Source organism: Camelus ferus, chromosome 19 (genome assembly GCF_009834535.1).
Source record: "Camelus ferus isolate YT-003-E chromosome 19, BCGSAC_Cfer_1.0, whole genome shotgun sequence".
Lineage (NCBI taxonomy): Eukaryota > Metazoa > Chordata > Mammalia > Artiodactyla > Camelidae > Camelus > Camelus ferus.
The window spans coordinates 2,323,776-2,391,863 of record NC_045714.1 but is presented as its reverse complement, the minus strand read 5'-3'; the positions used below and the strand labels follow the sequence as shown (position 1 = coordinate 2,391,863).

Here is a 68,088-nt window from a genome sequence, read left to right as displayed (position 1 = left end):
GTGTGGAGAATGGCCGCTAGGGGGGAGTCAAGGGCAGAGACAGAGGCCCAGGGAGCCGGCTACTGCTGCGACCCAGGTGAGCAGCATTGCAGTGTGTGCCTGTGCTGTTCCCTGGGTCCATCCCAGTTCTTCTGAGTAACATGAATGACTTGCTCTATTGAGGTTTCTATGGACGCTTCACTATCTAGTCATGATTCATTAAATCATTAGCCATTGACTATTGTTCAACCTCCAGCCCCTCTCCCCTCCCTGAGGTTGTGGAAGCGGGCGGAAGGCCCCAGGGAGGGTGGGAATGAAAGTGCCAACCCTCTCATCTGGCAGTGGTTTCCCCTGGTAATCAGCTCCCGTTCTTGGGTTACTAGGGGCTGTCTGAAACTCACCTACTTCACATAATGAAAAATACCTTTATTGCTCTCAGCACTTAAGAAACACCAAGGTTTTAAGGATCTTAGTGCCAGAAATAGGGTGAAGAACAAATATATATTTCTTATTATAAACCACAATAACATTATGGTGTCAATATTCAATTTATACTGTCCTCATGAGGTAACCAAAGTGAACACACTGGTATGTTTCCTTCACGCCTTCCTCAGTTCCAGCATGATTCCTTCACATTATTTATTGACAGTAGAAATTTCCTACCATACACATAAGCGCAGAGAATAGTATAAAACCCACGGATCCCTCATGCAGCTTCAATAATGATCAGCATATGGCGAATGTGTTCTCACCTGCGCCCTCCTTTTCTTTGCTAGAGTTTTTTGGAGCTAATCAAAGGCAACATACCAATTAATCCATAAATTCTTCTTAAAGGATATTTAAATTTTTACATGATTACTGTATCATTGTCAGACCTAGAGACATGAATAATAATGTCCCAGAAAGGAGGCTGTAAAATGGCCTTTTCAATTTGACTGTTCCCCTCACTCCCACCGTTCATTCCCTATGGCCAAAAACCCCCCAAAATTGGTAACTGCATTTGTTGACCTTGTGATGGCCATCCTCGTAACTGACCCAGAGCCTGTTGCACCCCTGCAGGCCTGCAGCCTGCGTTCTGCTTGGAGCCTCCGTACACGGGTCGCTGCAAGGCCCGGAAGATCAGGTACTTCTACAACCCCATGACCAGGCTCTGCCAGACCTTCATATATGGCGGCTGTGATGCGAGGAGGAACAACTTCCTGAGTGAAGATGACTGCATGAGGACCTGCGGTGGTGCTGTGACGCCTCTGAGGTAAGACAGGGGGCAGGGCAGGGTAGGTGGGCAAGCGCTGGGGAAAGAGGTGGCACTCAGGGGGCCCCACACCCCTCACACTTGCACAGGGACCTTCCTCCTTGATGCCTCCCTAGAGAAGTGGCAGCAGTGTCCTGTGAAACCACACACTGAGTACATCCCCCACAGGCCAGCCTGGCAGAAGGTCACTGCTAGAAACCCCATCATCAGAATCTGAGCCTCCTCACGTGCTCTCCTTTCTCAGACAGGAACACTGAGGCAGCCATCTTCCAGGGCAGGTCTGCAGTGCTTCTGAACACCCCACCTAGGCTTGGGAACTCACTTCCTCCTTGTTGGTCATCCCAGTCCTGGGAGGACTGTGGTTGCTCACTACTGGGAAGGTCTAGGATGTGTTAGGATGTACAGTGCCAAGGACCGGGGCTTCAGAGATGTCAATCAGCAAACTCTTTTCTTTTTGCAGAAGACGTGTCTTCCCCTGAGGTGCTGAAGTCCGAGGAGGCCGACCAGGGCTGGGCTGTGGCTGCATCTGAAACAGTTCAGCTTCCTCTGCTCCCTTCTCAACCCCTCCCTCCTCAGCAGAGCCCTGCCCCTTCCCTTCCCACCAAGGGTCTACTTCCTTTAGCTCCGTCTCATCCAGTAGGCTCTCAGCACCATGAGAGAAAATCATCCTTTTATCCCGAACACTTAGCCCAGTTCCTGGCACAGAGGAGACCGTCCATAAATGTTTGAAGAAGTGAAGGATGAAGACAGGAGCACAGCTCCTCACCACTCAAGGGACCACAGAGCTTGGGACTTGAAACCAAGACGCTTGTGCCTACCCCTCGCTCTCACTGCATCCGCATCCTCATCCCCCCGCCCACCCTAAAGGCTCTCCTTGTGGGTGGCCAGGGTGAAGCTTCTGGCATCCGTTTCTCAGCATCACTTGTGGCAGAGGTCTTCTCACTAAAGAAGCTTCTTTCCCCAACAATGACATCACGTATTTTCCTTTCTTTTGCTTCAAACAGTCTTGCTTTATATTTAAATAGAAATATTTCTCATTAAACTGACTGGAGTGGATTCTGTTGTTTGCAGCTAAGAACCTTAGCTAATAGGGTCCATGGAGATGGAGTTACTTTCCATTCTTCTGCAGAGCAGCCAGGACCTCCCCTTTTCCTGCCTTCAGACTGAGCCCTACCAAGTATACGAAGCAAACACTTTACAGCGCCAGCTACCTCTTCGTGGCCCCCCCAACCTACAGGAAAACCTGGACACCTCAGCATACATGCTTTTGTTCTTTACTTTTGGGACCAGGTCAAATCTGGGGGCAGGTTGTTTTTCTGGACTCTCAGAAGGAGAGGGAAGGAGCATGAGGCTCCTTTATCCACTTGCCCAAGGAACCTCTTCCCTGAGATCCTGTGGGGGTGGCAGGGGACTTCCTAAACCAGTTAAGGAAGATCAACCACCCATTTAGGGGGCACCTGCTACGTGCCAGATTCTGTGTTTAGCGATCTGCCTGTGTGATTTCATTGAATCTCCTAAGAATCCTTTAAGGGAGGAAATGGAAGCATGAGGGTGTCATGTAGCTGGTGCGGGAGCCGAGGTGGAGGTCCTGACTCTCAGCGGAGGAGGTCAAGTCCAGCTTCCCAAAAGAGGCAGCGTGTGAGCTGAGTGTGGAAGGGCGAGTTGGATTCTATCAGGGAGAGAGAAGAGGAGAAACAGGAGCTTTGGGGGCAGGACAAAGAGGTGGCGATGAGAACAGGGGTCCCACTTCCACCCATTTCCCAGGTCAGAGTCTGTATTGTCTCCAATTAGCTATTTGAGCATCATGAGGAGACCCCAACTTGTCCCTCAAAGTCCACCCAACCCTGAATACAGATGAACCTGGGTGCCCCTTGGGTACAGAATTTGGGAAAATTAGTTACCAGGAGGGATGGGGAAAGTACCTTGGAGTCCTGAGAGTCCTGGCCCCAGAGTCTGAGTGTCCTGCTCCCTTCTGCCAGTCCCAGCTCCTGAGGAGAGTCAGGGAGCCTCCTTAACCATCTTTAAGGAACAGACCCATCAGAGCTGAAAGACATAGGTGTTTGGCTATTTGAATCATGGAGGAATTAGGAGTTGGAAAAAATGTGGAGAAAGGTTCTGATTAAATAAATGGTAGAATTTCATAGAAGGTAGCTAGTTAAGCAGCCTCAGTTTTTGTACCTCCTCCTATGGGGGGCTCACTTTCTTTGGGCATCAGGTGCCATATTTCCCCCAGGACACATCTGTGGGGACACTCGCTGCATGTCCTGCTGTCACCGAGTCCTACTCACCTGTCATCACACTGGTCACTGCAGCCAACTCCCTCTATGTCCAGCAGCAAAGATCTCCGGGAGCTCACACACCTGAGACAGTTAGAGCAGGAAGGCTGCTTGAGGACACTCTTCCCTGCATGACTGTATTTTGCCATTTGCCAGCCTGGATTTTAGGGGTTCAGTACATATTGATCAGTCTCCGTAGTAACGGTGGACATTTATGGGCCGCTCACAGATCTTTGTAGATGACAAAATGGCAGGTCAGAAAAGGGAAGTGATTCATTCAAAGTCCCTCAGCTGGGAGGTGATGGAGGTGGGAGTCAAATCCAGACCCTGTCACCCCAAGGCCAGTGCTGAGGGCTCCTTTAATTTCTTTCTTGGCACCAACTCTGCGCCCTCTTTGTGTCATGGAGAAGGTACCTAGGCGATATTTAGGATGGAGTGGAAAAAACAAAGGCTTGGAGAGATGGAGACCTGGCATCAAAACCTTGTCTTTACAGCTTTGCATGGGACTGGGGTAAGACTTTCACAAGAGACCCCTGAATCTTGGAATGGGAACCCAGGAGCCCTGTGCTGAGCCTGTGGCCCGCTGCTGCTCTGTCCTCAGGCCCCAGGAGGAATGTGGGGTGGGAGGAGTGGACAAGGGCCCTGCCTGAAAGCAGCTTAGGTTCCTGGTTCCCCCTGGGGCCAGAGCGACACCTGATCCTGGGGGATTGTGAAAATACAGGAGGTGGCAGCCCGCTCCAGGTTCCTGCTGAGCCCCCTTCTCAAGCTGAATCAGGCCCAACCTGCCCTCAAGGCCAACAGTTAAAACGCCCACCTGAGCAGCACTCACTCCAGCATCTCATCCAAGCAAGAAGCTTACCTACCTGCCTCCCTGGTCCCCTAGCCACTGGCCTCCTCCTTGGCCTGCTGCCGGGCCTCAGCCCAGATCACAGGTGAGTGGGGCGGGGAAAGGCTTGGCACCCCGAGGGGCAGAGCCAGGAGCACCAGGACCGAGCAGGGCAGAGGCTTAGCTCTGGGGACAAAGAATTGAGGATTTCTCGGGCGTGGAAGTGGGGAGACCCATGAAGAGTAAACTTTTGGGATCCCTGGTGCCTAAAATTTTTGACCCTTGTACCTTTTTCGGGTGTGGGGTCCTGGAGGTGGGGCGACCCCTGAAGGCTGACATTTGTGGGGAGGCTCTGTGCTGAAGGTGGAGGCTCAGTGGCAGGAGGGGGGACCCTCCGCCTAGACACTGGAAGCTCCTGGAAGCTCAGCTGTGTGGGGTCCCCTCATGATTGAGGGCTCTGAGGCCAAGGGTTAGGTCACTTCTGTGTGGGGTGTAGGGACCCCATGCCCGGAGGGGTGCTCTGTGAAGGCTGTAAGGTGACACCCAGGGCCAGAGACTAAGAATCCTTCAAAGATTGAGATTTGGGGACTTAGGGCAGGAGGAGGGCGTCCTCTGGGACTGGAGCTCCAGTCCCCGACTGACCCTCCGACTTCCAGGCGCAGGAGCAGAGGAAATGGGCTTGTGCCCTGCACTGGAGGTGGAGACCTCACACAGCAGGGTCTTTAAATAAACAAGAAAATAGGTGGAGCTGGCTCTGTCCTCTACCTTGTGGTCTTGGGCAAAGCTCTCAAAATCTCTGCATTTCCCTTTCCTTATGTATAAAATAAGGATAATGTGTGTACATGTCAGTGTCTCCAGTTATAGATCGTCAGAAACACTCCTTTTCCTAGTTGAACCAGTTTGGTTTATTACTCACTGCAGCAAGGGCGAACGCACCCCCTGGGAACCACATGGCATCTCATTAAAAGGATGTTAGAAAGTACTTATAGGAGTGGGCTTGTGTTAGGTGATTATGGGGACAGTTTCAGGAAGCTGGCTTTACTCTGGATGGATGCTGTCAGGAAACGGGGCAGTTCTCTGGTTGGGCATCTGCATCTTAACTCTAAGAAGGGAAGACTAGACAGACATTAGAGCTGTATTTGGTAAAGAAGCCTCAGTCACTCCCATGAGGCAGGATTGGGGGATGCTTGGTCATTTTGGTGGCTTGTAGATTTTAGCTGGTTTTGTCCATATTCAGACATGATTATGGTGTGTCCATTTTCTGTCTTGATCCATCATGGACTGGAATAGCCTTGTCTGATGTTGAAGTTTTATGAAATGTTTATGTTCAGCAGGAGAACATATGGCCCACTGTGGAACCAGGTCAGTTCCCAGAAGTCAGAAGTTGCTTTTCTCTTTGCCTATCATTCTCATAGAATTATGGTGAGAATTAAAATGATATGCTATTAGTAAAATGCTTTGTGTAAGTGTTGGCACAGTAACCCCTCAATGCATGGCAGTTCTGATAACAGTAATCATAATATATTAATAAATATATTTTAATTATTAGTAGTAATTGTTAATTTATTACAGTGTAATGGAAAAGGACTTGGTGTTAATTAGAAGAGTTTGGCTTCAGTAATTCTGGATGTTGCTGTGTGATCTTGGATAAATTTCTTCACCTCTCTGGATCACAGTTTCTGTCCTTCTTGGTAAAACAGGGTGACAGTTTCTGCCTTAAGAAATCCATGAACTTGGATATTATCGAGGACTACACTGATAATGGTGCTAAAGTGCTTTGAACACCCAGACCACAGCAAATTGTCTAAAAACACATATAGTTTTAGTTTTCTTGTATCTTGACTGCTTTTCATGATCAGTTTTATTTTTATTGACTTTTGACCATCTATTCTGTTCTTTTTTTTTTTTAAAGTATAGTCAGTTTACAATGTTGTGTCAGTTTCTGGTGGACAGCATAATGTTTCAGTCATACACATACATACATACATTTGTTTTCATATTCTTTTTCATTATAGGTTACGACAAGATATTGACTATTGTTCCCTGTGCTATAAAGTAGAAACTTGTTGTTTATCTATTTTGTATATAGTAGTTAGTATCTGCAGATCTCGAACTCCCAATTTATCCCTTCCACCTCCATTCTGCCCCTCTCTGGTAACCATAAGTTTGTTTTCTATTCGACTGATTTTCAAATGTGTTGTTTATTTCAGTAGAGAAAGGAACAAACAGTATTTTGTGTGGGGTCACCTTCTAGAAGTCTGTCCTCAGGAAGTTGCTGCAGAACCCAGGGAGGGTTAAAGTCTATTTGTCCCACTAGGTCCCTTTCTTCCCCCGTGTAAAGCTAAAGCCCTCTTGCTTGCGTGATAGGTCTCACCCAGGGCCAGTCCGTTGCCCATACTACCCTGCCCCTAATTTGACCGTCTGGTCTCTCTAAAGTCGGCCTGGGGAGGTGGGGGTTTCTCCTGGGTCTCTGGAATCAGTCACCTGTTCCTTAGCCATCAGGAATCTTTAAGGAAGGCACTGCCTACCCCCTGGTGGCAGAAGGAGGAAGTGCGCGCTCTCCCCGATCCCGCACACAGCCCCTCCCCTGTGAAATCTGGAAAATTGAACTGTGGTACCTGCATTTTAAGACTTTGTATGTGTGTGTAGAAAGTGAATTTATAAGTCATCAGATAATGTGAACAACCAATATATTTACTGAGAATCTGAAATATTCAGGACAGATACAACCTCTGCTCTCCTGTAGTGCATTTCCTAGCAGGAAATTCTGTGAGACACGGAATAAGTGATTAATGAGAAAAGTGCTATCTGTTAGTGCGAAGAGCGCGATGGGAGAGTCGTCAGAGGACCTGGAGGGGTAGTGGGAGTCGGGATGGGGGGGTGCCCCTAGGAAGTGAAACCTGAGGGGCGAGCAGGAGTCACTGAGAGCAAGGTGGGGAGAGTGTCCTCGGTACATGGAAAAGCACAAGATGGAAGAGGAAGACAAGAGGAGAAGGTGTGTGAGAACGAGAGGGCAGAAGGGACAAGATGGTCCTGGGTGTACAAGCAGGCACCAGACCTGAGGAGCCTTGTAAGACAAGCTCAGAGTTTGGGGCTTCATCTGAGGCCAGAGGAAGGACCTGGACATCTTAGGAGAACCTGGTGGAGGATGGAGAGGAGGGGCAGGACCGAGACAGTCGGGTCATGACAATTGTCCAGGGGAAATGGACTCAGCAGAGAGCAGCGGCTGCAGGGGAGACAGTGAGGAGGGACAGCCAACAGGCTTTGCTAAGAGATTGCTCAGTGGGGTGAGGAAAAGGAAGAAGCAAGGATGTGGTCAGCTTTCTGGGAGAAGGGAGGAGAGACACACCTGCAGGACGCGGGATGCATTCAGTTTGGTCAAAGTTGAGTCGACGGTGCCTATAGAGCACGCAGGTGAACATGTTGAGTCTACACTGAGTCATCCAGTCACTCGTTCAGCAAACGTTGATTAGGGACAGAACATATGATGATGGAAAGTTCAGACCAGACTCCAGAGCTTCCAGTTTTGCAACTGCCATCTTACTATAGTGTGTGGCCAAGTCATTTCACTTCTGTCATCCCCTGACTTCTCTGCACAAGGCAGTGCTAATAACAGCACCTCCATCTTTGGACACTAGTGAGGCCCGAGAGGGTGACTCCATGGAAAGATAAAGATTTGGGAATAGTGCCTGCACCCAGGAAGGACTCTGTAGCCATGGCATATTTGAGTGCCCACGGTGTGTGCCAGGCACTGTCCTAGGCTCTGGGTCACAGCAGTGACCATCGCACAGCTCCCTGCTCTCTTGGACCTGACATTGGAGCTGGGGGAATACACAGTCAATGACGACGAGCAAGATACATTTCAGACAGTGGTCACCGCTCGGTAGACAATCACGGAGGGTCCAGGGCACGGAGGAGCCAGGGAAGGCAGGTGGTTCCAAGTGGAGGGAGGGAAGGAGCCACATGAGTGTCCATGGGCAGGGGAGGAAGAGTGAGCGCAGACCGCACAGTCTGAGGGCTCAGTCCCCCCAAAACTGCCCTCACTTCAAACTCCAGTCAGAAGTCCCCAGGGTCACCAACATTTTGACCAACTTGCTATGAATTCAGGGGTTCCATACCCCACCTCCCACACTCAATAGTTCACTAAAACAACTCACAGAACTCAGGAAAGCATAGTAAAGTAAGTAAATACTGTTCCCATTTATTATATAAGATAAAACTCAGTCAGAGTTCTCTGCTTTCTCGAGACATCCCCTCACAGCACCTCGATGTGCTCACCACCCAAAAAGCTCTCTGAAACCCCAGTGTTTAGGGGTTTATATTGAGGTTTCAGTGGGTCAGCAGAGTGATTGAACTATTGGCCATCGGTGATTGAACTTAGTCTCATCACCCGCCCCTCTCCCTGCAGGGGTGTGTGGCAGAGGGGGGAGGGGGGGTTGTTGTTGAAAGTTCTAACCCTAGAATCACCTGATTGGTTTTTCGGGAGACCAGTGCCATCCTGAAGCTGTCTACTGACCTCTTACAGAGCCACCTCATTACCATGCAAAAGACAGTAAATTCCAAGGGTTTCGAGTGGTCTGGACCAGGAACCAGAACAAGGATCAAATACTGATCTTCCTATTACACTACATTGAGGTTCAAGGACAAGGCAGAGACCAGGAGCAGAGAGTCTCAGAAATGAGGTCCCTGATCTGGTAGAGTTAGGTGGCATAATCTGTTTTAAGGATGAAAACATGATGATTTCCTTTTGAGAGTCATGAAATGTCTCTGCAGTTAAAACTGCCCAACTGCCCAGAAGAAACACAGAGAGGCTTGGCAGTCCCCCACCCCAGCTCCCAGCCCCTTCCCTTCCCTGGACTTGCCCTCCTTCCCCGCCCGCCTGTAGAGGAGACAGGAGCGGGGACTTACCACGGGCAGGGGAGCGGCTTCCACCCCGCTGGGCGCTGAGCACCAGGGTGCCCAGGAGGACCAAGAGGGCTGCTGGGAGGCAGAGGCGGCTCATCTTCATGGCCTTGTGGGAGGGCTTCTGAGGAGGGCTGGGGGCTGACAGAGCTTTTCACATCCCCACTGAGGGGTGGGAACAGGCGATGAGGAGGGAAGGGAGGAGCCGGGGTCAATCCTGTTTATTGCTTAACTCCCCACCTAACCAGGCTTCCTGCTTCTGCTGCTGGGGCCAAATGCTCAGTAATGGCACTTCTCAAACTTCTGTCTGCCTGTGCATCTTGTGGGAATAAATACATATTCTGACTCCCCAGGTCTGGGTGAAGCCTGAGAATCTACATTTTTATAGACCCCCTGTTACAGCTGCATCCCCAGCCCCAGTTTCCACTCCTGTAAGATGGTCCCCAGAACCACACTTTGACAGCGAGCCTGGAGGATGCCTCACTGGGGCGGAGGAGCAGGCAAAGAGAAAAGCTGCTTTTCCCACACACCTTGGGTAAGTGGCAGAGGATCCAAGTCCAGGAAGAGGTGAATCTCAGAAAACCCTGAATTCTTTCCCATTAACCTGCCCTCTTCCTAATTCTCTGCCTTCACCTTACTTCTCTGAAATGATCACAGGCTGGTAGCATATGACCAGACTTCGTTTGCTAAAATAAACACGAGTCCCTTCCCACCCCCACAGGGATGACGTGATGATTCAATTCCCATGTGCTGGCAACACCTGGGCCTGTGTTCCTGTCTTCACTCCATGCATTTTTCCCCTTTTTGATTTTACTCTGTATCCATTTGCTATTAACGTAAGTGTATCAACTTCTGAGTCCTGTGAGTCGTTTTACGAATTAAATCTGAGCGTGGACTCGGGGACTCCAAACACCAGTAGTTTCCATTGTTCTCTCCAAAGAGAAACTATATCCATGGAAGCTAAATAATTTGTCTGAGGTCGCACAGATAGTGAATGGCGAAGCTAGAATTTAAATTCCTCCGTTGTGAGTCTAACAACTCCTGATAAGCAAGTGAAAATAATCTACGATAATTGCTGTCTAGTATAGAAAACTCAACAATTGGAAAAGAAAATGCATTTCAAGATGTAACACAAGAAAATTTCCCTAAAAAGATCTGATAGATTGGAAAAGCACTCCATGCTCCAGCACAAACAGTGATGCAGAATGATACCGAAATATAAATTATCTCAAGGATAAGCAAAGAGGTCTTTAGGCATTCAGGTAGGAAAAAAAGTCACCTCTAATGAAAAACAGTCAGGTCACTCTAGGGGGGTACTCCATGGCAGAATTCAGTGGAGCGGGTCCACAATTGTTCTGGGAAAAGAAAATCTGATCCAGGATTTTTTATCCCATCAAATTGTCCTTCAAGTAGAAACACAATATGAAAAGATTCAGAGGAAATAGTGCCTGTGAACCCTTTGTTTTTGTAGAATTATTTTTGTTACTCTACCTAACAAAATGTTTATGAGGATAACCTGAAGTAAAGATATTTACTTCATGTGGTGGAAATTCATCATCCAATATGGTAGCCACTAGCCACATGTGGCTTTTATATTTTTTAATTTTTTTGGAGATGGGGGATAGGTAATTAGGTATTTATTTATTTACTTAAATGAGTTACGGGGGATTGAACCCAGGACCACGTGTGTGCTAAGCACATACTCTGCCACTGAGCTATACCCTCCCCCCAACACGTGACTACTGAGCACAGGAAACGTGGCTAGTCTGACTTGGGAGGTACCATAAGTGCAAAATACACTCAGATTTCAAAGACTTTGTATGAATAAAAGTTAAATATTGCACTAATCTTTTTTATTACATGTTGATTTGATGTTGAAATTCTAATATTTTGGATATATTGAGTTAAACTATTACGAAAACTAATTTTGCCTCCTTTTGCTTTTTAAAAACGCAGCTACTAGGAAAGTGCAAATTCTATTTGGGGCTTGCATTATGTTTCTGTTGCACAACACTATGGTAGTATTTGCGGGGGGTGTGATTTTTGCCTTTTGTTTAGACTCTTCAGTGTAGCTTAAACTTTTAAAACTAAGTATGATGATTTATATGAAACAATAAACCCGTTATTCCAAAATTAAATAAATAAGCCAATGAACAAAGAGCTGTGTTCTCTCTCCCGGGATGTTGAGGCGAGTAGCTGGGAGGCTCTGGATGGGAACCAATAATAACAGAAGTGGGGAACAGCCGTGCTGGCCCCCAAGGGACCACGTTGTCCTGCCCACTTGTTTTACAGACAGGGAAACGGAGGCCCCACAAGGTCACTGACCAGTTCAAGGTCACAGGGACTCAAGTCTGCAGGAGATGAGGCTGGGAACTGCATCCCAGATGTGGCAGGAGCACCGTCTTAGGGGACTTGCTCAATAGCCAGCAAGACCCCCTCCAAGGCCGGTGGCACTGCCTCCAGGTAAGAAGGCCACGTCCTCCGGGGCCCACATTCCTGGCCCAGGGTGCTTCCTATTCCAAGTAATGAGGAGTGAGATACTTCCCTCAGCCCTGGGGGAAGAGGGCCCCTTGTCCTTCAACCGCTGGTATAAGTTCCAGCCTCCCAGCCTCAGCCCAGAACACGCAGCTTCTCACACCATGAGGTTCAGCCGCCTCCTTACCCTTTGCCTCACCCTCTGCCTGCTGGGCACGGCCAGCTCAGGAAAGGCCTCAGGTGAGCTGAGGGGTTGGGGAAAGGAGCCCTGAGACCTGTAACCTGTAGCCTGTGGGGTGGTTGGGAGAGGGGGCTGGATCCTAAGGGCCATCTGGTAACTTCCACCTCAGGGGGAGACCAGGGCCCAGCTCTGGGAGGGACCTCTCCTGTGGTCACCATCTGGTCTCGGGAAAATCTGGGGCCTGACCTCCCAGGTGTCTATTTGACATCTCCACCAAATTTAAATTTTTATTAAAAAGCAATACACTTTTGTCTTAAAAAGATAGTCTGCAAATGTGTGAAGTGGAAAAGTGGGTCCCCTATTTTACACAGTTTCCACAGTCTTACTCTCCAGCATCCTACTCCCTCGAATTCCTAAGCAAGGAAAGAAATGTTCATACCGCTTTCAAAATGAGGCCATATTTCTCAAGTTTAGCTGCACACTGGAGTCCCCTGAGGACTCTCTGGTTCCCACACTCAGAAATCCTGATTTAATTGGTCTGGGATGATGTCTGGGATGATTTTTTCAATAGTTCCCCCAAGAGGTTCTAATATTCTAACCAAGATGGAGAACTGCTGCCCTAATAGATGACTTTGAAGTTCCTTCCGAGAATGGCCTCTTCTCTATTCTAGGTTAAGCTTCTCCCAAGTATATTCAGCTTGGCCAGGGTCATATACATTGAGGGTTCACAAAATGGTACCATACAACTGAGTTGCCCCATGTGCTCATTTGTCTGAGGGATGCTGCCCTTCTTAGGGGAAGTGTAATTATCAAAGTGGTGTTTGTTGCAGCCTGTGAATAGATACGCTGAGGTCCTGAGTGTCCAAGGCTAATAGTTGAGATAAATGTATGTGCGTGTGTGCGTGTAGAAGATGCCAGTTTCTTTATCTACTGATTACTCATGGATACTATAAACTATTTCATGTAAATATCTTTTTCCTAGTTATGCAAAATGGCACTTGGTCATTGGCATTCAAATGATATGCAAAAGAATTTTTAGGAAATAAACATCGCTTGAAATTCCACTACCCAGAGAGAACTGCTCTAAATATATTGAGGAACAACCTTCATGTCATCACTCTGGGGATTTATATGTATGTTTTACTTCCCCGGGGCCACACTAGGGCTCCTACTTTGTAATCTGATTTTTTTATTTGACAAAAGTATGGGCTTCTCTCCATGTTGATGCTTGTAGATCAGCTCTGTGATTTGTAGTGACTGCGTAACAGCCAGTCAATCCCCTGTTGGTGAATGTTAATGTTTTTTTACAAATTATAATGTTCTGCAATTATAAGCAAGGTACAACTAACATCTTGGTATCAAGTCATGAGAGGCTGTAGGATACAGAGCTTTGGATTTGAAATTGGATCTGGGTTTAAATCCCAGGCCTTAACATATAGGTTTTAGGATTTTTGGAAAATTATCAAAGCTGAGCCTCGGTTTTTTCATTTGTGAATGAGGACAGTAATACCCTCCCATTAGGTTGTTTAAATAATGCCACATATAGCAAACATTGAGGAGTGCGCTTGGTGTAGAAGAGGTGTTCAGAAAAGAAATACCGGTTTGTACAAAGGACACATAAGTGACCGATGCTCCTTACCCTTGCAGCCAGTCTCAGGCAAGAGGCTTCGCAGGAGTCGTCCCAGACTCTCCCTGCCCTGTGCCAGCTTCCCCCAGAGAGGGGCCCCTGCAAAGCCTTCCTGCGCCGGTACTCCTACAACTCTACATCCAGTGAGTGTGAGTGCTTCATCTATGGTGGCTGTCAGGGCAATGCCAACAATTTTGAGACCATGGAGATCTGTCTGAGGGTCTGCAAACCCCCGGGTGAGTCCTCTGATAGAAACAGGAAGAGTAATGGAGGTGACAGGATGATGGACGTGTGAGGGGAGAGGGTGATGTTGAGGATGGTGGTAGTGAAGCCGAGTGTGATGTTAATACAGGAGTTGGTGATGCTGAGATAACAGGAATGAGAGGGGTGGTGGTGATGGTGGCGGTAACGAGGTGCTGGAGGCGTGGAGAGCTGGGCTGTGGTTGGTGGTGGTGTAGATAGTAAAGATGAAAGGAACATTGCTTATTGGAGTAAGCCCTTTTAAAATATGTGGTGGGGCTGGCAAAGGTGAAGACAGCAATGCATCCTTCACGAGGGTGATCATGTCAACAGAGAAGATGAATGTGACTGTAGCAGCGGTCACCATGGGAGGTGGTGGAAATGAGGAAGCCCTCGGGGTGGCAGATGTTGGAGGGGTTGGGTAAGGAGGCCAGCTTGATGGCTCTGGCTTTAGGCCACCAAGCAGCCAGCCAAGAGGGGATCTGACTATTATCTCTGTCACAGAGACCCGAGTGAACAGCAGCTGAAGATGACAGCGCACAGTCCCAGGCCTTGATGGAAAGCTGCCACTCCTGCGAGGAGACCCCGTTCTGAGCCCATCCTGGGACCCTCCAGGACTGGGTCAATAAAGCATTCAAAGATGACATGGCCTGAAGCCTTCCTACAGGGGACCTGGGCCTGTCCCCCAAAGTTGCTCACAGCCACCAGGGCAATCAAACCAGTGTTACCCTACCCCTACCTCCTTCAAGCCCTCACTGTCCTGTGTCCCCAAAATAAAGGACAAAGGACACAAGGTCCTCTATCACCAGAGGGTCCTCATGGAAGCCAGGCTGAATGGAAATTTGGGGACCTTGCATGTCTGTCCCCAGAACTTGGCCGGCTGCTCTCTCCTGCTCGGGGCTCCAGGACGAGCTGGAAGGTTCTTCCTGTCCAGCAAGGGCCATGTCCTGGAGGAGTGTGGAGATGGGTGGAAACTCAGGGACTCTTGGTCAGCCAGGGTGGCACTCCCCTCTCCTCCCAGAGGGATACTGGAAAAATGAGAATTTTATGCTTTTTTAATTGTGGTAATAATATATACAACCTGAAATTTCCCATTTTAACCATTTCAAAGTGTACAATTTGGTGGCATTAAGTGCATAAATTAGACATGAATATATGTGTCTATTTATACACACACACATATTTGAGAGAAAGGGCATGCTTTTCCCTTTATTCCCCACTCCCTTTCAAGTTCTCTACTATTACCCAGAGGTCGAGCTGAAAGATTGAGTGAGGGCAGCCTTGATGACATGCCAAGCACAGTTCCAGATGCCTCAGCTCCAAGAGGCAAAAATCTGGGCCCTTACGGAACTTAACTTCCATTAGACTTGGAGCTTCCCGGAGACACAGGGGCCATCCTCCATTTGGACCTGACTGGCTCTGGACAAGTTGTAAGTGCTCAGTCAGCAAAAGTAAATGTATGAATGGGTGTGGGCTATTCCAGCTTGGGATCTAGGGTCTAGAGGTGGAGATGGCAAGGGCGAGGGGCTCTCTAGAAACCCCACCAGTGAGTGCAGGGTGTTTAACACAGCAGTCCTGGTCCTGTCTGTACAGCCCACATGGGTGGGACTGCGCAGGTTACCTCTGAAGGTTCTCCAAGAGCTCCTGGAACATACAAGTGATGTGTGTGCGTCTGTAGGAAGGGAGGTGGTGTGGGTGAGCTAGTCCACACCTAGACCATGGGCAAAAGCAATTGGGTCAAAATGCTTTTACTTGAGTTTACCTCCAAGTGGTAAATAAGCAGGGGGTATGTGAGATAAGAACGCAGGTGGGTGGATTATCTAAAGTGAGGTCATCTTGGCAGCCTGCATAGAATGGGGTGTCTGCCAAGTCGGAAGAGCTCGAAGTGGTGGCCTGGCTGTCTTTCACGCCCCAGCCAAGTCAGTACCTAGAAATGCCCTTCACTACCGTGTCCTGTGTGATCTACGCAGACAAGATCCTGTAGCTCTCTGGTCTAGACCTCCTCCCTGAACTCCAGGTTCATTACCCAGTTGCCTACTTGCCATCTCCACTTGGATGTCTAAAGGCATCTCAAATTCAGCATCTCCAAACCAAGCTTGGGACAATCTCTGCCCTGACCCCTAACACGCTCATCCAGTCACTCATCTCTGCTAACGGCCACTCTCGTCCTCCCAGCTCTGCAGCCAGAAACCTTGGGCTCAGCCTTGATCCTTTTCTCTCATTCCCCATTGTGTCCTATTAGCAAATCTGTTTGCTCTACCTTCAGAATAAATCCAGACTCCAACTCCGTTCCACCACCTCCACGATCAAGTTATCGATGAGGTCTTCCTGGCCACCCCAGCTTTAAATTGCTACTCCAGCTACAAGCTCACCACTTGCCTGTCTTGTTTTCCTCTGTAGCTCTAACCACCATCTATCGTGCTGAGGGTCTTACTTGTTTGTTCATCATTAAGCTCCAAGAGGAGCTTTCCAGTAACAACCAGGGTGGTAAGAAACAGGAAAGCTCAGTCCAGGGAGGGGAGGGGCACCCACAGCAGCTTGGTGTACCAGGGAAGACTTCCTAGAGGAAAAAACATCTCTTCTGGTTTTGTAAGTCCGAGTGAACCTCGCAGTCAGGTGTGTGGTTGGTGGAACAGGGCATTCTGTTTGATGGACAGTCCACCGAACCACTATGATGGAAGAACTGGGGGAGGGAGGGATGGACCACAAGTAACATACAGTTGATGCCACATGTGTCAGAGGCCAACAGAGATGATGTGGGGGAGACATCTGCCTCAGGACTTGTTTTATAGGAATCCGGGGTCATATAACCAGGAGAGGGGCCCCAGGGGCAGGCTCCCATCCAAAGCCTGCAACGCCTGTGGGTGGTCCTGGACCACCCACCACACAAGCTCCCGAGGAGACAGATAAGAACTCAAGACTGGGCAACACCCAGACCAACTGAACTCACAGGGTCTGGACTCCAGGAATCTACATTATTTCACAAGAGCCCCAAATGATTCCAATGCACAGCCTGGTTAGAAAACCATCACCCGGAACTCTTCTGTCTCTCCAGCCCCACCCTTGGTGCTAGGGGACTGGTTCTCAGGGCTCCTAAAAGACACAGGATGATTCACTGTCATGGAGATGCTGACATAAACACTCCCGGCCAAGCCCAGTGAGTTCTGAGAAGCACAGTCAGATGAGGATGGCGGGGGAGGAGGGAAGCAGATGAGAAGGAATTTCTGGCAGGAGTGGGAGGATGTAGGGAGGTTTTATTTGGTTGGTTGGTTGGTTGGGGTTCTTTTGCAGGAGTGGGGTGGATGGGTTAGGAGGTCCTGTTCAGGCACCGAGCAAGCAAGCCCGAGTCCCCAGCTCTCCACAGGCCTCAAGGACAGGAGGCCAAGAACCAACGGGGCAGACACTTTTTAATTCCACAACCCGTAAACTCCATCTACCAGCCAACGACAAAGTCTTCAGCACACCCTGCTAGCCAGGCCAGGGCTGTCCCACAGAAGTTTCTGCAACAGTGGAAACATTTCTCCGCGCTGCCCAGTACAGAAGCCACTAATCACTTTTGGTTACTGAACACTTGACATGGGGCTAGTACAGCGGAGGAAATGCATTTTCAATTTAAATTAATTTCCATTCAAACGCCACATCTGGCTGCCAGCTACTCTAGGCCCTAGTCTCATCCAGGGGGCAGTTTGGTTCAAAAGCCACCTCTGGGGAGAGCAAGTGGCAGCAAGAGCCTTCAGGGTCACCATCACTGCCCCTCTCCAGGGAGAAACAGCTGCCCAGCTGTTGGGGGTGGGGCGAGCCTCAGAGCGGGGGGACGCCGCGAGCCCGCCGGATGAGGTTAGCCAGCCTCTTGGCCAGGCCGCCCGTGCTGGGCTCCTCGATGTGGAAGGTCCGCGTGAGGAGATTGTAGAAGGAGCCGTAGCACACAGCCACCACCGTGCACGTCAGGCAGATCACGTTGTACGGCATGCTGAAGTCCGGCGTCGGCAGGCTCACCAGCAGTGGCTCCGTGTAGAGCCGCACGAAATGGTTGGAGCTGTCAGAGACTGGGAACCTGGGGGTCAGGACGGGGCGGTGAGGCAGGACCGGCTGCTCCTCCCCATCTCAGCCCCAGCCCCTCTCTCCAGCTGCGCTGGGCCAATTACAACGGTGGGGGTTTTCAAAGCTTTCTTAGCCTCAAAGCCTTTTAAATCACAGTACATAAATCTGATCAAGGGAGAGCTACACTGCTCTGAGGGAGAGGAAAGGGACTCTGCTTTCGCTTAGATGCCTCTTCTTTAGCCTTCTAGTCTCAGCCTAAAGGCCGTCTCCTCAAGGAAGTCTTCCTGGATTACCTCCCCTCACCTAGATTACTCCCCAGCACCCCCCCAACCCTCTAGCACAGCATCTCCTCTCTAGGCTGTGAGCAGGAGCAAGGCGGGGCAAGTGTGTTTTGTTCATGGTTGTACACTTGGTGCTCTCAAGTATGCGGCCCCTGACAAGTGCTCAGTTAAATACTTAAGAGAATCAGTGAGTACATGTGGGCTACAGTACTATTCCTCTCACCTACTGATTCTCCCAGAAGCACTTTAGAATCATTTCATGATGACTGTGCAAATATTCTAGACCACCAGGATTTTAACTAGGATTGAGTTAAATCTACACATTAGTTTGGAAGAGGCAACATCTAGCCCCAACCCATCCTGCAGGAACCTGACCGCCTGGGTTAGTGTCCCCAGAAGCCGGCAGCTGAAGTCACACTTACAGGGTGTTGAACAGAGGGCTCTCTTCCCAGTCCATGGGTTTGGCTGCCACCACACTGGGCACAAGGGCGCTAAGGACAGATGGGCTGCAGAGAAGCAGACAGATGCTCCATGAGCCATGTCCCTCCCAGCTCCTCCAGTGAGGCAGGGAAGTGGCAGAGAGGATGGGTCAGGAAATGGGGAGAGAGGATGGGTCAGGAAATGGGGTGCCCACCTGACATAGAAGCCATGGTTGGGGTCCGGGGTGTACTCGGTCCACTTAAGCAGCGCCCGCTCAAACTGGATGGAGACCTTGGTGACCGAGTTGGCCGGCAGCTGAATCAGCATCTCCAGGAGGTGGGGCTGCAGCCGGTCCTGGGCAGGCTGGTAGTGGATGTAACCTGGAGACAGGCAATGGTCACCCACAGCTCTTTCCTGGGGTCAGACCAACTGTACCTCTCGTCCCTACCTAGCGAGGCCTTGGGATCTGGATCAGGATGCCTAGAAGGAGGGCTCTGGAGCACAGAAGCCAGGCAGACTCCTGAGAGGGAGGAGGATCTCAGAAAAGAGAAAAGATGTTTCCAGGACAGCCGTTCCAGGACAGGTTCGATCTAATCCATCTTCACAACATGAAAACTGGGGATATCAGGTGCCTCACATGATGCAACAGAAGTCCACAGAACCACCTGGGAAGTTTTCTTGTCAAAAATATAAGATCTGAATCTTATCAAGTTTCTAAATCCAATGCTCAAGAATACACTAAGAACGAAGGAACATGTTAAACACGGGCAAATCCAGAATGTAGAACATCCTATACAACAAATGACCCAGTTTTGCCAACAAATAAATTAAAAAAAAAAAAAAAAGACTGGGAACTGTTTTGCAGATTTTTGAGACTTGAAAGTATCACCCTCATCTAGACGTAACAGGGGTAATGGGCATGGGGGACTGTATACGGGAACTCTCTGTACCTTCTGCTCAACTTTTCTGTAAATCTAAAACTGCTCTAAAAAAATAAAGTCTATTACTTTAAAAGAAAAACTTAAGAGTATATCAAGAAGCATGTACCCTGAGGACCTTATTTTGATCCAATTCAAACAAACCAATTATAAAGTTATTTTCGAGACCACTTACGGAAACAGGAGTGATATGACAGGTTATATATTTTTAAAGCCTCTTAGAGATGCACACTGAAGTAGTTAAATGTGATTTGATACGATGTCTACGATTTGTTTTAAGATACACTAGCAGAAAAAACAACCAAGCCAAAAAAATCAATAAAGGGAGAGATGAAGCAAAAATGATAGGAAACTGTGGAACAGAACAGAGAGCCCAGAAATGAACCCACACTTATATGGGCAATTAATCTATGGCAAAGGAGGCAAGAATATACAATGGGGGAAACACAGCCTCTTCAATAAATGGTGTTGAGAAAATTGGACAGTTACATGCAAAAGAATCAAATTGGACTACTTTCTCACCATATACAAAATATAACCATGTACAAAAATAAACTTAAAATGGATTAAAGACTTAAATGTAGAACCTAAAATAATACTGCTTCTGGAAGAAAGCATTGGCAGAATGCTCTGTGACTTAGCAATATTTTTTTGAATATGCCTCCTCCAGCAAGGAAAACAAAAGCAAAAATAAACAAATGGGGTTACATCAAACTAAAAAGCTTTTGCACAGTGAAGGAAACTATCAATAAATGAAAAGGCAGCCTATTAAATGGGGGAAGATATTTGCAAACAGTATATCCAATAAAGGGTTAATGTACAAAATATACAAAGAACTCATACAACTTTTCATAAAAAAAAGATTAAAAAAATGGGCAGAGGACCTGAATAGACATTTTTCCAAAGATCACATACAGGTGGCCAACAGACACATGAAAACAATGCTCAACATCACTAATCATCAGGGAAATGCAAATCAAAACCACGAGATACCACCTCACACCTGTCAGAATGGCTGTCATCCAAAAGACAACAAATAACAAGTGCTGGTGAGCATGTAAAGAAAAGGGAGCCCCTGTGCACTGTGTTGGGAATGTAAATTGGTACAGCCACTATGGAAAACAGCATGGAGATTTCTCAGAAAATTAAAAATAGAACTATTATACACAGCAATTTCACTCCTAAATAAAACAAAAACATTAACTCAAAACGACATATGCACCCCAATGTTCACTGCAGCATTGTTTACAATAGCCAAGATATGGAAACAACCTACGTGCCGACTAACAGATAAAAGGATAAAAAGGATATGGTGTATATTTCTCATCCATAAAAAAAAAAGAAGGAAATCTTAAGGACATTTGCAACAACGTGGATGGACCTGGAAGCTATTATGCTAAGTGAGATAAGTCAGACAGAGACAAATACTGTATACCACTTATATGAGGACTCTAGAAAGTAAAACAAATGAACAAACATAACCAAACAGAAACAGTCATAGATACAGAGAACAAACAGGTGGTTGCCAGAGGGGAAGGGGAGGGGGAAGGAGAGAAATAGGTGAGCGAGATTAAGAAGTACAAAATTTTAGCTGCAAAATAAATGAGTCACAGGTATGAAAGGTACAGTGTAGGGAATATAGCCAATAATTATGTATTATATTTGTATAATGACAGGTGGTAACTAGACCTATCATGATGATCATTTTGAAAGGCAAAGAAATACTGAATCACTATGCTGTGTACTGGGAACTCACATAGTGTTATAGGTCAATTATATTTAAACTCATAGAAAAAGAAATCAGATTTGTGGTTCCTAGAAGTGGGGGGAGGAGAAACTGGATAAAGGTAGTCAAAAGGTACAAACTTCCAGTTAGAAGGCAAGCAAGTAGTAGGGGTGTAATGTACAACATGAAAGATATAATTAACACTGCTGTACGTGACACACGGAAGTTGTTAAGACAGTAAATCCTGAGGGTTTTCATCACAAGGAAAAACACTTTTTTTTCTATGTCTTTAATTTTGTATCCATATGAGATGTTGGATGTTCCCTAAACTTACCATGGTCATCAATCCACAATGCACATAAGTCAAATCATTATGCTGAATATCTTAAACTTACAATGTCCTCTATGCCAATGACATCTCAGTAAAACGGGAAGAAAAAAATCAACAGCAACAACAGCAAACAAACAAAAAAAGGATATGGAGCTGGAGACAGCTGAGGCCAGGTGATGGGAACACGGCAGTTCACGGCACCATCCCATTTGAGTATGTGCTTGAAATTTTCCAGAGCAAAAGGTAGAAACACAAAACAGTAAAACCTACAAAATACACAGGTAGGATGTTCGAAGTAGAGATTCTGAAGGTGGTACAGACAGTGATGCTGAAAATAAGTGAAACTATTAACCACAGGCTAGAAAATATGGGAAACAACAGAGGGGTTGACAGGTGATTTTCGGTCTGTCTGTTTGGGGTGTGCTATCCCCTCTTCTTAGGGAAAATTCCTAAGAAGTTTGCTTCTGTGTTACTAAGTCTTCCTCCAGTCCAAAGGAAAACAAGCGCTTTAATGCTATGCCCGGCATCTCACAGAAAGCACTCAGTAAATACTAACTCCTCCTTAGAAAAATAGCAGGAGATAAAAACAAATAAAAAAAAATTTTTTAAACTACACCCTTTTACCTCTCCCAAGGAAGCAAAACCATTTACTCTGTTATCTGTTTCATTTCCAACACTCTGCTTTTCTTGTTAACCCTTTCTCCACCTGAAAGAGTCTATGAATCATCAGAAAAACAAAACAAATGTGCCCAGGGCACCAGGAAGAAGGAGAAAATAAGTGGAAAAGATAAGGAAACATCTGCCCTCATCAAGTCCTATTAAGAATCATGGCGGGGAGGGTTGGGGGGTAAATTAGGAGTTTGGGATTAACAGATACACACTACTATATATAAAGTAAACAACAAGGACCTACTGTATAGCACAGGGAGTTATAGTCAATATTGTGTAATAACCTATAACGGAAAAGAATCTGAAAAGGAATTATGTGTGTAACTGAATCACTTTACTGTACACTTGAAACTAACATAACATTGTAAATCAACTATACTTCAATGAAAATAAATTTTTTTTTAAAAGTTTAATTGAAGAAAGAAAAAAAAAGAATCACTCATCCTATGTGCTTTACTTATTTTTGCTTTATAAACACTTGGCAGATCTGGCATTGGTGAGGCCATCCTTTCCAGCTGTCAAACCATTCCTAACTCCTGATGGCTGTGTAGATTTCCAAGGTACTTCTGGAATTATCCTGAGAAATGAGGGTTGGGGGGACCTGGAGGGAGAGGGAGTGGGGGTTGGGGGCTGGTCGGGGGACTCACTCGGTTTGTTCTCCTTGCCCTTGGAGGTGATGGAGAGGGTGTGCACGTACAGCCGCAGGTACCAGGGCACGGTGTCCAGCAGCAGCACAGGGAAAGCCCGGAACGGGTGGGTGTTGTACAGCAGCGTGCTCAGCTCCCCGCTCTGTAGCCCATAGCCGCTCACATACCGCTGGGCGTACAGGAAGGGCACGGGTGGGGCCTCTGTGTGGAGAAAAGTCAACGGTTAACCACTCTTTAAAAAAAAAAAGGGTGGGTCACTCCCCACCCCCACTCCCTGGGCCAGCTTCAGAGTCTCAAAGCCAGGGAGGGGAGGGGAAATGCTCTACCAGCAGAACTAGGAAACTCGCATTCTGGAATCATCCCTGCCTTCCCCTACCCACAGTGATGACAACAGAATTACTATTATTTACTAAGTAGTTAGATGTGCCACGTTCTGCACCCCTTCAACCCAAACCAAGTACGCTCACGATATTCCAAAACTGTCCTTGGTAACACTGAACACAATCACAATTAACTGATTGCTCAATGCATGCTTCAACTACTAGATGTTATATTTCTTCAAAAGCAGGGTATTCCTGTTTTCAAAAAGAAATATTTGTTGATTGAATGAATGAATGCTTGAATGAACTCCATATTTTACATTAATTATCACGTCCAATCTGCTGGGTATTACTGCTCCCATTTTCAAGACGAGGCAGGAAGGTCAGGAACCTGCCCAGGGTCACAGAGCTTAGAAGAGGTGGGGTGAGAACCAGGCCATCTGACTCCAGGAATCTGGGTCGAAACACACACTTGTTGTCTCATGGGGAAGAGTCAGGGCTGCGAGCGGTGGTCTGGCGGCCCATCCCCCACTCACCATTCTCTGGGGGTCTCTTCCACTTAAGCTGGAGGTTGAGGCTACGCGAGTTGTTGATCACGGCCGTGTCCAACAAGTCATAGACGGCATAGGTCTTCCGGGTGCCCAGGATGACGTCCTGGTATGTGGTAAAGGGCGGCGGGTTCACTTCCAAGGTCTCATTGTCCTGGGGACACATCGGTAGGGCTGAGAAGTGAGCAGGAGGGAGGATGGGGTGGGGAGAGAGGGGCAGATGTGTGTGGCTGGAAACCTCAGTACCTGGTTGTAGCTGGTGATGTCCACATAGACTCGGCTTTCTGAAGCCAGGGGGCAGGGCTCAGTGAGGGTTCGCGAGAACATCCTGAAGAGGGACCAGTCTGAGGAGCAGAGTGGGGGTTGAGCGGGGTGGGGGTGGGGAGCAGGACTAGGCCCTCTCCACATAGGAAGGGCAGGGCTAGCGATGGGTGGGTGGAGCTGAGTTGCCAAGGTAGCTCACCTTTCTTCCCCTGCCCGGTGACGAAGGCGTCAAATACAACGGAAAGGGTCTGCCTCAGCTCCCAGGAGATGCTGGTACAGCGTGCATTCTACCACAGGGGCCAAAGGGCAGCAGTGAGGATGTCCCACTCCCCCAACCGCAGGGTCCCAGGGACTACTACCGGGACTCAATCCCTTGTCTATTACGTACCTCCCATCCACCACTACTGAGCACTTAACCCTGTGCCAGCAGCTTTCTGTGCATCAGTGGGATGAACCACCGCCAACAACCAGATGCTACTATTATTCTCATTTGACAGATGAGAAAACCTGGCTCAGGGAAATAAAATGACTCACTCAGGGTCATGCCAGCTGGTGCGTGGCTGAGTCAACAGCTACATGCGCACTGCTATGGCTCTTAACCACTATGCCCTGGGACAGAGACTTAAGTGAACGCTTGCCAGGCAATCACTCAATTTCCCTGGTGTGTGGCCAACGCGCTGAATAATCATCATCGCATCTCGCACCAACCACTGGCTCAGCCCTCGACAGACACTGGGCTACGTGCCTTGCCTGCACCTTCTCTCAGAGCCCCCTGGAGGGTCCCCAGCCCTGATCCCCATGACTTACTCTGCACACAGGGCGGATGTGCACAGCCTGGGAGTGGTAGCTTGTGTGGAACAGGCGATCAGCCTTCAGCAGCACAGAGAGGCCTGCCTAGAGGAGGTGGGGAGAGAGGAAAGGTCAGAGCCCTGCACAGTGGGGCACCCAGGCAGGAGGCAGAGGTTATGGGCAAACACACCCTGGCTGTCAGGCAGTGAGGAGGCATCGGTCAACTCCATCCACTCTTAGGGGCTCCCACTCACGTTCAGGCCCCTCTGGCCTCACCTTGGAACTGCAGGGCAAGAGCTTCTTCCATGGGGTGAGGTTCTCAGTGCAGACAACCTCCCGCGGCAGCACGGCATAGCGCAGGAAGTAGTGATCCGTGCCTGAGGGAGACAGAAGCCTGTCTGGGGGCGCCTTGGGGCCCCACTCCTCGGGACCCACGCTCTCTAGCACCACCACCTTAACAGTCCCAGCTGCAGGTGGGACATCCTCCTCCCTTTGGGAGAAGGCAATGCAGAGACAGCAGGGTCTCAGGAAGCCTTCCACTGGGGCCCGCACACCCAGGGGATCTGTGATCTGGCCCCACTGAGGAAGGATGAAGTAGAGGGGAAAGGAGGCAAAGGTCTGGGTCAGAGGTGACAGGAAGAAAGAAAGGGCCGCAGGGCTGTCTCACCATTGGCCAGCCCCAGGGGTTTGAAGGAGGCGGTGGGCGTGACTGTGTTGGTGGAGTCGATGAAGTTGAGAGAGGCGCAGAAGATCCCTGAGAGGACGTTACTGAGCTCCTTCCAAGACTTATCCACACTAGATGGAGACACAAACCCACTCACTGTCCTGGGGCCACCTCTGCTCCCTCCCTTAAAGGCTGCAGCGGGCTGCCAAACCATCAGGCTGGCTACTGCTGGAGCTGGGACTGTCCCTGCTCAGCCTGCTTCCTGGGTCTCCCCCATCAGCCCCTTCCTCACTCTCCGCTGGACCTCCCTGCATTCCCACAGCTCTTGCCTTAGGGTTCTTCCTCCTGCCTGGGAATGCCTCCTCACTCCTCTCTGCCCTCTTCAAGGAGGCTCCCTCCACCAGGAAGCCTTCCTGCCCTCCTCAACCACAGCCTCCTCCCTGGGCTGCTGACATTCTGACCACCCAGACCTCTCACTCAGCCCCTCTAGGAATGGCTGCGTAGCAGCAGCATCTCATCCTAAGCATCTTTTCTCCCCATCTAGTCTGTGAGCAACCTGAAGACAGGGAGCTAGTCTGGGTCACCTATGAACATCCCATAGCACTATGTAAAGTGCCCCACACCTCAGAGGCCGAGATCAGCTCACTGATCCACCCCGAGGTGTGCTCAGCTGGGCAAAACTACATGCTTCCCGCTGAATACCCTGGGTAAGTCCTGGATCTGTCCCCAGGGTGGGAAGTCTTACATATACAAAGGTTCACTGAACAAGGAAAAACAACCATTCTAGGGCCCCACAAAACATCAAATTAAATTAGACATTTTTTCTTAGAGAGATGTGCTCTTTATACGAATAACAGAATAAAACTAGAAATCTGAATAGCAGCTCCGTATTATCGGCAGTTATGAGGGGAGACAGTGACAGCAGAGGATTTGGGATAAGAGGCAAGGAAATTGGAGTTCAGGCAAGAGAGAAAGTCTAGGGGCTTGCTCCTCACTGAAATTGCCTTAGAGCTGTCCTGGAGTTTTTCAATAATCTGTCCCGAGTTTTCCAATTGCTCCAATCCCTAAGCCTCAAATAAAGGCTACAAACTGGAAATCCAAAAGTTCTACCCAAACCATGGTCATGTTTCATTTGATGGGCACAACATTAACCCACATAGCATTTCCTGAATTTCTTCACGACTTGCTGTGATTTAAATTTGCAATTTTCACATTAAAATCCAGATTTCTGGTAACTCTCGAAAAATGAGAGTATCTGGTGACAGCAGACCTCTATTCCCACGTGGCAACAATCCACAGGGGCTGAGTGGCAGCTGTCCTCTCAAGATCTCCAGACTGCCGCAGGCCCCACCACTCTCTACTATTACTCTAAAATCTTTTTTATCACCCACGTGCTTCAGATATCTCATAGTGGGATGCAGAGGCTGTTGTAGTCCAACTGCCTAGACCCACCCTTTCCCAAATAAAAGCAATTCCTCTAATACAGAGATCTGGCATTTTGTAGGCCAATTCTAGCCCACATGTATTTTGTTTGGCCCTCGTGGCATTTTTATTATTATTATTATGTGAATGAATGTCCTTTCCAAGTTTATCCAATTTGCCACAACTTTCTATCACCTTACATTCAAGTAAACTTCAAATATTTGCCTCTATAGTTGGACGAATATGCTCCCTCAGGCCTGAAAGTATTAGGGGAAGGAAATGTATTCAGAAAAGTAAAGAATGCCACTAAGTCGTAACATTTCTTACTTCCAATGCCAGGTTTACTCCCCTTGGAATTGCTGACCTCAAGGGTAGTGGCAGGATGGCAACATCTGCCCCTACCACATTCCCACTGTGGCCTGCCACAGGCCTCAAGGTGGGCACTCACTCAGTGACGGTGTCTTGGAACCAGACCCAGAGCTCTGCACCTGAGGGGGCCTGCAGGAAGGGTGTCCCCCAGTATCGAGTCCTCCAGAAGCCTTGGGTGAGCGACAGGTGCAGCTCGCGTAGAGAATACTTGGAGATCAGCTGTCCCAGGGCTTTGGGGAAGAGCCTATAATGAGACACTGGAGAAGGGGGAGCAAGTGAATGATGATCCTAGAGGGAGAGTTCTCAGCCAACCCCCAATCCAAAAAAAAAAAAAAAAAATACACCCCAGCTCTGGGGTCAGAGGAATCTAAATTCCAGCCCAGAATGGGTCACTAACTAGCCATGTGATCTTGGAGACGTACCTTTAACTCTGTACACCTCCAATTTCTTCCTTGTAATCGCTCACAGAACTTAGCACTGTGCCCAGCACATAGGATAAATGGTAACCATCAACAACAGCCCAATCATCAGTGTTGCTGACAGAGGGTTCTAAATAAAGGTTTGGAGTGGCAGCCTGGAGCTGTGGAAAAGAGCACTGGAGTATAACTAAGGAGGAGTCACTGCTCCTCTTCGGACCTCGATTTCTCCATGGACACAATGGGATTCTCCACTAAGTATCCCATTCTTCCGTAAGAACCATCTTTGTCGGGCCCCAAGCCCAGGGACCAGAACCTCATCCAGGGAGCAGTCCCCGCTCGCCAAGGCTTGCTTGCCTCCACCCCACTGCCAGCAGGTACCACAGACACCTTTCTCCGGTCAGTCCCCTCTTCTCACCTTCTTCCCGTGGCAGCTCCGAATCCCAGCGAGTGCGGAACTGGAATGTGGCGGCTACGTCCCCAGAAGGCAGAGGGGTGATGACCAACTCCTCCCGCAGGCTGTCGCGTGGGGGCTCTGCATAGCCCCAGCCGCTCGGCCCCAGAAGCAGCAATACCAGCAGAAAAAGCGGCACGACCGCCGCCATGCCTCCGGCTGCTTCCGCCTCCCAGCGATCCCGCCCCCTCGAGGGGCCACCCTCCAATAGGAAGAGCGTATAAGCAGTGACTTCCGGTACCGTCACGGAAGCCGGGGTGTGTCTACCAGAGGGACTGCCTGGGTAGGCCCTTCAGTTCAGGGCTGATGGATCTAAAGAGGCGCTGAGAGACCTTGAAGGGCTGTGGGCACAGGCGTGGGAGGGGCCGAGACTGAGGACCCCCGCCTTCCCCATGGAAAATGCTTAATAATACCAAGCGCCGTCAATGTCATTGTGCCTCCCTGATAGATGAAGAAACATACTGAAAAAGGTTCCTTTTGCGAGGTCACACGGCCGGGCTCTTGCTTCCCTCCGCTTCTAGTGCTCTGTTTGCTCGGTCCTAAGCCTCGCCTAGCCCCTCTGGTGCAGGGCTTTCCCGCAAAACCCTCAAATAACTGGCGTTTTTATTATGAAAAAATTTCTAACATACAGGAATGTTAAAAGAATGAACACCTGTTTCCCCGTCACTAGATTCCACCATTAACATTTTACTCTTATTTATCATATATCAGTCTATAACTCCCTCAATTCATCTAATGTTTTGATGCATTTCAAAGAAATTTCAGGCATAAGTACACTTCCCCTTATATATTTCAGCATGCATATCATTAGAGTCCAATATTTGTTTACATTTTTCTTTCGGTGTAAAATTTACATACAATGAGATGCACAACTCCGAAGTTCATTCCGCACATTCACTGAGTCCAACAAATGGATACCCTTGTGCAACTCCTATCAGGTTACAGAAGATTCGTAAAACCCCTGAAAGTTGGCTAATGCCCCTTGCCAGTCCTTGTGCCCCTTGCCTTCCAGAGGCAACCGCCGTTCTGATTTTCCTCCACAGAATAGATTAATCTGTTCCAGAGTTTCGTATAAATGAAAGCATCATATGGTAAGTTTATTTTGTGCAAGACTTCTCTCCTGGGAAGAATGTTTTGAGAATCATTCATTTGCTTGCATATTTGTTTCTTTTCATTTCTGTGTAGTATTATGTTGGATGAATATACCATAGTTTATCCATTTTCCTGTCCATATACACCTGAGCTCTTTCAAGCTTTTAGTTCTCATGAGCTAGGCTGCTACACAAGTTACTTTGTAAGCATATGCTTATTATATCCTTTGGGTAAATGTTTAAGAGTGGTCAGAGTAGGCTGAAGTTTAATTTTATAAGAAACTGCTAGATCTTTCTCCAAAATGTATCATTTCATACTTGCACCAACTATGTATGAGCCCCACGCTCCCATTGCTCCACAACGTTTGTTTTTAATCTGGGAGGCTTTTTAGTTTTCATCACATGGCTGTGTATGTAGTAGTATCTTACCGTGGTTTTAATTTGCAGCTCCTTGGTACCTAGTGATGTTGAACATCTTTTCATGTGCTTATCGGCTATTCATATATTTTCTTTTGTGAAGTGTCTTAAAATCTTTCCCACCTCTCCTCTTTTGTACTTCCTTATCTTTTTATTATTGAGTTGTAAGAGTTCCAAACAGTTTCTGTTTTGATTTTTCCACCTGCCCAATGGGAAACACATTCATGAAGGACTTTTTGCACAGTCTCTTGGTAAAACATGATACTTCTCTGAAGAGCCAAACTTGGTGTCTGGCAGGTCTGCCAAGATATGCCCTAACTAACCAGAGAGGAAGTGTCAAAAAGGTGTCTTTATCTCATTATGCCCTGATTCTACTTACATCCAGTGTTCCTGCCTCTCTAGACACAGAATAGAAGGAAGGCCATGAGCTTAGATGTCAGGTTCAAATCCCCACACCAACCTTTAATCCATACGAGCATGAGCAACCCGAGTGTCACTTTTCCTGCTCTGTAAAATGGATAAACCTGCTCTCAGGGTTGCTGTAAGGATCACAGATTAGGTACAGTAGAATCTGGAATGTAGTAAGTGCTTGATAACATCTACTGAGTAATAACATTTACTCAAACAAGTCTATGAGGTAGGTACTATTATCTCCATTTTACAGATGAATAAACTGAGGTACAGAAATTCAGCTAATTGCCTAAGATCACAGTGGGTGATGGAGCCAGGACTAGAGCCTTCTCCCTCTCTAGTGTGCTACAGCCGACATTATATTTCCATTATCTGTGGCCATGTCTCTTCCTGGGAGAACTCTTGGCCAGCCTAGTATTTTAGTTGCCTTAGCAAGGAGGCTAGCACATAGTGGGTTCTCAGAATGTTTGAATGAGCAAACAAACAAGACAACATCATTGTACAGCTCCATGTTGTCCCCACACTGCAGTGCTGTTCACAGTATCAAGTTCTGTGCACCCTGGGGACTGCTAGAGTGTGAGCTGTCTAGGGAATCTTCCCCTGAGATGTGGTCCCTCCTATCTCCTCCACAGCACAGGATTCTACAGGATGTCTTCTTCCATCCTTTCCAGAGTCTATGACAAGTCCACGCAACAGACAGAAGACACCACACTGTGGCCTGGAGACTGAAAGCTGGGCTGCTTGCCTCAAAGTTGGCTCCAAATCATCCCCCCATCTCCAGGAGCCCTGTGTGGCCTCAAAAAAACAGTCAGCTGGAGACGCTGGCTCTGAAGGCCAGCCAAGCCCCTGTGGTTTGGCAGAAGAAAAGGTCATTGTCCAAACAGGAAGTGGTCCTGGGGTCTCAGCAGACCCTAGGCTTTCCCAGGCAGGGCTGGGGCTCATTGCAGCTGAACTGAAGGCTCCCTGTAGGCTCATGAACAATTCCCCCCTCCAGAGGGCTGTCGATCCTGCTCCCCAGGCAAGCTCTTGCCCCACAGCCCACCGATCTTAGCATTGTGTGCCTGGAGTTATTGATATGTTGACGGCAACCACACTAGTCCAGCTTCCCATCATTGACCTTGGAGGGGAGTGGGGTGATCCCAAGAGCTGAGAAGCAGAGCTGTGGATATGATGGGGTGCAGCCCAGGAGAAGGCTCAGCCACAGTCAGACAGGAGGTTGAGCTTGCTACTCCAAAGGAAGGGAGAAAGCACAAGAGGACAGAGACCATGTCTTCTGTGTGCAGCAAAGTCAGTGGTAACCCAGCAAAACCACCGAATTTTACATGAGACTGAGCTTTGGCCCAGCTTAGTGGATGATCTCAACTTCAACACAGAGGCTTTCAGGGAAAAAGGGGCACAAAACTCCCACAAGTTTCTCAGTAGTGCTAGAAAAAGCCCTTAAGAACTGTCACTTACAATGGCCTCCTGCAGGGCTGGAAGCAAAGTGGGACTATTGGGAAGACTGCAGCCCTGTCACTCAGCCTGGATGGCACAAAGAGCTTTGAGATTTAGGCTGAAGGGCACTCATCCCATGGGTGGTTTGATGTATGAAAGGAAGTGGAATGATTTATTTTTTCTGATGTGAAAAATGACTTGATGTTCCTTAAGGCTAGGTCCTTTAACCCCCGCTCCCTTCATTCCACACTCTCCCTGGGCAAGCTCACTCACACCCATGGCTACACTTGCCACCTATACACTGATAACTCATCTATTTATTTTTCCAGCCCAATCCTCTCATCTACATCCCACACTAATGGGTCCAAGTACCTACTCAAAATGTCCTCTTGGTCTCAAAAACATCTCAGACTCAACATATCCAAAACCCAATTTATGACCTTCTTCCCAAACCTGGTTCTCTCCTTAAACCCCCCATCTAGGGGAAGAACCTTCCAAACCATCCTGTTGGTACAAGGCAGGAGCAATGGTGGCACCCTTGACCTCTTCCTCTCTCACACCCACCTATCCACTATTTTGGAATTTGCCTCCTAAGTATCTCTTTATCCCTTCCATTTTTCCACATGCACACACACACCCCCCTACCTCCACCATCTTCCATTACCTCTCATCTAGATGGCTGCAGTTGTCTCCTGGTTTCCGGGAATCCACTCTGGTCCCCTCCAATCAGTACTCCCTACAAGGAATCCTTCCAGCCAGTCTCCCCCAGTCTACTCCTACTCATCCTTCAGATCTCAGCTCAAAAGCCACTTCCTCCAGGGAAGCACCTCGTGACCTCTCTGAATAAGCTATTAACTCCTTCCTAGCACTAGTCCTAGTTGCAATTTGACATTTGGGCCCCCAGTAGACCCTAAACTCCCAAAGAGCAGGACTGTCTTTTTTTGTTTTTGACACTACCACATTCCCAAGGCCAAGTTCAGTGTCTTACACACGTTAAACACTGACATTTCGTATTTATTGAATGTCATTTAATCGTTTATATCCTGCCTCAGCCCAGCTAGGCTAACCATCCCCACCGTCTTCTGGGCCACCGTTACCTCTCGCATGGATTATTACGTCTGTCCTGTTCCTGTCCTCTTCCAGTATCTTTACACTGCAGCCAGAATTATCTTTATAACAAGCAACTCAACCACTTGTAATCCTTTATTACTTCCAATAAAGTTCAAATTTGTTAACATGGAAACTGCTAGTTATCTACCCAATCACTACTATTCTCTTGTTTCTTAGTAATGTAGCTGATTTTATCAAGACAGCAGTGTGCCCTACTAAAGGATGGTCCCAGCCTCCTCAGCAGCCAGGGTGCTTCTGAGAGGTTTGGCAGGAAGCAGAGAAGTCAGATGCATTGGTAGCTGAAATCAAAAGGGTTATTATCTCTCCAAAGAATCTTTGGAAGTGGCTTTTGACCAGAATCTCCTTTCTTCTAGATAATGCTGTGTCCCTATGTCTACGAAATGTCCGGAAAACATTCCTCATGTTACCAAGTTCCGGCCGATAAGATGGAAGTGGATACTATTGGTTAGAACGTCCAAAAATGCTTCTCAAAGTGGGAATAGACAGCTGGCGGTGCCTTTTTGGCCCATCCCCAATTTCTTCTCCTGCTTTCCACTGGTTTCAACCACATGATGGCTGGGGCCTCAACAACCATACTGGACATGAGATATCAATGAGAACCCAGCCATGCGCCTTAGGTGGCTGAGCAAAAAGAGCCAAAAGGACCTGGGTGCCCAGTAACTGTGGAGCGACCACATAGCCCTGTACTTTGGACTTCTTTCATATGAGGAAATAAAATTTGTATCTGAAGTCACTGATACTTTGCTAGCAGTCAAACTGAAACTTGATACAGGCTTCAAAGCATGTCCTGACCTGACCTTTGTCAGTCTTACCTGTCCCCTCATTTCCTGCTCAAATTCAAAAATTCAGCCAAGCTGAATGTTTTTCAGTTCTGCAGGACATTTCTCTCCATTTAAAGTCTCTCCAAGCTGCTCTTTCTGCCTGGATTACAGATCCCACCTGGGTAACTCCTGCTCATCCTTTGGACCCCAGCTTAGAAATCAGCTCTTCAATGACCGTACAAGCTAGGTTAAGATGCCTCTGTTTTGTAACAGAACGACTCCTCACCACACTACATATCACACTGTGAACTGTGGTATTTACGTGGTTTTCTCCTCCACGAAGGCAGGGATACAGCCTCTTGTTCAAAACTGTATTCCAAATGTCCAGCACAGGGGTTCAATAATTATTTATTGAATAAATGGAGTAAATGAGTGATGAGAATATGGTATTGGGTAGGAGCTAAAGAAATACAGTGGGTGTGAGATCTGTACAATGTGAAAAATGAAGTGGAATGGTTGGTATATTATTATCTATTTATTATTTATACCATGCCCTGTTCCAAAAAGGATCTAAGGAAGCAGGATGGCTGGAGTACCATCTCACTGGGAGTGTTAAGGAGTTCACGTCCATTTAGAGACACTGGCTTAGGAGACTCTAGCAGGAGACTGCAGGACAGTTTGGGGGAGGGAGGAGTGCTAAGAAAAGCAGTGGCCTCTTGTACTATCTCATCTTCCATCTCCTCATTGGCAAGCCCTACCTCAGGAGGAAGCCAAAAACTGGCGGGAGGGAATGCAGCAGGAAAAAGTTAGCAATAAAGCAGAAGTGGGTTAAGTCCTAGAAAGATACACCATCCCACCATCCTTTCCTCCCTCAGGTGCCTACTGCAAGTAGAATCTGGTCTTCTCCGAAGGGCTCTGGCTGGATCTAGGGTCTCAAGTGGAGAACAGCCAGCTCAGTCAGTCTGTAGGTGGGGGCCCACTGCTAGCTGCAGGCTCCAGGCTCTGCGCCGCCATCACCCCCATCCTCCTCCTCGTCAGACTGTGCCAAGGGCGTGTCTGCTCCACCGTCACTGGGATTTGGGCTGTGCGGGTTGATGGAGGAGTCAGAAGACGAGGAGGAAGTGCGGGATGTGGTCCTGTCTGGCGTGGGCATTGGCAGGCTCAGCTCCTCTGGGTGGTCGTCTACCCCTGCCCGGAGAGAAGAGCTGGTCAGAGCCACAAACAGGGCTTCAGAGGATCCACAGAGATGATCTGGCCAGGAGACACTGAAGCCCAGAAAGGGGCAGGGACTTTACCAGTCACTCAGCCAGCCTCCTGACTCCCAGTTCCTCCCACTTCACTACACCACATCTGGGCTCTAGAGTCAAGTCAATCAGTCAAGAGTTCAAGTTCTACCTACATCACTTCCTTGCTATTGAGCATCTTTGGGCAAGTCGCTTTGCCCTCTCAGGAACTTTGCTCCTCCTCTGTAAAAAAGGGACACCTATATTCCAGAAGGGTTTCGAGGATGAAATCTGAGAATGCTTATAAAATGTGTAGCACATAATAGGCCATCAAAAAATAGTAGCAGTTTTAAATAAGAGAATATCTACCTTATAAATTAAGCACATAGGCTTTGGAGTTGGACACCCATGGTTCAGAGCCAACTTTTCCCCTTTCTGGCTATGTGACAACTTCTCTGAGTCTAATGTCCTTCTTTATAAAATGGTATTAATATCCCCTGTCATAATAGGACATGTAGGGATTGAGAGAGCAGTAAAGTAAAATGCTTTAGCACAGTATTAAAACCTAACAAAGTGCTAAATAAACATTAATATCAAGATGACTAAAACTGCTTAAGCTGTCTGGTATAAAAATCGTATTTTTCACATTAATTCAATTATATTCATTAATTACCTTAATTTCACACATGCAAAATTAACAAAGGCTAAGTGGGGTTGTGCATTCTGAGAGTTTCGAATTAGGGATCTGTAACCCAGCTTCCCTCAAGGTCAACTTCCCTAAAAGCAGAATCGACAGCTGTTTTGTTGGTAGAAATGCCCGCTCCCAGCCCCGACATGTCCACTTCCCCAGTCCAACCTTGCGGCCGCACTGCAGAACCCTGGCTCACTGGGGCCCAAGTGCCTGAAGCAGAGGGGCATACCAGATGTCTGGGGGGTTGGGGGAGGATCTTCACAAGGCAAGAACACATCTGCTCCATCCTGATCCCCAAGGTCAATAAGTTCCACTTGCTCAAGCGTATCCACATTCACTTCCATGGACGAGATACTGCCTATAGGGGCTGCAGATCAAGAAGGGGCAAGTCAGGGAGTCAGGCTGGAGCCGATAGGATGGTCAGATATATCTGTCAGGCCCGGAGGTGGATGTTTGGAGGGCCAAGAAAACAACAGGGGAGGGGCCTCCCAAGATTCAGGACCTACAGGACTTCCTCCCTACCCCACCCGAGTCCCTCTCCCCAGGACTTAGAACTTACGTCTGTGCGACTCGAGATGCAGGTGGGATAAGGGGAAGACAAACTCTGTCTCAGGCTGTAAAATGTCCTCAAAGAATTTCTGCCGCTCCCGAAGGCGGAGCTGCTGGCGCTCCAGGGCTGCCCGAGGATTTGGGTCCATGTCAGCTCCTGGAAGAGCAAGCACAGCTATGAAGGTAAGAGGGGGCACTGGGGGGGCCTGGGCTTGGGGAGCTCCACTGCAGCCAGCATCCCAGCAGTGGGGCCTCTGGTTGCTGCCTGGAGGCTTCTGGACTTGACTACCTCCTTCCTTTCCCTGAAACAAAGTCCTTTACCACAAACTTCAAGTCTCACACAGAGGCAGGGCTGACCCTAGCTCCACAAAGGGGATGCCAGTTCCAGGCACAGCAAAAGAGGCTCCTCTGTATTCAGGGAATGCAGCCAATGGCCAAGTCTCAGTATCATGCCCTTCTGAGAGGGGTTGGAGGGACTGGTTCAGCTTAAATGGGGAGGACCCATCCTCCCCTCAAACGGCAGGGGGCGGGGGGGGGAGGACAGGATAGAAATCTCAGAAAGGAAAGTCTCCTTCCTCCAGCGTTGCAACTCTGGTTCCTGCCCATCCTTCAAAACCCACACAAAGGCTAAAGCACCCTCTCCCCTACTCTCTACACACACAGACACACACAGACACACAGACACACATACACACACAATCACCACCATCCCCTCCTAACCCTGCCCTGAAGCCATTGACTTGGCTCTGCCTCTAAGGAAGTCATCTTTCTAGCCTCAATCTCCCCATTTGAAAATGGCGTAATCCTCCTACCTGCCTCCAACACAAGACATTGTTTGTGAAGGTGCTCTATAAAATGGAAAACTCTGGTCCCTGGGCTATTTAGAGGACATATCTCTTCTCTGCCTCCCACAGCTCTTTATTTGAGCTCCTCTCCTCTGATACATCTCACTGTCTTATCTCCCTAGTAGTCAGTAAGGAGCAATTGGAAGGGTGCAATCCAGACCAGGCCTCCTAGCCCCCTGTGCTGGGAGCTTTCCAGAACATGATGGATTCCGGATTCGCTCAATCCCTTTCCTGAGCCCATCACTGGAGTCAAGGGACTATCTAGCTTGAGGACCAGATCATCATCCTCCGCAGACTGCCTTCCCCACCTCCGCTGGATTCGGCGTATGGGACACTCAGGCCAGCTCCACCAGTGCTGGGGCAGGCGGCAAGGGACCTAGACCCAAGTAGGCCAGGCAGGGCCAAGGAAGTGTGGGGAAACCATGTGGCTGGGGCTGGCAGCGGAGGAGGGAGGCACTGACGCCGATTCCTGGGAAAGGCTTTTAGTGCTGCCGCCCAGGTCACAACGCTAAAAATACCCAGGGCCCCTGAGGCTGTCTGCTCTAGCAGAGGGGGCAGGGAAGGGCGAGAAAGAGGGTTCGGGAGTTGGAGGAGACCAGGGGCTCCGGGACACCGCTTTTCCTCCCACCTCACCCCGTCAACCTCACCCGACTGAAGGGGTTGCCCCCAGGGAAGCCGCGGAGCCGAGTGCGGGGGAGAGAAGGGAGTTGTTTATGTAACTGAAGGTGCAGGGAAGAGGGGTGAAGAGATCTGAAGAGATGTGGGGGTTTAGGAGGCCGCCAGGGGCCCGGCCAGCCGGGGCTAGTGGAATGGAGAGCTCCCTCTCAGTCTCTGCCCCACCCGCACTGGAGTCAGCGAGAGCGAAAGAATTCCCTAAAAGGGGACACGCCGCGACCGCAGGGGAAGGGAGGGAGGCGGAGGGCCCCCCCCCCGGCGGTCCCACTCGTGCTCCGGTCCCCACGCCCTCCCGCGGCACCTGCGCCCGCCGCCGCCGAGCCCCTACCTGCCGCGCCCGGCGCCCCGGCTGACTCAGTCTGTCCGCTCCGGCGAGACGGCGGCGGGGGCGTGGGAGCGGGCCGCGCTGGCTGGGGTGGGGCTGCGCCGCCGGGTCTCCCTCGGGACGAACGGGCCCTGGGAGCCGGGGACGAGGAAGAGGCGGGAGGCGGAAGTGGGGGAGGGGCGGCAGCGGGCACACGCGCTCCTCTCCGGTCGCCCGGCGGCGACCGGGAGTCCCTGCGGGCGCGATCGCTCGGACTTCCAGGGCGGGCAAAAAGTTCCCGGCGCGCATCCTTCCTTCCCGCGACCCGCCCGGCCCCTCGGCGCTTCGCCGGGCTCCGCGCGCTCCCTTACACTTGCTGCGCCCTGCTGACCCGCGCGGACCCGCCGCGGGGACACGCAGGCTCTCGGTCCCCGCACCCCAGGTACTCCTCGACTCCGGAGCAGCCCGGATGCAATCTACAAGCACCCGCACTTTGACTCCCCGGCACCCTCGGCCACGCTTGGCACGCTTAGACGCGCACCTCTCGAGAAGGCGCACGCCGGGGAAGAGAGGCTGGGGACCCGCTGCCGTCCATCGGGGCAGGTGCACTGCGGCTGGGGGCCCCCGACCCTAGGACTCACCCAGCAGCCCCCGGTTCCTGGCTCCGGGACGGACAGAGCCGCCGCCCAGCCTTCTAGCGCACTGGGCGGGGTGGGCGCCGGAACCAGGCGGGTTGCGGGTGGAGGGGTGGGCCGCTGCGCCGCGCCCCCGGACGCTGGCGAGGAGCCAACTCCTCCAGGGTGCCAAGAGGGGAGCTGCGCATCCCGGCTGGCGGGGGTGGAGGAGCAAGGCGGAAACTGTGGGCCGTGAGAGGAAACGTCCCCCGGCCCCAAAAGAAGAGTCTCCTGGACCGAGACCCTGTGCCCGGTCTCCTCCTCCTCCCTTCCACCCTGTGCCGGTATGTAGCTTCGGAAGCCAAGGAGTTGGGGTCGGGGGCATCTGTCGGAGACGATTCTGCCGTAGGGCCACTCAATCATTCATTAAACATCCTCGAGCAAGCCAGGAACTAGGAGTCATCTTTGGCACCTAGCTGTTCTCCGCTGCTCACATTAAAATACATCACCCTAAATATCTTTCCAATCCACAGTTCCTCCCCGTTTCCATCACCGTCTCTCCCTTTGCTCCTACAGAACCTTCTATGTGGCTTTTCTGTACCCTGGTCCTGCTAGGCTCCATTGCCCACAGCAGTTAGTCATTTCAGAGTCGAGAGTGCTAAGCATGGAACCCCACATCAGTCATTTCAAAACGCAAGTCTGATGTGCCACCCCCCCCCCCCCCCCGCTTAAATCTCTCCATTGTTAGAATGAAATCCGGGTGCTGAGATCTGAGCTGAGTCTTAAAGAAATGAGTTCAACTAGCAGAGAAGAGGGGGAAGGGCAGGTACAGAGGGATGGAGGTGTGAAAAGTCGTGACATATCCATGTTTCCCTGTCAGGGGACCTGCACTGTGTACAAATACCTAAAGCTCTGCCTCTTCTATTGTCACTGAGATCTTAAAACAATCCTGTGAGATAAATAGAGCAAGCAGCTTTCCCACTATTTTACAATCAAGGAAACTAGTTCGTGGGAGGTGACAAGTGCAGTGGTTAGGAGCATGGGCATGGGAGTCAGACCCTCTTGGGCTGTAAACCTAGCTCCGTGCCTAGCCAGCTGATCCTTGGTTTCTTTGTCTGTTCGGTAGGAATAATTAATTCCTACCTCCTATGAGATAATTCGTATAAAATGCTTAGTACAGGACTCGGGCTTTCTGGAGATGCTCAATAAACATCAGCTGATTTGATTGTAATGGGTTCTGAGAAAGGGAGGAAACTGCTTTCTTCCACAAATTTCTGCAATTATAGGAAATACACCCTAATAGTTAATACTTCTACAGAGCTTATTATGTGCTTGTCACTATTATAAGTGCTTTGCATGTGTTAATTCTTTTAATGCTCTTAACAATCCTGTGAGATAAAGACTATTTTTATTTCCATTTTATAGATACAGAAACTGAGATACAGAGAGGTGAAGGGACTTGTCCAAGGCCATACAGCAACTAAGGGATGGAGCAGAAATTCAAACCCAGATAAGATAGGCTGCTTCCAGAGACTGTGCTTGTAACCACTACTCCCAGCCTATTTCCCTTTTATCCTGTTGCAGTTTTCATCTTCCAAGAAATGTTTTGATTGGTTTGATTCTTATTCATCATTAATGGGCAAAGCAGATACTTAATCCCATGTTCTAGCACTGAGGAGAGAGGCCAGTGGATGGGAGCTCAGATCCCAAAGTCTCCTCTCCCTTTTCAGGTTTCTCCGTGAGAACAGGACTCCATGGATTATTCTGAGCTGTCCTCAAGATGGTGACAAGTCAGGAGCCTCTCTGTCCCTTCTCTCTGCCAGATATTTGCTACATAAAAGGGTGGTGGGGGAAAGAGCATCCAAGTTAGAAATAATTCAGGGGGCTAAGCTGGAAGGGTGTCAGACAAGAGAAAGACCCAGGCAGAAGACCCACAAGTGAATGGCCAAAGGAGTTGAAAGGAACAGTGAGTTACAAGTAAAAGGATGGACCCTCCTATACTGCTGGTGGGGATGTAGTTTGGTGCAGCCATTATGGAAAACAGTAAGGAAATTCCTCAAAAAACTAAAAATAGACTTATATGATCCAGCAATCCCACTCCTGGGCATATATCTGGAGGGAACCCTAATTTGAAAAGATACATGCACCCCAATGTTCATAGCAGCACTATTTACAATAGCCAAGACATGGAAACAACCTAGATGCTCACTGACAGATGACTAGATAAAGAAGTTGTGATATATTTATACAATGGAATACTACTCAGCCATAAAAAAGAATAAAATAATGCCAATTGCAGCAACATGGATGGACCTGGAGACTGGCATTCTAAGTGAAGTAAGCCAGAAAGAGAAAGAAAAATACCATATGATATCACTTATATGTGGAATCTAAAAAAAAAAAAAGACACAAATGAACTTATTTACAAGACAGAAACAGACTCACAGACATAGAAAACAAACTTACGGTTACCGGGGAGAAGTGGGTGGGAAGGGATTAATTGGGAGTTCAAGATTTGTAGACACTAACTACTATATATAAAATTGATAAACAACAAGTTTCTTCCGTATTAGCACAGGGAACTATATTCAATATTTTGTAGTAACCTATAATGAAAAAGAACATGAAAGTGAATATACGTATGTATATCTATAACTGAAACATTATGCTGTACACCAGAAATTGATACAACATGGTCATTGATACAACTGACTATACTTTAAATAAATAAATAAATAAATAAATAAATAAATAAATAAATATTTTTTAAAAAGTAAAAGGCTAGAATAAGGTATACCATGCAAACACTAAAGTAAATTGTAGTAGTGATATTAATATAAGAAAAAGTAGGCTTCAAAAGAAAGACTATTACCAAGGATGAAGAGAGATATTACATAATGATAAAAGGCTGTTCAATTCACCAAGAAGACTTAACAGTCATGAATGTGTATATGTACACCTAATAACAGAGCTTCAAAAATACACGAGGTAAAAAAAACCAATAGACCTAAAATAAGAAAGCGAAAAATCTATCATACAGTTAGAGACTTCAGCATGTCTCTCTCAGTAATCAATAAAACAAGTAGACAGAAACAAAAAGCAAAGATACAGAAACTCCGAACACTATCAACTAACTTTTTCTGACTGATACGTTTGTAATACTTTACCAGCAGAATAAACACTCTTTTCAACTGCGTATAAAACATTCACTAGGATACATCATCTTCTGGGCCTCAAGAAAGTGAACCAAACCTCAACAAATTTAAAAAGAATTTAAATCATACAAAGCATGTTTAATGACTGTAAAATAATTCAAATACAAATAATAACAGAAAAAGAGCTGGAAAACACCCCAATACTCAGAAATAAAAGACAACACTTCAAAGTAACCCAGGAATCAGTGATGAGGTCCAAAGGCAATTAGAAAAACGCCTGGATTGAATAGAATTGAAATGTAGCAAGCAGCCGCCGAAAAAGCTCCCAATGTTCCTGCCCTTCTGTTTATTCATACCTTTGTCTAGTCTTCTTCAGCACTGAATCTGTGTGGCCAATAGGACATGGCAGATGACGGTACATCACGTCCAAAATTAGGATTGAAAAAAAAACACCACAGCTTCCATCTTGGGTGTGGTGTGCTCTCTGTTGCTTGAGATCTTCACTTTGGAGGAAGCAAGCGACTATGTTGTCAACAGCCCTACAGAGAGGCCCACGTGGCAAGGAACTGAAGAATCCAGCCAACAGCCAGTGAAGAACAGAGGCCAGCCAGCAACTCCATGCGCGAGCGTGGAAACAGCCTTGAGATGATGGCAGCCCTGACCAGCAGTTTGGTTGCGATCTTGGGAGAGACTCGGGCCAAACCATCCAGCTGAGAGCAGTCTTGGATTCCTGATGCTCAAAACCTTTGCGATAATAAATACTTCTTGTTTTAAACTGCTCTGTGTGGGGATGATTTGCTATGCAGCACTAGATAACACAGAGATTCTGGTATCGGGTATTTCGTATCTAAAATGTGGGAGTGGCATTAAACTGGCAACAGACTCGGGAAGAGTGTACTGAAAGCCCAAAGTGCCTTGGAAAAACTGTTAACAGAAGCCTCAGGCCTTTGATAAGATTGTGTATATGTACATAGGAAAGTGAAGTAAACACTAGGGAAGAGGAATTTTTGTTATGTTGTGGCACAAAGGTTAGCAGCCCTGTTGCCTGCGGTAAAGAGGAAAGCAGAAAACGTGCCTAATGAGCTGGGATCTGGCTAAGGATATTTCCAAATCAAGTTGGAAGGTGCCACCTGGTGTCTTCTTGCTGCTGACAGTAAAACGCAAGAGGAGGGAGTGAACTAAAGTGGCATTTCTCAAGTGAGAGTGATGTCGCCTCCTGAGGGGACATCTGGCAAGGTCTTGGAGACATTCCTGGTTATCAAAACTGGAGACGTTTCTACTGGCGTCTCGTCAGTAGAAGCCAGAGATGCTGCAAAACATCCTATAATGTGCAAGACAAACCCCTCTCACCACCACCTCCTCCCCCAACAACAAAGAATTATCCTGCCCAAAATGTCAATAGTGCTGAGGCTGAGAAACCCTGAACTAAAAGGAAGGACTGTTAAATATGAAGGAGCCAGGACTTCATGGGAGAAAATTTTAAGCCTCCTTAAATGGCAAATGATAGTAAAGTTAAAAACTGGTTTCCTAGCAAAGCTCAAATCCAGGGCATTGCCAGAAAAAACAAAACAAAACAAACAAACAAAAAAAAAACCAGTTCCAAGATGAAACTGAGAGTGTGACTATCAAATCTTTCGTTTGCATCACAGAAAGATTTAAGACAGTGCATCAGACTAGTCTTCAGTCAGATAAAAGACCTATAAAGAAATGATAGGTGTGCCTCACAGATCCTCTGAATGAAGCAGGAAGGCATCTCGAAAGCTTAAGGCTGTTGCCCATTTCAGCAGAAGCCCCATGGAGAGAAGGGCTGATCTCAAAGAAGTTGTGGGCATGGCTTTGGTCTAACAGAGTGGACCTGAACAAGATTCAGAGTGACCCACAAGTTCTTAAAAGGATTATATGTCCGGAAAGATCTCCACTTGGACTTAGAGGGGTAGAGAGAGTATAAAATTAAAAAAAAAAAAAAAAAGGATTTCTGGTTCTGAACAAGTTAGAGTAGGTGCATTCCTCTCTATCCCTTCCACTAAGTGCAGCTTAAAATGCTGGGCATTATGTATAAAACAAACATCAAAAGGCAGACCAACTGTGAACCCCAGGGCTCAAATGATACAGCAGTGAGTTCCTGGGTTTTCTTTTGCTGGGGTGCAGAGGAAGCCTGCAACCTGGAAATGCCAAACAGGCCCAGACAAAAATTGCGCCCTTGAAAAGCCTGTTCTCTCTTGTCAAAAGATTGAGAAAGAGGCACCCGAACAAGACAGAAATCTTGTGACGTTAAATGCCCCCTCCAGCAAAATACTAGAGGAAAAACCTCACTCCCAACCTCCACTAGCAGAAACAGAAGGGAAAGCCCAGACTTTAATTTTTGTCTCCTGAGAACAAGGCACCTCTCCCCCTCACCTCTAGGTGGTGTTAGAGGAGGCAGAACAGAGAGCCTGGATGTCATCACTACCTGGCAGTCGCAGGGAACCCCTGCCCCTCAATTTCCACGAAGTCAGTGGAGGCCTAGGCTGCCATCCCCATCCAACAATAGTGAGGCACCACACTCCCTTCCCTCAATGTAAAGGAGGCCAAGTGTGGAGCCTCAGTGTTCACCTCTGCCTAGCTGTAGTGAGGCAACTGACCCTCCGCTTCCCCTGCAGAGTGGGGTCAGTGGGGCCATGTGGGTAGCTTGAATGAATGAATGAATCGATCAATCAGTCTAATTACCTCCCACTCTCCAACAAACAAACAAAAAATAAGATTTAAATGAGATTCAGTCTTGTAACATAATTTCTGAAATGTCAAGGTTATAAGTGAAAATAATTCATCATACCAAGAACCAGGAAGGTCTCAACTTGGACAACAAAAGACAATCAGCTGATTCCAGTGGATCACAGTGGTGCTGGAATTATCTATACAATCTCTTTCAGAAAATGGAATAGGATGGAACACTTTTCAACTCTAGAGGGAAGTCTCCCCTGGGCCTGTGCTGTTTTCAGTTCCTAGCACAGGGTAGGGCCCCAGCCCTTGGTGCCCAGGGGCCCAGTGGTGGGTGTAGATGCTCCAGATGCAGCCACCAGAGTCCAGCAGAGTCCAGGAGGAGCTGAAATCATCATGACAAGGAGAGGGATGGCTGAGCAGATGGAGGAGCCACGGAGTCCTGGGGCAGACAGAGGGAGAGAGGGGAGGGAGTGTCCTCCGTGTCCTCCCTCCCAAGTCACTGCCTCGGTTTCTTCCCTGGTCCACAGCATGTTTAACCACCCACCTCATCTTCACCCTAATAACAAAGGGCATGTACAGGTAAGAAGCTGTTCAGCAGCCTGGGCTTGGTCACTCCTAAAAGGCAGAGCTCAGCCCTCCTGATGCACGCACACCTCTCTGCCCTGGAAGCAGAATGATGTGGATTTGGTTCCCACACTCGGTTGGGTATCAGATTGGCCAAATGAATGGGGTGGTGCCCTAGAAGCTGTTCTTCACAAGCTCTTCTGATTATTCTGAGGCAGCCAGCTGAGCAGGTTACTCAGAGCAGCCTGAGTTGTTCAGGTCTCCGGTGATCTGTCCCAACCCTTCAGCATGACCCCTCTCTGCCCTCATCTCCAGCCACCGCCACACTCCCCTTCCCAAACCTCCTCTACCGTCTCCTCAAATCTCATCTTGTTGGTGAATGGTTCCCATTCCACACTTTTTAATATGGCAAATCTTCTACCTTGATTCTCCCTTTCCCATCTGCCCTGTTGACTTTTCTCCACACACTTAATTCCATCTAACATTAACAGTGGTGTGCTGGAACTGACTCATCAGGGCCCACAAAAGCCAATTACATGTTTAGGAACTCTGCTGGCTGGTTGTTAAGCATCACCATCATTAACAAGTAAAGTATACAAACTTAATTAAGTTAATGATTTTAAAAACAAAGGTGAAAAATGCTCAAACTCATCACTTTCTAATTTTTGACTACCTTTTGCTATTATCTGTGTTCTTGAGACTCTTTACAACTGTAGAAATATGGTAGAAATCTATAATGGTATGCTACTGTGTGCTTCCGTTCAACTCTGCATTCAGAGGCGTCACCTTGGTAGCTTGAAATCAGCCACGATAGGAGTATGTACACCACAGAGATAGGTAAACGTGAAAAATCAGGTTTCGCTTTATTATTTTGTTGATTGTCTAGACCAGGAGTTGGCTAAATCCAGCCCACCAACTATTTTTGTAAATAAACTTTAATTGTAACACAGCCAGGCCCGCTCATTTACGTATCTTGGGCTGCTCTCTCACCCCAGGAACAGCTGAGTAGTTGCAACTATGTGGCCTGCAAATCCTAACATGTTCACTATCTCACCCTTTACAGAAGAAATTTGCCAACCCCTGGTCTAGTCTTAAGAATGTAGTGGAGGAACTGTCAATAATGCAGATGAACTGTGATTGTGCCCCGTCCACAGCTGTTCCAGGCAGACCGCATTTTATTGCACTTCGCTCTACTGTGCTTCACAGATACTGTGTTTTTTACAAACCGCATGTTTGTGTAAACCCTGTGTCAAACAAGTCTCCCGGAGCCATTTTTCTAACAGCATGTGTTCACTTCATGTCTCTGTGTCACATTTTGGTAATTCTTGCAGTATTTCAAGCTTTTTCATTATTATACTAGTTGTGGTGATCTGTGATCTGTGACCTTTGATGTTTTTACTATGACTTGCTGAAGGCTCAGATGATAATTAGCATTTTTTGGCAACTGTTTTGTTATTAAGGTATGTACATTCTTTTAGACATAATGCTATTGTTGCACACTGAAAGGACTACAGTAAGGTGTAAACATAACTTTTATACGCACTGGGAAACCAGAAGATTCGGGTAACTCACTTTATTGCGGTGGTCTGGAACCCAACCTGCCATATCTCCAAAGTACGCCTGTACATTGTAAATAACACATACTGAAAAAAGTGGAGAAAATACACTTCTGGTATTTGAAAACTATGATCCAGTACAGCAAATAAATCGAACAGGTCATTGAGAAATGAGATGAATTCCAGTATCTTTGTATTTTCACTTTTTCACTTTCTTCTTACTCTTTATAGTGTAAATGAAAATATCAGCATTCATGTTGGAACTACACGTGTTCATCAGTTACAACGAGAGGTTGACTATGGATGCAAGAGTTAGGCAAAATTCAAGAAAAGTATGCTATAAGAATAAACTGGCTTTACAGAACTTACAAAAAGAGTATTGTATAATTTTATTATGTTAGATTTCTATCAGTAAAATGCATAATAAACATACATACCTATACACTTTGTTTCAGAGAGCCAATTATTAAACATTTACAGACGCACACACTGTTTTGTTTCCCCTCCACTAGAATGTAAGTTCCTCGACGGTAGGAATTTTCCTTTATTCCAGCACTTAGAACAACACCTGGCACGTAGCAGGTGCACCGTCAACATATGTGACATGAATGAATAGACAGATGAGCATAACTGGCATCCCGGGTTTCCTGGGTTGGCTGTCAGATGTTACATTTCCAGCTCCACCATTATCCATCCAGCTGTGTGGTCTTGATTAAATTACTTAATTTCTTTGAACCTTGGCTTCTCCGTTAAAAAAGAGAGGATAATCCTCCTACCGCACCGGGAGGTGGTGACAATATGTGCCTCTGTCTGGCACCTACTGGGTTTCTCCACAGACAGGAGTTTCCTCACCCTCTCCCCCGCCACACTCACACACCCCTTGGAGACCCAGCCCTGCTGCTGTCACACATTTCAGTGATGTCACAGCCCCCCTCCCTGGGAGCTCCAGCACAGCCCTCCTGATGCCCAGCCTGAGTCCTGGCTGAGCTGAGAGGGGCAGGGTGTAGGCAGTGCCTCGTGCCAGTCTTGCTCCATCTGTCTCTGAGGCCTCACAGCCCCAGCATGAGTCCATCAGCAAAGAAGAGGCCCAAGTATAGAGTGGTTTCCAAGGTTGGACTTAGGATTGGACCTAATGGGGATCTCAACAAAGAGCCCAACCACACCCAGGGCAGGCGCCTTCCAGCCTGGGAGGGAAAGGAAAAGTGAGGGGTGAAGGGAGGTCAGGAGAGTTAGAATGGGCTCCCCATTTTGGCCCCCAAACCAAGGTGACAAATCCCAGTCTAGGGTTGGTCAAATCATGCTCAGACAAATGGAAAGGCAATTGGAGGCATTCAGGGGATGCTCCTGTGTTAGCGCTCTCTTTCTCTCTGTCAGACACAAGATGAGGAACCACAGGACAAGATACAGCAGCCTGTCAGCAAAGTAATTGAGCGGAACCGACTTAAAATGGTGAGATGCCCCATTTTGGTCCCTGCTTTGGAGAGCCTGAGCACCACGCAGAGCTGCTCCAGGCTGCCAGGTTGAGGGACCCAGAGGGAGTCACCCGACCCAGCCCTGAGCTGAGCTGAGCCAAAGTCCAGGTGAGGGGTGGGAGGTTATCCCAAAAAAGCCAAAGCTTCTGTTCTTCTGGCTTCTTGCCCCATCAGGTGTTAAAAAACTTGTCACTCTTGAAGCTGCTCAAGTGCTCGAACCCTCGGATCCAAGAACTGCATAACCTAGCCAAAAGGTGCTGGAATTCACTGCTCAGAGTTCCGAAGATGCTCAGGATCTCCTCTGGGTGAGCTCAGCCTGCCCGTGGCCCCCACCGTGGGCCCAATAGCTATCCCCACTAGGAACAGGCACTGTGTTAAGGAATTTGGAAAACCACATTTTCATGAAGGCTCTGTGAGAAAGGTATTTATCCGTTAGCCCTATGTTACTGATGGGGAGCTGAGGCTCAGAAATGGAGTGACTTGTCTGGTTAATTGCAGTTAAAGCTGGTAAGTGGCAGAGAGAGGATTTGAAGCCGTGCCCAGCTAATATCAGAGCTCTGATCATAATCATGGTCATCATCATCTAATCATGAGAGTAACCCCCGCCCTTGGGGCTCTGAGCAGCAAGGGCCACTCCTCCTGCCCCTCTCAGGTCAACACCACTCAGAGACCCACCTACAGACTAGTCTTCTTGCTGAGGCTCAGTTTCCCCACAAGTCACATCAGGTTATTAAGAAAGCTGACATTTGAGGCACCTGCTGAGTGCCAGGTACTATGCAAAGCCCTCACCATTTACCTTATTCTTTGCAATAATCCTATTAGGTAGACAGAATTCTCCCAGTTTTGCAGATGAGGAAGCTAAGGCTCTGAGAGGTTACATTTCCTGCCCTAAATCACACAGACTGGTAAGCGGCAGAGGCAAATTTGAACCTCAGCTTGTCTTGAAAATCCTGCTGTGCAGGACTGTTGTGAGGGTCCTGGGCCAGACACACAGCAGCACCCAGTCAGCGGTGCCATTATTATCCTCAGGATGGTGATCATCTCGAGCCTGAGGCCTCTCCCTCTGTACACACGCTCAACTAGGATGGGGCTGCCCGCTGCGGGGACTCAGCCTGTAAGAGACACCCTTTGAGAAGTCTCATAACACCTCTGAGTAACTCCAGCCTTCTGGCTCCTCTCTCAGAGTTGCCCTTCTGGATGCAAGCAGTCAGAAGACACTGAGCCAGAAGGGTCAGGATCACCTAGTCCCAGAGTTTTCTAACCCTTTTCAAAGCAGCAGGACCTCTCTTCAAATCTCTGTCCCCAAGCCCCAGTTGTGTTGTTGGGGCAAAAATTTATCCTGCCCCACACCCTGCCCTTCCAGGTGTGTGTGTGGGTTGGGGGGATTTGAGCTACTTCCTCAGAACCCTAAGGTTTCTTGGAACATAAATTGAAACAACAACACTGGACTAGTCCACCCCATCATCTGAAACCCAGAGGGGCAGAACCCTAACCGAGCGGCCGATGTAGACAATACATATCTCTAGGTGTCCTAACTACTAGACACTGCCTTACGCCTTCCAACCTCTCACATCCCTTCTGCCAATACTCATCCGTCCCCTGCCCCAGGCACAAGGGTGGTAGAGAAGCTTCTTTTCAGGCTCTCTCTAGCTTTCCTGACAGGCTCCCCTGGACTGGCCGCAGCAGCTATCTTGGGGCTGGCAGGAGGCCCAGGGCCTGAGTCCCGCTCTGCTGACAGCCATTCCTCTCCCTGCCAGAAACGACGGCATCCAGAATAAAGTGGAACAGAATGACGAAGAGCTCCAGGAGGCTAGGTGCCCCTACAAGAAATTGGAGCCCACAGGGGAGTCACTGAAACTGAAGGCAGGATTAGGGGAGAAGCACACGGCACAGGAAGCAGTGTCACAGAAAGAGGAGCAGATAGAGCCTGAGGTCCCAATGACATCGAGGGGCTGTGGCCTGACCACTGGCCCTGGAGCCCGGGGGAGGCAACCACCCACTGGGAACCGAGTCATCTTCCTGAAGATCCACCAGTACAGAGGTCCCACGAGGGACAAGAAGCAGCTGGAAGCAGCTGACCAGTGCATCTGGTTTGAGGGGCTGCCCACACGAGTCCACCTCCCAGGGCCCCGGGTGATGTGCAGATCATCCGCCCTGCGCTGGGTCAAGCGCTGCTGCACCCGCTTCTGCTCAGCATCACTTGAGCTGCCCATGGTCCATCCATACAAGGTGTGACAATGCCACTGCCAGGCCAGGGTGAGAGGCAGGCCCCAAGCCAGGCCCTGAGCTGGGCCCCAGAGTTGGAGGGCTTAGGATCCAGAGTCCCCAGGGCTGTGGCTGGCAGTGCTGGGAGGCTGCATCTTTGTGTCCAGACAGGGAACCCCAGAGAGGCAGAAGCCATTGACCAAGGTCACACAGCAGGGCAGGGGCTAGTCTGGGACCTCTCAGGACCCAAGTAGGAGCTCTGGGTCCAAGTGGGAGCGTGGGTTCTGAGGTTGGTCATCCCATTGCCTGGACACCTTAGGAGGGGCCACCACTGCTATGGCTCAGACTCTCACAGTTAGAAGTAAAAGTGAGTTTAGGGATTTCCAAATGTGGGGGGAGGGAGAGTGGTCAAGTAGGGCTCTGCCACATCCCATCCCCTCTTAGGTCATTTCTCCATTTGTTTTATTTACTCATGCTTCAAATAACATTTATTATGAACAAAAACTTCCTTAGGTGGGTAGGGGAAGAAGAACAACAACAAAATACTCCAGCCCCTCCGCTGAAGTCCCAAGAAAGGAAGGGGGTGGTGGGCCTAGGGGCCCAGCTGAAAGGGTGGCTGCCCTTTCAGCAAAACCAGCATCTCCCACCAGCCAGACGCTGCAGCGCCTTGGTCTGTGAGCCCTCTCCTCGGACAGCAGAGCCCCCTGGGGGCAGTCTTAGCTCCTAACTGACACTGAGGTCTCTGCTCGCAGGTGTGACCTTGGATGGAAGCCAGAGGTGTGAAGCTACCGCGGAGATCGCGCAATCATCTGAACGGGAGGGATGGGCGGGAAATTTGCGACTCTACAAATAAAATCTCTCATATGGCACTGAAGAATACCACCGCTGGCCCTGCCTGTTTGTCCGAGGCTGGGAAGGATGAAGGAAAGAGGCCCTCTGCGGAGGTAAGGGGGGAGAGTGGGAGTCACGGCTTCAGGCTAATTCCACCCCATCCCCAGGCCCCTGAGGTCAGTCTGGAACCCAAAACAAAGAAGCCAGAGAGCTGCCCCTCTCCCCCACCTCTACAGGCCGGCCTCCTGAGGGGTGCACTCTATGAAGTCATAGAAGGAGAAAGCTTGTTGTGTGCTTCCTGGGTGCCAGGTGCCTTGCAACAGCCCTGCAAGCCAAGGAAAGGAGGAAACCGCACGAAGGACATGCACAGGCTCACACCGCTAGGAAGTGGCACAGCAAGAACTCTCATCTGGGTCTCCTGGCTGCTCCCCGTTTGATTTCCCGGAGAAAGGAAACAGACGCAAAGCAGCACTCAGCCTGCCACGCACGTGCGCTGCGCCCTGATTATCACAGCGCCGGCTGTCAACACATGTTAGCTGTGAATGTGAAATGTGCCCCGCCTGGGTCACCGAAAGCACAGAGTCAGGCAGGGAATTGGTACTTCGTCCTCCCGCTCCCGGGTGACAAGGCACAACCACCCTCCAACCCCAAGTCCGGCTGAGGTCACCTTCTGTAGGTAGGAGCCACAGAGTCCTGAAATGTGCACATGGGGAGAGGAAAACCGACAACGTTCTCCAGATAAAGACTACAATCCTTCCTTTAAAAATGAACAATAGTTACCATATGAACCAGCAATCCCACTCCTGGGCATATATCCAGAGAAAACTCTAATTTGAAAAGATACATGCACCCCTTGGCTATTTCCAACAGCCAAGACATGGAAGCAACCTAAACGTCCATCAACAGATGAATAAGTAAAGATGTGTGTGTGTGTGTGTGTGTGTGTGTGTGTGTACACACATATATATATATAAATGGAATACTACTCAGCCATAAGAATGAAATAATGCCATTTGTACCAATGGATGGACCTAGAGATTATCATATTAAGTGAAGTGATTCAGACAAAGACAAATATATGATATCACTGATATCTGGAATCCAGAAAAAATGATACAAATGAACTTATTTACAAACCAGAAATAGACTCACAGGCATAGAAAACAAACTATGGTTACCAAAGAGGAAAGGGGTGGTGGGGAAGGATAAATTAGGAGTTTGGGGTTAACATATACATACAACTATATATAAAATAAACAAGAAGGACCTACGGTATAGCACAGGGAACTATATTCAATATCTTATAATAACGTATGATGGAAAAGAATCTGAAAGAGAATATATACAAATATATATGTATCTGTATCACATTGCTGTATCCCTGAAACTAACACAACATTGTATATCAGTTATACTTCAATAAAATTAAAATTTAAAAAAAGACTATAATCCTCCATATTCCCCTAGAGGCAAGCTGCGGGGCAGTGGGTGCCCTCGGGAAAACAGGGAAGCCATCAGAGCCTCGGAGGGGCGCAGAGTCCCCCCACCCTCACCCCAGCCAGGGCAGTGACAGAGATCCTCAGATTAGGAGCGAGGGAGAAGGATGGGTGGGGCTCCCGCTGAACCCTCCCGCTTGCACCCCTCCTCCCCACTGGGGCTCAGCACCGTGACTGAGCATCCGCAGGGCGGGCGCCGGCGGAAAATGGAACGCGCTTCCCTTGGAGCAGCGCCAATAGCCTGAGGGCTGCACCGCGCTGCTCAGCCGGGGAAAGGCAGCTGGGCACTTCGGCGGCGGGCTCCCTACCTGCCGCCGCCAGCCTCCGTCCAGGTGCGGCGCTCCCCTCCGGTGCACCCCACCCCTGCCTCCTTCGCGCAACCTCCATCCACCCTGTAACCTTCACCTCAAGCCGTTGTCTTCCGGCTCATCTTGCACTCCTGCCCATTTCCTGGGTAGTCTGTATTTCTGTTCCCTTTCTAGACCCCATTAATTCCATCAGCCTTATAAAATAACCTCTACTCGACCTTTCCTCCCAAGCATCTTCCATTACATCAACCTTCAAGTGAACTGTTCTGCACACTCTATCAGCGGACTGTCTGGGCAGTGCGCTCCCAACCCCAAAACCAAACTCTGTGGGGTGAAGTGAGGGCCCTCCCTGCACTAGTTTTCATGGGAACCTGCGGGGAGGGGGACCCCCAGGTGGAGGCCAAAAAGGCGTTAGCCTGGCAAGATTGGCAATTTCCGCTTTGTCCCACTGGAAGCCAGAGCTGGGCCCCAGCTGCCCACGGGCAATGCCATCAAGTGAGTAGACAGGAGCCTGTGTGCCTAGACTGGGACCCAACAAGGCCAGGGTGCCACTGGAGGAGTAAGGATGCAGCTGGAGGAGTAAAGATGCAGGACCCATGTGAATGATTCCCAGCAGGGCACTCCTTCCAGCCTTATCCCCTCCTGCTGGCATTTAGGCTCAGGGTAACCTGCCTCTCATAATCCCAGAACTGGGTTCTGCCCACAACCACTCTCCCTTCATTTTACCACTTCAGCCTGAGGCTCCTCTTCAGGGCACAGTTAGATCCTGATTAGGGCAGGATGCTGCAACAGATATCGGGGATCAGGGACCACCAGAGAAATGGCTCCCGAACAGTTAACTGGGAGAAATTTTAGTGTGTGAGTGGATTTTAACAAGTCACATGACCTCTCTGACCCTATTTCATTGTTTATAAAACAGCCATTCCAGAGGGCTTTGAGCTAATCAGGTTTGGTATAGTTGAAGCCAGTTTGTTGGGTGTTGAACAGACATGTTTGACCTTTTTTCCAGGCCTCCTCACTATAATAAAGCTCTAAGGCCAGTACCAGTCCTGTTTCTCACTTATGAGCAGTTGCCTAACTGCCCACCTTTAGGGGAACAGCTGCTTGTTTAAAAAAAAAAAAACAATCTTAGTGTCACATTCACAACCTTTTGCTAAAAAAGCTAGATCCCCAAGACTGTCCCTCAGTCATTCTGACTCAAACATGACTGGAACATGAAAAGCAGGTGAGGTTGTTGAAGCAGACAGGTCTAGTTTCTTATCAGCTGGGTGATGCTGGGGAAGGCTGTTTACTCCCAATCCTCAGTTTCTTTGTCTGCAAAATAGGGAAAATAAAGATGCCTATCTGACTGATTAAGTGAGAACCATCTAAATCACTTTGCAGTGCGTGGCACATGGAAGCTATGGCTGTACCTGGACCACAGGCAAGCCTGTCTCCCATCTAACAGCTGAGGCTTCAAAGAAAGGTGTCTCCTCTGTAAGATGGGGAGGGGGCGGTGGCCCCAAAACTACAACTGCTTAGATTCATGGATCACTTCCTGCGTGCCAGGCACAGCGCTAAGTGCTTTACACATGACATCTCACTGAATCTTCACAGCAACCCAGGTAAGTTCAACCCAGGGACAGTGAAGTAGCTTATCCAAGGTCTCAGAGCTAGTAACGTGACTCCAGGACTTAACCGTGCACTCCACTGCAACTCTCTGAAGCCCTCCAACACTGGACCCCTAGAATTCTTACTGGCTTGGCCAGGTAGGCTGGACAGGGATTAAAATTCTCAGCTCCCTCCAACCCCTCTTGTCTCAAAGTTCTTTACATCCCCCTCTGCTACTTTCCTACAGAAAATCTCAAGCAAGACTGGCTTTTAATCCCCTCTCCACCGAGGATCTCTCTTGTGCCCAGAATCGGGCACTACCTCCCCTGCCCCTGAGGCTCTGTGGTCCCTGGGCTACAGACACAGGGAGGAGTTCCAAGCCTGCAAGCTGACTACTCTCTGGGACTGCCAGAAGGAAGCTACCCTGATCTGGAAGTCACTTTAGAGTCTAAGACTGCTTCCAAAGAACCTGTTTGAGCTGTGCCCACTCTCCATCCTTGGCCCCCCGGAGTTTCCTGCGCTGCCCCACTGGTATATGCTGGCTGCCATCTTGGCCCCTATTTGGCTCTGATCTGGACAGACCTGCCTAGAACTAGGGGTTAGAGAAACCCTGTGAGCCAGACATCCCTTTCGCCTTTCCCGTCCGTCTGCGGGTTATAAACTATTCTGAGCACCAGCTATCCCCCAGTCCCCACCTCTCTCTCCAAATGGCTGGAGTTCAGGTAGTGGATGGGATGAAGGCGGGGCCTGGATTTCAGACCCCTATGCCAACCCAGTGGTAGGGTAGAGGTAACTTTCTCACCTAGGTACTCTTCTTTACCCTTTGGAAATAAAAACATTTCCTACATTCTTATGTTCACTTGGAAATCTGTGGCCACAATTAATGTACTATCAGTCTTTCTTAGAAAACTAGTAATATTTATAAAGCACTATGTACATCCTTAGTATTTAAAACAATACAGTAGGATGAGAAGGTATGATTATAAGGTGCAGACTGTTTAACCAATAAGAACGTAAACATCCTTAACTAGTAATTTCTTCAGAATGAGTTTATTAATGTCACTACCAGAACCCAAATCTTGGCTCTGCCAACTCCTGTCATGGAACCTTGGGCAAGGGCCTTACAGCCTCCTTGTCTGTAAGACACACGTGATGATATCCCCACTTCAGGGGTTGCTGTGAAGATCAAGTGAGCACGGGAGTGTAAAACACTTAGTCTACTGCTGGACATCTGTCCACAAGCACTCAGCGGGTGTTATTCAGCACTAAAATGACAACCTTGTCACAACCATTGCCCAGTCCTCGCTGCAACTTGCCTCAAGATACTGCTTTGTTCTTTTAAAAGTCAAAAAGTCTCAGTCAAGTCACATAATTTTTGACCCCCAACTGTCATTCAGCTTAGTCACTATACACTACAGGAAAAAACTTGGCTCCCCTGAACTTCGGCAGTTTCCAAAAACCCAAATGAGACTCATGGGGCAGAGATCTGTCATCAGAGAAGACGTGCAGAAGAATGGCACCAGCCCTTGGGGGAAACTCCCAAAGAGGGGCGCCAACGCAGCTGGAGGCCTGAGGGAGGCCACAGCCATGGGACTTGTGTGCCCCAAAGCTTTTCTCAAAAGAAAGGGCCATGACTTTGGAGTTTGTGGTGTCTACGGGGGGACTCCACCAACCCAGGGGAAGTTATCTCAGCTGGTCTTACCTCCTGGACCCTGCAGCCAGGATCCGGGGCCCATCAACAACCCGCTTCCCTCCAACTGGGCCAGAGCCCTCTGAGTTACTGAGATGCCTCACTGAACATGTTCCCAGCCTCTGTCCAGGCAAGTCGACTCTTAAACCTTCATCCTGTCGGCCTCAAATCCCTGTTCTACAGGGCTGGGAGCCAGGAGGCTAGAAAGGCTTCCTGGGGAGATAGCAAAACTCCTCATCTGTGTAGCCCTGACACTGAAAGCTGAAAACTGACAGCTCTTCTGGGCAGGCTCTGGAGGACCCAAAGGGGAACAGCAATGGCTTCAAGGCAGAAGTGGGTCTAGACCAGCAGGTTCCACTGAGCACATTCAAAAGTCACTGGCAAGTGGGGAAGGAATCCTGAGAGTCATGGTGGTTCACCCAAGGCATAGCGGGGAAGGCTGCAGGTGGAGGGGTGGAACACAGGAATTCCCTGCACTTAGTGTTTCAACCAAATGGAGGAACACTCTGGGGTTCGGAAAGAAGAAGGCGGCCTAATAATTCTTTGCAGCTCCTTTGTCTGGCTGTGCTAACCTCTCCTAGCCCCAGTCATGGCATTACAAAGTAAACACAGGCAGAACCATGGAAAATACTGTATTTATGTGCACAGGTAGGGCAGCTACAAGCCCCCCATGGAGAACACTTCACCCCAAAGAAAAATCTTAGTAGCTAATTCCTGTCTCCCGTGGCACAATCAGTGCACCTCAAGCTGGAAGGCTGGGCTTCCAGTGTCTGGGCACCCACCGTTCCCTCCTCACCATGGAATTCCAAATTAGGCAGCAGAAGGGAACTCTTGCCTGAACTGAGGGTCATTGGGAGGCGGGGTGCCTGGTCATCCCTAGAGAACAGGCAGTGACTCTAGTGCGAGGGTCTGATGGGGAGCGATGCTGGGATTCTTCTCTGGGTCCTACAGCCCGCGAGTTGAAAGCTGGCAGCAGGGTGGGGACCCAGCAGAGAACCAGAAGACGGTCTGTCATGAGTTCATGGGTGCGCGCGCACAGGCGTGTGGCAGGGCACAGGTTGTGCGTTCTCCTTGTGCTTGATGCCTCCATCTGCCGTCCTCTCCCTGTCGGCAGTCTGCTACTTTGCGCCGAAGTCTCTCTCACTGTGGCTCTGGGTCCGGAAGCCAAGTGTTTCTCCAGACAGAATAGCTGCAGTTCAGCAACATGGCCCAGGTAGCAGCTGTCCCAGGGAGGAATGACAGATGACTACAAGAGTGGTTTGCTCCAATCAGATATCCTTGATTTTTTTTTTCCTTTTTAAAATAACAGGCTGGTGACAGGTATGATGGCTCAAGAGTAACATGGTTTCGATTCTGTTATTACTCTGAAAGAGGTCCCCTCGCTGACCTCCCAGAAACCAAGGTTTCAGCAGACAGAGGCCCTTCTTGTAGCTGTGATCTTGACTGCTACCCACCTTCTTAACAGGGCCTCACTCTCTCTCCCACACCAACAGAGGCTTCCCATTTCCCGGGTTCCTCTCAGACCTGGGCTGGACCTCATCTGGATGGTCTGAGCAGACCAAGGTGTTGGGGCAGGGGGGTGTCAAGTGCCCACCAGGGTGTCCAAAGGACCCAACTCTAGACATTGGACTTAGGGGCTGAGTTGAGAGGGATCTCCTTGAGCTCCGACCGCATGCACAGGTACTCCCCGATGACAGCCATGAGCGCAATGCACACGGCCTGGACCAACCACCAGGTCAACGCCGAGGGGAAACGGGAGCTGTAGAACCAGCAGCCCAGGAGGTGAAAGAAATGGACAGTGACAGTGAAATCCAGACACTGCTTCCCTCGCCGGATGAAGTACAGCAAGCCCAGGGCACTGTGGGGAGAGGACAGCAGTGAGTTGTCACTGGGTTGTCCTGGCCTTAGATTTGATTATTTGGGGAGTGGGGGACAATGAGGCTGACAGCATAGTGGTCACAAGCGAGCGAGGTAAGTGGGAAGCAAGGGTTACAATATTAGATGCCTAGAGGAACCTGGCAGGTAATGTTGAGAGTGGATCAGTCTGGGGAGAAGGAAAACAAAAGTACGAACTTGATGACAGATGCAAATGTCACTCAAGGGGAGCCTAGAGATTGGCAGGGATTTGTGGCACCAAGAAGCATACAGGTTCCATCTGAAGTAGGGCCTGCAGCTAGACAAGTCATCATGCTAGAAGGTGGACCTGGAGTTAAAAGATCATCCCACATCCCATTTTTTTTTAAGAGAAGCCAGAAATCTGGATTTTTAACATAAAATATCCTGATTTCCAACTAAGTGAAAAAAATCTTAAACATCCTATGTGGGCTGACAACCGTGTAAACCAAGCAGATATCTGGGAGCCAAACTGAGGTCAAAGTTACCCCACCAGTTTTCGACCTCCAACGTGAGATCAAGAACAGCAACGTGCAAGGCACTGTTCTAAGAACCTCCTGTGAATTAAGTCACATAACCCTGACAATTATGAAGTGGGTGGTATGATCAGCCTCACTTTACTGATGAGGAGGAAACTGGGGCTTAGACAGATTAACTTGTCCACAGTCACTAGACTTGTGGAAAAGCTGAGATTCAAAGCCAAGTGAGTCGGCCTCCAGAGCCTAAGCTCTTAATCACTATACTAAACTGCCTCTCAGTCAAAGCCCTTAGGGTACAGATGGGGACCTCAGGTCCAGAGAGAAAGGAAGGAACTTGGCCAAAGGCATATGGGCTGAGAATAGAACCCAGTTCTCCTGATTCCCATTCCAATCCTCTCCTCACTTCATTCCACACCAGGGAAGGGATCTGAGACGGAAGCTGTCCCAAGGCAGCATGCACAGAGTGACACAAGAGCTTTCCAGCTAAGTCAAAATCGTGACAGAAGAAGCCCTGTGATGGAGCGGGTCCCAGAACTGGCTTCTGTCACCCACGTTAGTCCACCACTCCCCAGAAACAAGCACCAGCCTGTTTCATGCCCGAATTTTGGAAGTTAGTTCCAGTGCTAAGACCCCAAAAGCTGGAGAGCAAAACTGGTGATACTCACCAGGTGAGGGCGTTGAGGACGAAGGACATCGTGGAAAGCCGGCCAGGAGGGGTGGAAAAGCCCAGGATCTGAGGGGGAATCACAAATGGAAATATGCTGGAGAAGTGACTTGGCAGAGACCCAGGCTCCAGGACCCAGGCAGCCCTCCTAAGGAACAAGTGTTCTTCTCTGGGGAACAGAAACCAATACGCCTCCTTCACCTATATGGTGGACTGGCTTCAACAAGGTGCTTTCACAGACATCCATCACTGGATTTCATCTGACCCCTCACAGCAGCCAGGAAGGGATCATTATTCTCAGTTTGCAACAGAGGAATAAAAGCTCAGAGAAGTTAAGAAACTTGCCCAGAGTGATACAGTAACTAAATGACAAGAATAAGGTTTAGAATAGGGTTCAGCGAACTATGGCCCCAGGGGCCAGGCATTTATTTTTGTAAATAAAGTTTTATTGAAACACAGCAGCATCTATTCACCTAGTATTGTCTCTGGCTGCTTTTGTGCTACAATGGCAGAATTGAGTCATCGTGACCTAAGATCTTTATGATCTTGCCCTTTAAGAAAAGGTTTACAGCCCCTGATTTAGAATTCAGGTAGTGTGCATGACATGGCTCCTCAACAAAGCCCAGGATTCTCACATGTCCCTCCTAAGAGAGGCACCTACGAGGGTACTGCTAGGCACCTGGTGGGTGTGCAACTTCCACAATAAAATACTATCAAACACCAAACACCTGTACATTTTCAGCCTGCAGAGACCGCTGACATCCATAATCTCATCCTCACAACAACCTCATAGAGCTATTACTATTATCGTTATTCTTACCCCTTTTTGGTTAATAACTTGCTATGCAGTTATTATCCAAAAATAATACACACAGAATGAGCAGCAGGAGGAAAGATTCCATCCCAGATCTCCTGGCTCCAAAATCTATGTTCATTACCATATACCACATCTGCCTCTGAGAAGCAATCACCTCTGAGCCTTCCCTTACACTCTGTAAAGCACTTTCTTATTCCTGGGCCCCTCTGGGACTCATAACATTTTGCTGAGGACAATTATTCTATTCCAGAAGAGAAAACAGGCTCAGAAAGGTGAAGAAACTTGCCCAAAGTCCCATAGCTAGTATATTTGGGCCTCGACTGGACACTAAGCGTCTCTGAATCCAAAGTACAGGTTCTGTGTGTTGCAGTCCACGACCTCTCCGCCACTGATCTCGTCGTGATTTTGCAGACAGGAAAACTGAGGTGCACAGAGGTGACAACACTTGCACCAGGTCACACAGCTAGTACATGGAAATTAAACAGAGGCCTGACTCCAAAATCCAGGCATTCTCCATTATACCTTCGTGAATGCTCTTTTATCCATCCCCCTCTCCCCAGTGTGGCACCTGAGAATCTGGGGCTCAGAGAAGTGAAGTCACTTTCTCAGTATCAGAAAGGAGGTGTTTTAGGTTCCCTAGAACGCAGGCCTGTTTGTTACAACACCCTGTTTGTACTAATCTGCCTCCCTGTTACCAGTCATTCCGTTTTGTGGATGAGGCAGCCGAGACTCAGAAAGGTGATACCCTTTTCCAGGACCATAACGCAAGAAGGTGGCCCAGCTGGGCCTAGAGCCCAGTAGTGTCATATCACTCCGTGAGGCCGAGACCCCGCTCGCGCCGGCCAGGGGACCCTACCTCGGCGTCGAACATCTGGTCCAGCGAGGGGCTGCTGCGCACCAGCCCGTCCACCAGCGCCAGCCAAAGGCCCAGCGAGCCGTAATAGACGGTCTGCATGAGGACGATCTGCGACAGGATCAGCAACGGGTCCCACACGTAGCTGCGGAACTGGCCCGCCATGCCGGCCCGCGCGGCCCGGCCACCGCCCGGGCCTGGGTCAGCGCCTCGGCCGCGCCATGGGCCCCGGGCCACACCGGCACCTGCGAGGACACATGCCGGGCCTCAGCCAGCAGGCCGTCACTATGACAACGTCGCCCCGCCCGGGAGGAGGGACTGGGACGGATGGGGCGAGCCCATTCCGGGAGTTGGGGGTGGCGGGGAGGACAGACCCATTCCCGGGGTGAGGGGAAATCATGCCCAATCGGGCTGCGCGGGTCCCGCTCGTACTAGAGCTCCTTTGGGGTTCACTCACCGGTGACGGACTCGAGGATCGAAGCGTCCGAGCGCGGCCCAGCCTCACCCGCTGGCCCCCGAAACGGTGACAGGCAGGACCATGGAGGAGAGGCCCTAACGGCCTAGAGAGGCAAAGCTCCAGCGGCTGCAGCGGCTGTAGCGCCTGCGTAGGAAGAAATGATTCCGGGGACAGAGGTGGAAGGGCGGGGCTGAGAGTGCGCAGGCGTAGTGGGTGCAATCTTCGGTGGAGCCACTTAAACCTGGGTAGGACAGCCCGGAAGCGAAGTGCACACATGCGCACAATGAAGAATGAAGGCGAACGGAAGTGAGGCATGAGAGCGCTAGAGCTTGCGTGCCCTCTAGAGGGGAATCTTGAAGAAAAGGAGAGTGGCTAGGGCACAAGATAGAGAGGTGGCCAAAAGTGCAGGAAGGATGTTTGGGAGTTAACGAGGTGATCATGTTGACTCTGTTTTCAGCCTAGATTCCCAGCGTTTTCTTTTTCCTAGTCTGGGATAACTTGAAATGAACCGGTGAGCAATCCCACACATGATTTTCCGTCAGTTTCCGGTTTACAGATGATAAAGCTAAGGGCTAGAGAAGGAAAGCAACATACTGTCTCAAAGACATAGAGTCGGTGGCAGTCAGAATTAGAATTCAGGTGTTTCCAACACCACAGCCTTGATTTCGAGGCTGCTGAGTGCCGGGCAGATCTGGACACGTGCGAATGAGGCAGTCCCTGCTCTCACACACAACCTAACTATATTAGAAGGCTGACTAAGTGGTGTTTTGTAATGTATGTGTCCATTTTTATTTATATATTCATAATTTGGAAGTCTTACCTAGAAGCAGATCCTGACTCTGCCTGCTGCCATAACTGTTTTCTCTCTGCCTTCTCTTCTGAGTTGAAATAGTGTGGACAGTCAGTAAATATTTGCTGAATGAGTCAAGAATAGAGAAAGGGCAACAGCAAATCGATGCGTCACTTCATTCCTGCCTCAGCCGACCAAGACTCCTCAACTTCATTGATTCTAGGTTCCCCTTCTCTGGAATGGAAGGAAGGGAAGTAACTAATTCCAGTAAAAGAATCTAGGTTTTAGAGCCTGCTCTTCCAGTTGTGTGACAAGCAAGACACTTCCTTCTTTAAACCTCAGCTTCCCTGTTTATAAAATGAGGAGTTAGACAAGATGAACATTTTCCATCATTCAGTTTGCCCTCCACTAATTATCTTCCCATTAAAAAAAAAAACACTATCAAAAATCCATGTAACTTGTCAATCAAAATTTCTAAACAGTATGTGATAACCATGTTCACCTTTGAGTTGATACAGTTCCAGACAAAAGTAAAGAAACTTGAGACTCTATCAAGAGTAAGTATGTGATTTCCCTTATCATTGGGAAATATTGTAAACAACTCACTTGTTCTCCAGTTTGGAAGTCATTAAGGCCTTCAAAATTTCTGAGGTGATTTCCAGTTCAACTTTTCTTTTAGGCCCCTCAGTTCAGCTCAGCAAATCTCTCTGGTCCATTGATGACTCACAGGATCTAATGTTTCTGAGAAAACATCTGTTTATTGTATCTACGTGATCTTGTTTCATCCTCACAATCTGAGAAGGTAGATATCATCCCTCCTTTTATTTATTTTGTATTTATTTATTTATTTTTAAACGGAGGTACTGGGGATTGATCTCAGGACCTCATGCATGCTAAGCATGCACTCTACTGCTGAACTATACCCACTGCCACACATTTCTTAAAGGTGAGGAAACTGAGGCTCAGAGAGGGGATGTGATTCTACTTAGTTCAGAGATCTCATAGGAAGCTGAGCTGGGATTCAAACCCAGGATGTCTGACTCCAAACACCAAGATACAATTCCAGAATTTAAAAAAAAAGGAAGGAAAGAAGGAAGGAAGGAAGGAGATAGTGAAATAAATGGTGGGATAGTGGGAAGTAAAAAAGGAGCAGTGAATTCCTAGGCTCGAGTAGTTCTGGGCTGGAGGATGAAGGAGTGGCTGGAGGAGAGGCTCAGGAAAAGTGCTTGAGAGGTTCAATTTACTTTTGGCAGACAGCTTCCTCTTCCTTCCAGGTGCTGGGATGTGTGGCTTTTCCTGAGTCAGACCCCCTGAAGTCACAGCTGGGCCTTCTCTACCCCATCTCCTCCCAAAGAGGGAAGTGTTCCCTCCCCTTTCTCCTAAAATGGAAAACGCAGGTATTGCCTGAGGCATTGGGGCCAAGAGGATAGCTAGCATCTGAGTCATCCTTGGATCCTGGAGCTCGCCTTTGGGAAACCCCCCCAGACCTGCGGGACAGCTTATTGCAGTTTCCTTTTCCCTGTAGAGTTTCAGCTCTTGAATTCCTACCTTTCCAAGCCCCAGAAATGGACACCACCCTGTGTCTTAATTTGGGAACAAGAAGTAAACTAAGAGCTGGGGAAAACCACAGAATCTTCCTTGCCCAGCCTTCTTGGCCCATTTTGAGAATTTGACAACCGGCAGCCTAGAAGAGAAGAATGAGCTTTGAGCTCAGACCACAAAGCCTGTGCTAGGAACCCAGTGACGTGCCATGTGACCTTGGGCAAGTCCCATGCTGGGTCTTAGGATCCCAAACTATAAAACGAAAGATGGGTATTGGACTCCAACTTCCAGATGCATCTGAATCACTTGAGGAACGTGTACATATTCCCAAGACTTGCTGCAAACTGAAGTCTGAATCCTCAGAAGCAGAGTGCAGAGATGTGTAAATTTCAAGAGCTCCTTGAGTGATTCAGAGGTACATACACCCACATTGGGTAATTACAGAACAAGATGATCTGTAATTGACCTCAAACCAACTCCTAACAGAAAATTGCTCTGTGACCTTGCCATATCACATGGCTCTCTTTGGACCTCAGGGTTTTTTGTTTTTTGTTTTTGTCCCTCCCGTTTGTAATATGTGGGGATTGGACTAGAATAACTGATCTCCAAGGACCTTTCCCACGCTGCCAAGTTTGTAGTTCCCAAACTTATGAATGAAATTTTAAACTTTAGGTCGGAGACAGAATGACAAACAACCACACGCTGGGACAAACTGTCCTCTGAGTGCAGAGGAGGGCAGTGCCTCTGGTCACTTGGTCATTTACGTCATTCCCACGCTGGGCTCCCACTGTGGGCATATAAGGACAACTCTGGCCAGGGTCATTTTCCAGATCCAGCACCATAAGTCCCTTGGGAAATGCCCTCGTAGAGGGCTAAGGACTTTGGGAACCTGCTTGTCTTTGAATACTAATGTCTTGCTGGGTGACCTTGGAGAAGTTACTGTATATTTCTGAGTCTCAGTTTCCTCCTCTGGCGGTCAGAGAGTACCCGTGTCATGGGCTGTCCTGAGAATCAAATGTGTGCTTACCTCACTGCTGGATATGTAGGATATGTCAGTGTTATGTAAACATTAGCAATATTAATTATTTTTGTTATTTCTCCCCTTGGAATGTGGGAGTGGTAACAGCTGTTCTCTCAGATTTACAGCAAGAATCTCAGTAGATATCAGAGTGAGCCCGGTGCCTGGCACGTAGTAGGAGCACAGCGAATGTGGCACTTTCTTTTCCTCATTCCACCTCACCCCCACCCTCCCTTCCCTGAGTTCTCCAACCCCCTTGCTTTCTCCCTTCTTCCTCCCCTCAGCTGCCCTACAGCCTAGGCTCGCTCACGTGATCTTTTTCAGGGAATGTTTGCTGAAAAACGCTTCAGGGAGACACGTGTCTCAGGGACAGGTTATGCAACTCTGCGCTCACATTTTTTGGAAACTCCATGTGGGAGGCTAGCTTTTGGCTGCCTGTCCTCTGCCTCGGTGATCATCCTGGGCTCTGGCCAGTTAGTCACTCTCTTAGAAGGGAAACCGGAGAGAGTTCCTTTATTGCCTGCTTGTTTTTTCCTCCTGACTGAGAACCCTTTGTTACCTCCAGTGTTTTAAGCGCTGTGTGTGCTTCTGTTTGGGGGGAAGGATGTTTGCTGGGCACCTACTATGTGTCAGACCCTTCTATTATCTCATTTAATATTTTTATTTATTCGGGGGGGTAATTTTATTTATTTATTTACTTACTTATTTATTTTTAATGGAGGTACTGGGGATTGAACCCAATACATAGTGCACGCTAAGCATGCACTTTACCACTGAGCTATACCCTCCTCCCATCTCATTTAGGCTTTATTTATTTTCTAAAACAAGCTTGTGAAATGAACAGTCCCACTTAATAGATGAAGAGCCTGAGGCTGAGAGAAAGAACACTGTTTACCCAAGGCCACTCTGCCAGTGAGTGGTGGTATATGAGAGCTCCACCTCTAACCCAGGTCGGTCTGACTCCACACAGACCTCTTCCCAGTGCACAGCAGAAACTATACTGGACATTTCAGTTTACATAGAGCTTTCACCTATATGATCTTATCATCCCAGCATCCCTGGGAATGTAGGTACATGTATTTCCCCCATTTTACAGATAAGGAAACTGAGGCTCAGATAAAGAAGTAACTCCACTCAATACACAGCTGGGGTGTGGCTGGTCTTGTCAGTTGGAACGATCAGAGCTAGGAACCCTCTGGAACTTTCATCTTTCCATGCCAGCCTCCCACTTCTTTACACCACGGTGGGTTGAGGAACTGGTGTTCTGTGTTCTGTGCTCAGTGCTCAGTGGTTTCTACAAATCGCCTCTCTGTGGAGGGCGGATGATGCCAGGCATTCCAGCGGGTGGCTGGGTCTCTGAGTAGAGAGTGTTGTTTCTCTTGAATCAGGAACTCTTTCAGGGATTGGCTACCCAGGTCAAAGATACTCTGGAGAGAAGTGAGATTTTCTGAAACAGTTGCCCTGACCCTTCAGGTTTTCTGACCCCACCAGGCACTGTACTCTCTGCCCTCTCCCTAGAAATTACTCCTTTCTTTGACCCTGGAGGATTCAGGACTTTGATTTTAAGAAGAAACGATGTTTTCTTTGCCTTCCTTTTTATCTTCATTGATTCATTCAATTGATAAATATTCATCGAGCATTTACTATGTGCCAGGAACTGGCCTGGGTGGCAAAGATACAAATGAATAAAGGGAATAAAGAGGAAATCTCTGACCTTGTAGGATTTATTTTCTCATGGAGGAGACAGATGATAAACAAGTCAACCAGTAATGTAAAAATTAACATCAAGCAGTGAGAAATGCTATGAAGAAAAATGGGGACGGGGGAAGACATTAACAGAGGATGGAGGGTGAGAGCAATCACTTCAGAAGTGGCAGTCAGCAGAGACCTCCCTGAAGAGGTGGCTTTTAAGCAGAGAGCTGACTGAAGCAAAGGATGACGCCAACTGGATGTCTGGGGAGGATATTCCAGATAGAAAGAACTTGAATGCAAATTCCCGAAGCAGGAATGAGACTGGCACATTCGCAGGCTGACAAGGAAACCAGTGTGGTAGGAATTGAGAAGAGAAGGAAGAAAAGAGCCTGCACCATCAACCCCTGCCCAAGAATTGCCAGCTTACAGTTCATTATCCCTGACAACACCCCGGGAGGTGAGAGGGTGGCTGGGTGGGAGTAGGTGGGAGGGATGGGAAGAGGAGGGGGGGTGCAGATTCACTCATTCACAAATATTTGTTGAGTGCTTTACTATGTAGTAGGCACTGTGCTAGCCTCTGGGTATCCAAAATGGACATATCCCCTCTCTTCAGGGAGCTTCTGATCTAACAGGAGAGATACACAATAAAGAACGAAAATCAAGAAATAATTGTACAAACAGAAATTGCAGTGAATGCTATGAAGGAAACGAAGTAAAAGAATATGGGCAGGAACACAATTTGGCCTCAGGGGAAGGTCTGTTTGAGGAAGCAGAGTGAAAGTAGCAGACCTGAAAGATGAGTGGAGTTAGCCAGGGCAAGGATGTGTCAGCACGTTTATAACAGTCCTGGTGTCATCACACAACGATTCTCATTTATTGAAGGAGAAAACGGACCCCAGATGTGGAATGTGACTCACCCATGACATAAATCAAACGGCCAAGCCAGGCTTCAACCCAGGTTTTTTACCTCATGGCCCTGTTATTTTCTGTTGCAACCAGAAAATGTAACAGAAAGTAACAAATAGCTTTTGCTATTTGCAAAGAGCAGTTTCTGGTTGCTGTGGCATTTTGAAAATAATTGCCCTATGGGAGGGAAAGGATATAGCTTAGTGGTGGAGTGTGTGCTTAGCATGCCTGAGGTCCTGGATTCAATCCCCAGTACCTCCATTAAAAAAATAATAAATGAATGAATAAGCCTAGTTACCTCCCCCCAAAAAATTTAAAAAAAAAATAGTTGGAAAAAAAAGTTAAAAAGAAAAGAATTGTGCTATGTCCACCTTGACCAGATGTGGCTAGAGGCTGGGGAAAAGGACCTCAAGGGAGCAAGGAAAGCTGGTAGGAAAATGAAAGCTGAGCTGAATGATCAGTGAAGTGAGGTGATGGGCTGAGTTTCCAAGTGCCCTGCCCCATGCGCTGCACTTCAGCCTTTGGCTCCACAGCATGCAAATCCCAGGCACTATGTGGACCGTGTATAAGTGCTCAGATGATGCCCTCTATCAAGACTCAGAGGCAGTAGGGTGTTGTGGAAAGAGCCCAGGGTTAGAAACCAAGGGATCTGGGTTTAAATTAAGCTTTGTAATCTGAGCAACTAATTTCATCTCTCTGAGCTTTCATTTTTCTCAACTACAGAATGGTTTCAATAACACTAGCCCCGGCTACCCTCTGGGACTGTGGGATGTATAAATGCAATACTGAGACAAAATCTCTTAGAAGAACTACATAGCACTCTGTGAATGGTTGGAATTGTTAATATCTGTCTTTCTCCAGCTATCAGAATGGGAAACCTCAGGGGAAGCACAAACTTAGTATGTAGTAATTTCTTGGGGACCAATCTCTCAACCTCTTTTCCAGCATCTTCCTCACTGTTCCTTTGGAAACAGGATACTCCAAAATGTTTTTGGGGGGAGAACAAGAATGAGAGGTGAAGACTTAGTGGGACAACACCAAGAGACAAAATCAAAGGAACCTGATTTGAATCCTGTATTAGTCAGCTGTTGCTGAATAACAACCAACCTCCAAATCCCAGTGGCAAACAGTAATATCATGTATTTCTCAGTTGTGTGTTTGCAGGTCAGCCAGGGCAGATTTGCCACCGCTTTGTTGTTATTTCTCC

General features: G+C 48.4%; 6 protein-coding genes across 15 annotated transcripts in view; 3 read left to right on the top strand and 3 right to left on the bottom strand.

Annotated features, from left to right (window-relative positions):
* Positions 1–2,284, top strand: part of LOC102519219 (serum basic protease inhibitor) — a 4,849-nt gene extending 2,565 nt beyond the window's left edge. Inside the window, exons 2-3 of the mRNA XM_014566693.2 lie at positions 1,039–1,231; positions 1,692–2,284. Of these exons, the coding sequence (XP_014422179.1) occupies positions 1,039–1,231; positions 1,692–1,710 (212 nt within the window). The 3' untranslated portion in view covers positions 1,711–2,284. The remainder of the gene's footprint in view (positions 1–1,038; positions 1,232–1,691) is intronic.
* Positions 2,285–11,798: 9,514 nt separating this feature from the next.
* Positions 11,799–14,538, top strand: LOC102518983 (colostrum trypsin inhibitor). Its single transcript, XM_006193535.3, has 3 exons — positions 11,799–11,950; positions 13,539–13,754; positions 14,263–14,538. Exons 1-3 carry the CDS (start codon positions 11,875–11,877, stop codon positions 14,283–14,285), a joined length of 315 nt encoding a protein of 104 aa, XP_006193597.2. The 5' UTR covers positions 11,799–11,874; the 3' UTR covers positions 14,286–14,538.
* A 2,454-nt stretch (positions 14,539–16,992) lies between these two features.
* On the bottom strand, positions 16,993–28,249 carry PIGT (phosphatidylinositol glycan anchor biosynthesis class T). 3 transcript variants are annotated; one of them, XM_006193518.3, is made up of 12 exons: positions 28,022–28,249; positions 27,267–27,444; positions 25,400–25,527; positions 25,009–25,109; positions 24,751–24,837; positions 24,143–24,230; positions 23,926–24,023; positions 23,668–23,833; positions 22,812–23,012; positions 18,715–18,880; positions 18,503–18,586; positions 16,993–17,812 (listed from the first exon to the last, which is right to left on the bottom strand). In XM_006193518.3, exons 1-12 carry the CDS (start codon positions 28,206–28,208, stop codon positions 17,560–17,562), a joined length of 1,737 nt encoding a protein of 578 aa, XP_006193580.1. In that variant the 5' UTR covers positions 28,209–28,249; the 3' UTR covers positions 16,993–17,559. The 3 variants fall into 3 exon arrangements, with proteins under 3 accessions (XP_006193580.1, XP_032317119.1, XP_032317120.1); XM_032461228.1 differs by lacking the exon at positions 25,400–25,527 and having other exon boundaries at positions 27,307–27,444; XM_032461229.1 differs by lacking the exons at positions 25,400–25,527; positions 28,022–28,249 and having other exon boundaries at positions 27,267–27,388.
* A 4,346-nt stretch (positions 28,250–32,595) lies between these two features.
* DBNDD2 (dysbindin domain containing 2) lies at positions 32,596–38,350 on the bottom strand. Of its 6 annotated transcripts, none has more exons than XM_014566695.2 (4): positions 38,231–38,350; positions 35,776–35,922; positions 35,446–35,583; positions 32,596–34,490 (listed from the first exon to the last, which is right to left on the bottom strand). In XM_014566695.2, exons 2-4 carry the CDS (start codon positions 35,912–35,914, stop codon positions 34,285–34,287), a joined length of 483 nt encoding a protein of 160 aa, XP_014422181.1. In that variant the 5' UTR covers positions 35,915–35,922; positions 38,231–38,350; the 3' UTR covers positions 32,596–34,284. The 6 variants fall into 6 exon arrangements, with proteins under 6 accessions (XP_014422181.1, XP_032317131.1, XP_032317130.1 ...); XM_032461240.1 differs by lacking the exon at positions 38,231–38,350 and adding an exon at positions 37,614–37,745 and having other exon boundaries at positions 35,382–35,583; XM_032461239.1 differs by lacking the exon at positions 38,231–38,350 and adding an exon at positions 37,258–37,279.
* On the bottom strand, positions 35,792–61,092 carry SYS1 (SYS1 golgi trafficking protein). Of its 3 annotated transcripts, none has more exons than XM_032461237.1 (4): positions 60,934–61,074; positions 60,480–60,721; positions 58,808–58,875; positions 35,792–35,922 (listed from the first exon to the last, which is right to left on the bottom strand). In XM_032461237.1, exons 2-4 carry the CDS (start codon positions 60,639–60,641, stop codon positions 35,916–35,918), a joined length of 237 nt encoding a protein of 78 aa, XP_032317128.1. In that variant the 5' UTR covers positions 60,642–60,721; positions 60,934–61,074; the 3' UTR covers positions 35,792–35,915. The 3 variants fall into 3 exon arrangements, with proteins under 3 accessions (XP_032317128.1, XP_032317126.1, XP_032317127.1); XM_032461235.1 differs by lacking the exon at positions 35,792–35,922 and adding an exon at positions 56,386–56,990; XM_032461236.1 differs by lacking the exon at positions 35,792–35,922 and adding an exon at positions 56,387–57,628 and having other exon boundaries at positions 60,934–61,092.
* TP53TG5 (TP53 target 5) lies at positions 46,433–49,885 on the top strand. Its single transcript, XM_032461987.1, has 4 exons — positions 46,433–46,489; positions 47,553–47,627; positions 47,825–47,955; positions 49,408–49,885. Exons 1-4 carry the CDS (start codon positions 46,433–46,435, stop codon positions 49,883–49,885), a joined length of 741 nt encoding a protein of 246 aa, XP_032317878.1.
* Positions 61,093–68,088: the final 6,996 nt, after the last annotated feature.

Bases quoted from the DNA above. Each gene is read 5' to 3' on its own strand.
- LOC102518983 (XM_006193535.3), top strand. From the start codon at position 11,875: ATGAGGTTCAGCCGCCTCCTTACCCTTTGCCTCACCCTCTGCCTGCTG. The intron at 11,951-13,538 runs GTGAGCTGAGGG...TTACCCTTGCAG, and splicing joins CAGCTCAGGAAAGGCCTCAG to CCAGTCTCAGGCAAGAGGCT. The intron at 13,755-14,262 runs GTGAGTCCTCTG...TCTCTGTCACAG, and splicing joins GAGGGTCTGCAAACCCCCGG to AGACCCGAGTGAACAGCAGC.
- PIGT (XM_006193518.3), bottom strand. From the start codon at position 28,208: ATGGCGGCGGTCGTGCCGCTTTTTCTGCTGGTATTGCTGCTTCTGGGG. The intron at 24,231-24,750 runs GTAAGTCATGGG...CCCCTGTGGTAG, and splicing joins ACATCCGCCCTGTGTGCAGA to AATGCACGCTGTACCAGCAT. The intron at 18,881-22,811 runs GTGAGTCCCCCG...GCCTGTCTCCAG, and splicing joins GGGCAAGGAGAACAAACCGA to GTTACATCCACTACCAGCCT.
- DBNDD2 (XM_014566695.2), bottom strand. From the start codon at position 35,914: ATGGACCCAAATCCTCGGGCAGCCCTGGAGCGCCAGCAGCTCCGCCTT. The intron at 35,584-35,775 runs GTAAGTTCTAAG...CTTGATCTGCAG, and splicing joins GCATCTCGAGTCGCACAGAC to CCCCTATAGGCAGTATCTCG. The intron at 34,491-35,445 runs GTATGCCCCTCT...CTCTCCGGGCAG, and splicing joins CCCAACCCCCCAGACATCTG to GGGTAGACGACCACCCAGAG.
- TP53TG5 (XM_032461987.1), top strand. From the start codon at position 46,433: ATGTTGGAACTACACGTGTTCATCAGTTACAACGAGAGGTTGACTATG. The intron at 46,490-47,552 runs GTTAGGCAAAAT...TCTCTCTGTCAG, and splicing joins GGTTGACTATGGATGCAAGA to ACACAAGATGAGGAACCACA. The intron at 47,628-47,824 runs GTGAGATGCCCC...TTGCCCCATCAG, and splicing joins AGCGGAACCGACTTAAAATG to GTGTTAAAAAACTTGTCACT.
- SYS1 (XM_032461235.1), bottom strand. From the start codon at position 60,641: ATGGCGGGCCAGTTCCGCAGCTACGTGTGGGACCCGTTGCTGATCCTG. The intron at 58,876-60,479 runs GTAGGGTCCCCT...ATTCCCCCTCAG, and splicing joins ACCAGATGTTCGACGCCGAG to ATCCTGGGCTTTTCCACCCC. The intron at 56,991-58,807 runs GTGAGTATCACC...TCCCTGGGACAG, and splicing joins GTCCTCAACGCCCTCACCTG to CTGCTACCTGGGCCATGTTG.